General features: G+C 34.6%; 1 protein-coding gene across 1 annotated transcript; it reads left to right on the top strand.

Annotated features, from left to right (window-relative positions):
- Window positions 1–23,068: 23,068 nt before the first annotated feature.
- On the top strand, window positions 23,069–27,330 carry LOC149571640 (cadmium/zinc-transporting ATPase HMA2-like). The gene is made up of 11 exons (XM_089815714.1): window positions 23,069–23,282; window positions 23,352–23,609; window positions 23,975–24,072; window positions 24,164–24,419; window positions 24,721–24,858; window positions 25,101–25,431; window positions 25,532–25,731; window positions 25,815–25,945; window positions 26,286–26,354; window positions 26,440–26,948; window positions 27,069–27,330. Exons 1-11 carry the CDS (start codon window positions 23,069–23,071, stop codon window positions 27,328–27,330), a joined length of 2,466 nt encoding a protein of 821 aa, XP_089671840.1.
- Window positions 27,331–72,089: the final 44,759 nt, after the last annotated feature.

The raw sequence follows: 72,089 nt of genomic DNA, 5'->3' as shown, positions 1-72,089 counted from the left end.
CAAGGTGATAGAGGGAGAAACTATAAATATTTATATCGGCATATGAAGATGACACTTGTTTGGCATTTTTTTCAAAGAGGAAGAAATATTGTTGTCAAGAATAGTATACTGAGTTTAGGAAATCATAGAGGGATAAATGTAGATATAGAAGATACAAAGTGTACAAGTGTACCTACTAATTACATCTACCTAGTAAGAGGGAGATAATTTTTACGGAATCATAAGGATGAGTTGATTGATTATCTATTGAACATAACAAAATTTTGTAACCTATTTAGAAGATGGAAGTTGTTAATAGAGGGAGATATTTCAATACAAGGAATTATTATGTTTTTGGTATTTTATTGGTCATATTGATTAATTCTAGTTAGTTTGGTTTTCTATCAATGCCAAAGAGGGAGATTGTTGAAAATGGATGGATACAAGTATGATAAATGTGTTTCAATCATTGTTTTGTCACTAATGTCAAACCTGCTACTTACTGGTAAGACAATTGCTTATATGATTTAAGTACTATCATTTGTTTGATTGATGAAGAGGATTTGATCAAATGAGATAACAATAGCACCTAGAGGAAAGGTTGAGTTATGGTATGAAAAGGAGTACAAGAATTAGTTAAGATACTGATATTATAGTGTATTGATAATTTACTTAAGGTTACAATGGTTGCTTACGCTAAGTAAGTTTAGAAGAACAAGTTAAATGAAGTTTGTCTCTCAAGCTTGACCAAGTAGACAATAGGTTCCGAGAAAAGTTCATGCAAGCTAAGAAAAAAATCAGTTGGATCCAAGAATAGTGAATTTTAGTGTAAGCCAAGCAAAACAGTATAATCCGAGTAAAGTTTAGTTGATGCTGAGAAAACAATAAACTTTAGTTCATGTCGAGCATTTTGATAGAGGATGCCAAGCAACGTAATATGTGCCGAGCATCATAAACCAATTAATGCTAAGTGTCAGCATTGTGAGAAAGATCAATAATTTGATGAATCTAAGCTAACAAGTTTGATTTCTTGGATTGTGTGATTCGTGTGAAAGATAAAATTGATGAGTTGGTGGCACAGAATTCAAGATGAATAGTTTTGAGGAAAATTCAAAGAGAATTGAAGGAGAAGACTCTGGAAGGGAATGAAATGAAATGAGGGGTAGATTCATTGAATCCTACCTAAGATGACAGATGATGAATGACAAAAGATCTTAATTCTCTATTTATAGAGATGGTCAAAAGCAAAGGTTTTCATGTGCAAGAACCTATGAAAGACAAGGAGTATAGGGTATTGCTTCATTTAGTGACCTAAGAGAAGAGTCTGCATTGGAAAAAAAATCAAGAAGGATTAAGGGTATGGATGCTTGAAGGGTGAACAAGCTATCAGAAATAACATGTATGAAAGTGAAGAAAAATGGATGACTGTAACAAAGATTTGTAATCTACAAGTGTGGTGTAAGTTTTTATCAGATCAAGCCTTACTGTTACTCTCTAATCATTGTATCAGTCTAGGGTAAATCCTTTGGACTAAGGTTGACCTAATAGTCATTTGTAAATCCTTCCACTAAGTGACATTCCAAGTGAATGATCTAAAGTCCTCTAACAAGGCTCACTCCTAATAGGGTGATTGAAATCTTTTAACTAGGTCGCATTTAATAGTGTGCATTGTAACCTTTAATAGGGTTTCCCTTTCACAGGGAATCACTTCAAAAGAGTTAGAATGAGTAGCGTGTTACTAGTAGTTTTTCCCAAATTTGGTTTCCATGTTAAATCATTGTGCCAAATGTGTTATTGAATCTATTATGTTTCTTGTTTACATTTTTACAAATTGATTTGATACTAACCTACAAGTTTAAGTGATTGCATAATCTAATGGATGCATACATGATGAAAATATTTTATGGATATGGGTTCACCAAGCTATAAAAAGTTTTATTTTTACATCGGGACCTTGGATAATTGATTCACCCCCCCTCTAAATTATTCTAAAGAATTCCAACAAACATGTCATAATACAATGAAATTTAGAGAAAAATAAAAATAAGGATAATATCCTTCATTTGATTTTGATTCTCATCCATGAGAACTCCTTCTATTAGTGTGAGCTCCCTCTGATACCAATCTCTCCCTCCAGAATGATTTTTTGATTACTCTTATTGTAGTTTCTCCCTCTGTCAAAAAACTCTTCCTCTTTGACATCTCAATCATTCACAAAATTTCTCTAAATATGACAACATAAACTCTCATCTTTGACATCTCATGCCAAAGAAAAAATTCAATGGACTTCCATGTACCTGATGTATTGATTCATATGCAATCTTCTCGGACAATATTGCATCAATTCTAACTAATCTTTAAATGCTTGGTTGATGCATCACTAAACTCTGTTTAGTGAGCTTCAAATAGGGGAGTAACCCCTAGCTTACCTCTTAGATACAAGAAGGCATCCTTAGGCAATGGCTTGGTGAATATGTCTATAATTTTTTCCTTTGTATTCACATATTCCAATCTCACCTCTTTGTCTTGCACCAATTCTCTCAAAAAGTGATATTTTATTGTAATGTATTTAGTCTTGGTATACGTCACTAGATTCTTGGAAATGTTAGTTGCATTGGTGTTATCACACAAAAAAACTACTGGATCCTTGATTTCTTCCTTCCTACCTGACAATAGTTGTTTGAACCAAACAATGTTAGAATAATTGAGTGCTACTGCAACATATTTTATTTCTATTATAGAATGAGAGATGCATTTTTTCTTCTTTTTTGTCCAAGACCATAGCCTCTTTTCAAGAAAGAATGCTCCACCACTAGTGCTCTTCCTATCATCAATACTTCCTACCCAATCAGCATTAGTGAAGGCTTTCAATTCAATGTAGCCTCCTTTCTTATACCACAAACCATAATCTTCAGTACCTTTTAGATATCTCATGATTCTTTTAACTTCCATCATATAATTTTATTTTGGATTAGTAGAAAATTTTGCCACCATACCAACTGCTAGTGCAATATAAGGTCTTGTATGCACTACATATTAAAGCTTTCTAATCATAGATCTATATGTACTCTAATCTACCTATTTGAGATCATCATTCTTAGGAATCTTATGTCTAGTAGACATAGGTGTTCCAATTGGTCTAGAATCCTCCATTCCAAATTTCTTCAATGTCTCCTTGATGTACTTTAATTGAGTGATGTAGATAATATCCTTCTTCTATTGAATCTATAGGCCAACAAAGAATTTGATCTCTCTGAACATTGACATTTCAAATTCCTTTCTCATTTCTTTAGAAAAGGATTTGGACAAGTTATCATGTCTAGTAAATAATATATCATATACAAAATTTTCTTCCAACAATATCTTCTTTTCTAGTCCTTCCTTGATGTATAGAGTATTGTTGTCATTTTTCTTTTAAAAACTAATCTTTACCAAATAATTATACAATATTTCATACCAAGCTCTAGGGGCTTTTTTGAGACTATAAAGCATTGTGTAATCTGTAAACTATATTCTTTTTGCTAGGATCAATGAAACCTTCTAGCTACTCAATGTAGACTTCTTCTTCTAGGATTCCATTCAAGAAAGTTGACTTTACATCCATCTAATATACTTTGAATCTATTGTGTGTAGCATAGGCAAGTAGTGTTCCATCACTTTCTAGTCTAGCAATAGGAGAAAAAGTTTCTAGATAGTCAATACCTTCCTCTTGAGCATAACCATTGCATACTAGTCTTGTTTTATTCTTTAACACTTCTCCATTTACATTCAACTTATATCTAAATACCCATTTTGTGCCAATTGCATTTTTATCATTGGGTCTAGGAAAAAGAGACAAAGTCTTGTTTCTTTCAATTTGTTCAATCTCTTCATTCATGGTCTCAATCCAACTTTCATTGTCTAATGCATCTTTAATAGTCCTAAGTTCAAATTCTGTAAGCAAACATGTAGCTTTTAGTTTTTTCCTTGTCATTGTACCTTTTGACTAATCTCCAATGATTTCTTAAGTGCATGATGCCTTCTGACATATCTAGAAAGCACATGTATCTTCTCCTTGGATTTTGGACTTGAATGACTCAGTTAACCATGCTCAAAATGATATTCTAAATCATGTTTGGGTCCCACTATCTATGACTCAAGTCCTTTAGACTATGACTTGGTTTCCACTAGCTGATACTTGGGTCCTTTTGACATAGATTCGAGTCCTTCTGATTATAACTCAAGTTACACTGGTTGTAACTTGGGTTGAACTAAGGATTTTGGGGACTCGGGTGGTGAAGACTGTTGATTCCTAATTGCATTTGGTAGAGTATCAAGTTCATAGTAAATAAAGTTTATATAGTTTTTAGGTTCTTTGTTGCTTTGTTCTTCACTCTTTTTTGAAAACTCATCAATCTTGACATGTGCACTTTCTATAACCTTGTAAGATTCAGAAATTTATATTCTTTTCTTTTTTTGGAGTTTTCCAAAAATATGCCTTCATCACTTTTCACATAAAATTTTACTTTCCTTGTCTCTTTTAATATATAAAAATTTACTTCCAAATATTTTTAAATAATAGACATTAGGTTTATAGCCATACCATAATTCATAAGGTCTTTGGTCTAAATCTTTCTTCAGCTAAACTTGGTTCAAGGCTTTTGTGCTGATTTGTTTCCTTCTAGTATTTGGTTGTAATCTTTTTCGCTGTCATCAGTGTCCTTGCACAATCCATAATAGATTTATTTCTTCTTTCTAAGTAGGTTAAGAAAAATAGATAATTTTTAATATTTGATTGTTCAATTGGTACTTATGGACCTTGAGTAACTAATTCACCCCCTTCCCCCCTCCTAGTTATTCTAAACATTCTAACATTATGAAGGAGGTGATGGAGATGAAGTTGCAGAAGCACAATGAGTATTCAAATAGCTATTTCAACTACAATGGAGATTAAGGAGATATTGAATAGTCATGTTGGAAAAAGTACAAGGAACAAAACTTATGAAGAATACCTAGTCAAATGGGAAAGGAGGCCAGTAGAATATTGATAATGGCTTGTAAGGGCGGAGGTTAACCATCTTGGTTTTTCTCTAAATACCTAAGATGTGATGGGGTCACTTCTCAAATTACCTTGGTTGTTTGATGTAGGAGCATCCTAGGTGTAAGAGAAATCTTGCATCACCCAAAAATATTTCCCTTTTGTTTTCTTGAATAAGGGTTGTCTCAATGTAGATTTATTATTTTTTGAGGCTTTCTACTTAGTAAGTTAGTCATACGAGCTTGGAATGTCCTAATTTTAGAGGTGAATGTTCATCTTGAATATATTGGCCTACCAATTGAGGCCCAGTGTCATATCATGCATATTCATGGATTCATTGCAGCTTTTTGGTGTGCAATTTTGGTATTAAAATTTTAGGCTCACAATTGAATGCCTAAATGTGTCTGGATGAGGCCCAAAAACTCAACAGATGGGTGTTTGCATGTATTTAATCATGTAGATCAAAAGCTAAGGATTCTAAAAAGTGATTATAATAGCCAGTTAGAGAAAATGGTTTTAAAGTTATGACCTTCCAAAGTTTTTCTAACCAAAACTTCCATAATAAAAGTCAAAGGTGTATTTGGTCAATTCTATATGTATTGTTAGGGCCTGTCAGCCTTAGGTATTAAGTTTGAGTGTCTAGAACCTTCTCGAGTGGCATAAAATTGCCTATTTAAGAAATGCTCATACATTGTCTGAGACAACTCTGGGTGGTAGTTCAAATTTTTTTTTTCTTGTTGAATACTATAATGAAGGCACCCATGTGATCTAAATATTGCAATCTTGAATTTTTTAATTTTGCATTTACAGTGATAATAAGAAGCCCATATTTTATTCTCACAATTTTTTTGTTATTTCTTTGTTTATATTATGTGTTTAAGGTATTAAGGGAGTACCTTTCGTCATACATTTTTTATTTATGTCAATGTGTGTGTTTCAAAGAGAGAGAGAGAGAGAGAGAGAGAGAGAGAGAGTATCACGTGAAAAACATCAAGAGATTATTCTTCTATTAGAAATAATAGTCCACCAAGAAAACTGAGCAGGGAGGCTAGATGAATCAGTTATCCAACAATTAATACATTTATCTTCCTTAAATAAACTTAGCCATTCAACAAAAGTAAATAACAACCATAATAAGATGCACATAGACAATTACACCAAATATGTTAATTAGGTTGATTAGCAGGAAAACCCTAGTCGGAATGATACCCACAAGACGATGTACTAATATAAATATACCTTGTTAGAGGATGGACCCTATTAGGAGTCTATCAAAACATTTAGTACATATGAGTCCCTATTAGGAGACTTTGAATCCCTATTAAGAGATTGCAACTCTTTTAGAAGTTGTGCCAACCTTGTCAAGAGTTATAGTACAATGTATGCAAGAAGAGCTCACTACCCAAACATGCAATTTCAACTACAAGAAGAGCTAACTGCTCAAACATGTAATTTACTAAATTATATTCCTCTTTTCTTTGTTTTTTCAATCAAACCAATCACTGTCAGACATTGTAGACTAGGTCACAAACCTTGGATCCAAATACCAAACCTTGGGTCACACAATAGAACCTTGGTAATAAAGGTTTCCTTCACTTCCACTCTACTCTACTCAACTTTGCATTACACTCTCTCTACTTCTTACAATCACTTCTAATCGATACAATTCTATATCATACATGATAAACAAAAATGCCCTTCCTTTATACTAAGTCCATAAAATAATTCCCTAAGTTGGTTGTTAGACCTTCTTAATTAATCATTATATGAGCACATTAAGAACATGTTACACTTAGTGATAACATTAATCTTCTGCCTTGCAACTTGAACATCTTTCCATCCATGTAATATTATGACAAGAAAGCTTAACCACATCATCACCAACATGTTTACTAGAACAACTATTTTAAGAGATATAACAAGTTTACTAGAACATGCCTCTATAAACTCTATCTCAGAACATAGATCACCAAAACTCACATAACTTCTTCCAGACTTATCATTTTTTCATCCAATGTCAACTACATATACTAGATACTTAGAAGTATCCCTCATAACCTAGGATAGTGAGAATACCCAACTAGCTGTCTGAACCAACTTGATCTTTTCAATGTTCTTCTATCAGATACCACAGAAGACTACTATGTTGACATCAATGACAAACTGATTCATGAATGTAACATATCATCATAGTAACATATCTATAATACTCCCCCATAGGAATATCATTGGCATTCATGCTCCCAACATCTTTATGGGGAAGAGTAGTGCATTGATTGATATATGGGAGAGACTAACATCTTATATGTGCATATTGGTTACTCTGTATATTTACATTCATGGGCAGCATGAATGGGGGAGTAAGAAGAAGATGAGGATGAAATATATTTGGTATTCATGGAACTTAGATGTTTTCTCATCTATGTTGCCATCAATGCCAAAGGGGGAAATTATTAGCCTAAATGTTAATGGTATTCCTATGGGGAGTATGTTATAATTGTTGAAGACCTAACTTAATGGTTATATGTTTCATTCATAGTAGTTTTTGTCAACATACTTGTTATTTTGTGACAACTAGCAGAGTTACAAAGAAAGAAGTATTTGGCTTGGTCCAAAAATTGAAGATCAAATTATGCTCACTTGAGGATATGTTATACAACATTTCTAGATGCTACAAATAAGAGCACACAGGAAAACATGAAGACTACTTTGAGTTACGAAGGATTTACTAAAGGAAACTTTTAGATAGTGTTTAAGGAAAGTGGTTTTTGTTGTTTTGATTCTATCTCCTCACAAGGATGGAATTAACTTAAGTGGATTGAAATAGTTTATTGTTTGGTCAATTGGCATACCTCCAAATAGGGTTGGAATCTCCTAACAAGGATTTAAATTCTCTTAACAATGACTCATATGTACTAATTTTTTTCATTGACTCTTAGATATGTGCAAGATCATGGTCAACCAAACTATGGCCTTAAGTGGTAGTGAAAAACTGGCAAATAAGAGTTACAGATGATTTTAAAGTGGTTCTAAACTTTATATCAAAAATTTGTAAGAAAATAATCGATAGGAAATTGAATCTAGTTTCTAAACTACTAAGCCTTACATAGAGCAAAATTTATTTGATTGGTCAAAAATTTGGATTTTAATGCAGTACTACAAAAATTTCAAGGTGAAAATAAAAGTAGGTGTATGTCTGACCACCTTAATCAAAATCAAATGATAATTTTTTTTATATAATTATAGATATAAAAAGTAGACTCATGCTCGGAAGTGACACATATTTTTAGGAATTTTTATTCCAAACAAATAATTAGTTATGAATTTTCTATTATACTATTTTTAGAATTAAAAAACTCCAATGTTTGACCACCTTAACTAGTTCAAAAAAATTCAAAATTATTTTTTTCTTTTTTTCTTATACTATTCAAAGCATAGAATGTGACGTATCTTTTGGAATTCACAAATCTTATACGGTTTGAAAGTTATAGCTATTTTACAATCAGTATGTCAATCAACACTTTGTAGCTAATTCCATTAGAAAATAAGTAATAATTACTTACTTAATTCATAATTTGACAGACATTATATTGATGGAAAGCTGAGAACATTCTCAAGAAACCCTTTTTGTTTAATCAAATTTGGATGAAAAAAATGTCATCAGCTATATTGTCGAAGTCAGAAACACACAACACAAACCAAAAACATGTTTTTGGGATTTTTTACCATTGACCATGGAGGGTTACCATCCAAAGAAAAACCAAGCCTAATCGAGTACCTATTCCCAAATCGAGTATCCATTCCCAAATAAGATACCCATTCTCAAATTAGATACCCATTTTTTTTTTCAATTTTTTTTAAATTTTAATTTTTTAAAATCCTTTTATAATAGTATAACCCCTATTTAGGATACTTAATATATTCTTTAAAGGCTTTAGGACCCTTAACCATATATATAATGGTTCCACAGGGTCAAAAGGGGTCATAGGGTACCTTTTGACACTCTTTAACCCTCAATCACAACATGTGTGCTTATGGTTCCTAGGACCCCAAACCACATAAATGATGTGATCTAATAACTCAAAATTTTCTTAGGATATCCTACGACCCTTTTTGATCCATTCGATGACATTAAGTGTGCTTAGGGGTCATAAGATACTCTATTACACCTTTTAACTCATTCATACACATAATATATATTCCTAGGGCCCCTAAGAATGTGTTTTCTTATTTAATGAGTTAGAAGGGGTCATAGGAAACTTTATAATCCCATTCAACCCATTCAAACACATAATGTATGTCCCTAGGGATCCTAGGATCCCTTTTGACCCATATAAATGATTATAATACATCCTTAAGGGTCATAGGTCCCCTAGAGACATATGTTGTCATGAGATGTGTCTAAGGGGGTCATAGGATATCTGATGGCCCCTTTCGACCCATATAAATGATTATAATATGTTCCTAGGGGTCTTCGAACCCCTAGAGACATATGTTGTAATGAAATGTGTCGAAAGAGATCATAGGTTATCCTATGACACCCTTTGACCCATATAAATGATTATAATATGTCCCTAGGGTCATGGGAAACTTATAAACATATGTTGTAATGAAATGTGTTGAAAGGGGTCATAGGTTATCTCATGACCACTTTCAACCCATATAATGATTATAATATGTTCCTAGGAGTTCTAGGACCCCTAGGGACATATGTTGTTATGGAACATGTTGAAAGGGGTCATAAGGTTATCCTCTAACTCCTTTCAACCCATATAAATGATTATAATATGTCCTTAGGGGTCCTAAGACCCCTACAAACATATGTTGTAATGAAATGTGTCGAAAGGGGTCATAGGTTATACCATGACCCCTTTCAAACCATAGAAATGATTATAATATGTCCCTAGGGATCCTATGACCTCTAGAGACATGTTGTAACGAAATATGTCGAAAGGGGTCATAGTTTATCCTATGACCCATTTCAACCCATATAAAAAAATTTAATATGTCCCTAGGGGTCCTAGGACTCCTAGAGACATATGTTGTAATGAAATGTGTCAAAAGGGGTTGTAGATTTTTTGATGAACCTTTTTGACCCATATAAATGATTATAATATGTCCCAAGGGGTCCTGGGATCCATAAAGACATATGTTGTCATGAAATATGTCAAAAGGGGGCATAAGTTATCCTATAATCTATTTTGACCCATATAAATAATTATAATATGTCCCTAGGGGTCTTAGGACCCCTAATGACATATGTTGTAATGAAATGTGTCGAAAGAGGTCATAGGACATCCTTTGGCCAATTTCAAAACATATAAATGATTATAATATGTCCCTAGGGATCCTATGACCCTTGGAGACATATGTTGTAATGAAATGTGTCAAAAGGGGTCATAGCTAATCCTATGACCCCTTTCCATCCATATAAATGATTATAATATGTCCCTAGGGGTCTTGGGACCCCTAGAGACATATGTTGTAATGAAATGTGTTAAAAGGGGTCATAAGTTATTCGATGATCCCTTTCAATCCATATAAATAATTCTAATATGCCCCTAGGGGTCCTAGGAACCCTAGAGACATATTTTGTCATGAAACGTGTTGAAAGGGATCATAGCTTATCCTATGACCCATTTTGATCCATATAAATTATTATAATATGTTCATACGAGTCCTAGGACTACTAGGGACATATGTTGTCATAAAACATGTCAAAAGGTGTTGTAAGTTATCCTATAATCCCTTTCGACCCATATAGATGATTATAATATGTCTGTAGGGGTCTTGGGACCCCTGGAGACATATGTTGTATTGAAATGTGTTGAAAGGGGTTGTATCTTTTCTGATGACCCCTTTGGACCCATATAAATTATTATAATATGTCCTTAGGGGTCCTGGGACCCCTAGAGACATATATTGTAATGAAATGTGTCGAAAGGGGTCATATGATTTTATATCACCCCTTTTGACCCATATAAATGGTTCTAATATGTCCCTAGGGGTCCTAGGACTGTTAGAGACATATGCTATCATCAAATGTGTGGAAAGTGGTCATAGGTTACCTTATGACCCCTTTTGACCTATGATCCCTTTCAACCCATAAAAATGATTATAATATATCTCTATGGGTCCTCAGACCCCTTGAGACATATGTTGTAATGAAATGTGTCAAAAAGGGTCATAGGTTATAGTATGACCCCTTTGAAACCATAGAAATGATTATAATATGTTTGTGAGGGTCTTATGACCCCTAGCAACATGTGTTATAATGAAATATGTTGAAAGGGGTCATAGGTTATGCTATGACACATTTCAACCTATATAAACGATTCTAATATGTCACTAGGGGTCTTGGGACCCCTACAGACATATGTTGTAATGAAATGTGTCGAAAGGGGTCATAGGTTTTTTGATGACCACTTTCGACCTATATAAATAATTATAATATGTCCATAGGGGTCTTGGGACCCCTAGAGATGTATGTTGTCATGAAATGTGTTGAAAGGGGTCATTAGTTATCCTATGACCACTTTTAACCCATATAAACAATTACAATATGTCCTTAAGCATCTTAAGACCCCTAGAGACATATGTTGTAATGAAATGTGTCCAAGGGGTCATAGGACATCCTATGGCCCATTTTGACACAAATAAATGATTATAATATGTCCCTAGGGGTCCTACAACCCTTGGAGACATATGTTGTAATGACGTGTTGAAAGGGGTCATAGGTTTTCCTATGACCCCTTTCCACCCATATAAACGATTATAATATATCCCTAGGGGTCTTGGGAATCCAAAAGATAAATGTTGCAATAACATGTGTCGAAAGGGGTCATAGGTTATCTGATGACCCCTTTCGACCCATATAAATGATTCTAATATGTCCCAAGGGGTCTTAGGACCTCTAGAGACATATGTTGTCATGAAATGTGTCGAAAGGGGCCATAGGTTATTTTATGACCCCTTTTGACCCATAGAAAAGATTATAATATGTCCCTAGGGGTCCGAAGACCCCTAGAGACATATATTGTAATGAAATCTGTCGAAAGGGGTCATAGGTCATCCTATTAGCCCTTTCAACCCATATAAATGATAATATTATGTTCTTAGGGCCCTAAGATCCTTTGTGTCATATGTTATCGTAAAATGTATCAAAAGAAGTCAAACATTATCCTATGACCACTTTTGACCCATATAAATAACTATAATATGTCCCTAGGGGTCTTGGGACCCCTAAAGACATATGTTGTATTGAAATGTGTCAAAAGGGCTCATAGCTTTTCTAATGGCCCCTTTCGAGCCATATAAATGATTATAATATATCCCTAGGGATTGTAGGACCGTTACAGACATATGTTGTCATGAAATATCCTATGACCCCTTTTGACCCATATAAATGATTATAATATGTCCCTAGGTGTCCTAGAACCCCTAGAGACATATGTTGTAATGAAATGCGTTGAAATGGGTCATATGTTATCCTATAACCCCTTTTGACCCATATAAATGATTCTAATATGTCCCTAAGGGTCTTGAGACCCCTAGAGACATATGTTATCATGAGATGTATCGAAAGGGGTCATAGGTTATCCTATGACCCCTTTTGACCCATATAAATTATTCTGATATGTCCCTAAGGGTCCTGGGACCCCTAGAGACATATATTATCATGAAATGTGTCGAAAGGGTTCATAGTTTATCCTATGACCCCTTTCGACTCATATAAATGATTATAATATGTCTCTAGGGGTCCTAGGACCCCTAGAGACATATGTTGTAATCGAATGTGTCAAAAGGGGTCATAGGTCATCCTATGTTTCCTTTCGACCCATATAAATGATTATAATATGTTCTTAGGGGTTATAGGTTATCCTATGACCCTGTTTGACCCATATAAATGATTATAATATGTCCCTAGGGGTCTTGGGACCCTTAGAGATATATATTGTATTGAAATGTGTCGAAAGGGGTCATAGCTTTTCCAATGACCCCTTTCAACCCATATAAATGATTATAATATGTCCCGAGACATATATTGTAATGAAATATGTTGAAAGTGGTCATAAGTTTTCCTATGACTCCTTTCGACCCATATAAATGATTATAATATATTCTTAGGAGTTTGAGGACCCCTAGGGACATATATTGTAATGAAACATGTGAAAAAGGGTCATAAGGTTATCTTATGACCCCTTTCAACTCATATAAATGAATATAATATATTCCTAGGGTTCCTAGGACCCGTAGAGACATATGTTGTAATGAAATGTGTAGGAAGGGGTCATAGGTTATCCTATGACCCCTTTCGACCCATATAAATGATTGTAATATGTCCCTAGGGGTCCTAGGACCCCTAGAGACATATGTTGTTATGTTGATAGGGGTCCTATAACCCCATAGGAAAATATATCATGTGTTCAAATGAATTGAAAGGGGTCATAAAGTACCCCATGACCCCTTTCAACACATTATATGGCAATATATGTTATTAGGGGTCCTAGAACTCCTAGGGACATAAATCATGTGTTTAAATGGGTTGAACCCTATGACCCCTTTCAACCCATGTAAATGATTAAAATATGTCCCTAGGGGTCCTAGGACCCCTAGAGATATGTTGACATTTAATGAGTCAAAATAGGTCATAGGTTACCTTATGACCCCTTTCAACTCATTTAAACACATGATTTATGTCCCTAGGGGTTCCAGGACCCCTAATAACATATATTTCCATATAATGTGTTGAAAGGGGTCATGGGGTACTCTATGACCACTTTCAATTCATTTGAACACATGATATATTTTCATATGGGGTTATAGGACCCCTATCGACATATGTTATCATTTAATAGGTCAAAATGGGTCATGGGGAACCCTATGACCTCTTTCAACCCATTCAAACACATGATGTATTTTTCTAGGGGACCTAGGACCCCTAGGGACATACATGTTATGTTCCAATGGGTTGAGTAGGGTTAAATGATATCCTATGATCCATTTTGAACCTTTACATGACAAAATATGTTCTTGTGTGTCCTAAGACCTCTAGGGACAAGCATGTTGTGTTGAAATGGGTTGAAAGGAGTCATAGGATAACCTATGAGCCATTTCAATCAAATACATGGCAAGTTATGTTTCTAGGGATCTTAGTGCCGCTAGGGACATATATGTTTTGTTCCAATTGATATAACCCCTAGGGACATACCTCTTATATTTCGATGGGTAGAAAGGGGTCATAGGTTATTCTATGACCCCTTTTGACACATTACACGAGAACATATGTTGCTAGGTGTCCTAGGACCCTTATCATCATGTGTGTTGTGCTCCTATGGGTCAAATTTTGATCCATTACATGATAAAATATCTTCCTAAGGCCATACATGTTGTGTTCCAATGGGTCAAATGGGGTCATGAGATACCCTATGACCCTTTTTAGCCCATTACATAACAACATATGTTCCTAGGGGTCAGATGACCCCTAATAACATATGTTATCATGTATTAGGTCAAAAGGGGTCTTAGGATACTCCATAACTCCTTTCTACCCATTAAAATACAAGATATATTTCCCTAGGCATCCTTTGACCCTTAGGAAGATATGTTGTCATATAATGGATCAAAATTGGGTCATAGGGTACCCCATGACCCATTTGGACTCATTGGAACACATGTATGTCTATAGGGGGACCCCTAGGAACATACATCATGATATAGTTTATTAACTTACGTTAGTAACATTTATAATATATAATAATAATATAATATTCAATATAATTAAATATTATATTAAAAAATTATATAATAAATAATATTTTTATATATAATAAGTAATAACTATATATAAAATAATTATATAACAAATAATAATAATAATTTAATACTGTATAATAAATTTTAGTAACTATATATAATAATTGCTCCTCCCCCCCCCCCCCATTCTATAACTATATTATAATAGGACTTGATACAACTTAAAAATTGGTCCCCATTCCATTTACTTTTGAATTTGGTGCCATAATTTGGGAACATAAATTGGATACCCGTTCCCAAATCGGATACTCATTCTCAAAGTGGATATCCATTCTCAAATCGAAAACCTGAATAGGAAAGGTATTACATTTTTGGTTTGGTACCAGGATGGGTGGGAAAAATTTCAAAGCGCATTTTGAAATGCTTTTAGGTGTTTCAAAACTACATGTTTTTCACATTGCCACTTTTTGGCACACCATGATCCTGCACATACCCTCTTAACAATGTCTATCCTTTCATAAGGAACTTTTATATTAGTACATCATTTTGTGGGCATCATTCCCACAAGGGTTTTCCCTCTAATCAAGGGTTTCCATACTTAACATATATGGTGTTATTATGTATGGTTATCTTTCTATGGTTTTAACATCTACTGTTTACATGTTTTGGAATTAATAAAGATATTGAGAGTTGTTTTAAGCATACAACTGATTCAACCTCTCATTTATCTTGGTGGACTTTAATTTTTTACAACAACCCATCAAGCAACAACTGAGCATCGCCAACAACTACCAAGATACTTAGTGAGAGAATACCTAAACAAAGCTCAAACACACCCACCAAATGCAATATCACCCAATCTGAACCTCCACTAAGGTGCATGTTTACTGAACATAAGTTCCACCAACCAAGCCAAACATCAACTGAGCATGATTTCATCAACTGAGCACGTTCACTAAGCATAAACACCAACCATGCTCCACAAAGGTCAATAAGTCCATTCAACCCCTAAGTTCATTGGTGAAGTCACTCATGTTCCAACCGAGAATCACTAAGAGATGATCGAGAAGCATCAACTCTCATCACCAAGAGCCATAAACCAAACTCCACCATGCAATATTGTCAACTTCCCTAGGTTGCTCTTGCATCAATATTGTAAGAAGTTTTAGTGGTCTCTTTTAAAGAAGTTTTAAGGATTTCATCCTCAAGTATTTGGAAATATTTTCATCATATTAAAGTTTTGCCAATCCATGTTTTGTTTTTTTGTCTTTGGTTATGAGCTAGTAAGGGTGGTGGGTCGTTAATCATTTAAATAGAAAAGAGAAAATCAAATGGAGAGGCATGCCTCTATTTTAGCTCTACTAAATGCATAAGATAATATATTATTAGATACATTATTTTAAATTTGTTTTCCATTATTAAATACTATATTTCTCTACATACACAAATATATTTATAAGTTAGAAATGTTTCTTATCTTCAACTTATTTTTCAATGTTAAAATAAGAGGCCTATACATTTTGGGGATTTTTATCCTAGATATTGCGATGTGTACTTATAAAAATGAGTTGTTGCCAATGAGATATTTTAAAATATGCAATCAATTTTGATCTCTATAAATTAACAAATGTCATATTCATAAAGTCTAATGATGATATTTTAAGGTCTTTTCATTTTTATATATTTACATTAACAAATGTCATATTCATGAAGTCTAATGTCCATAGGCTAGTTATAGATGATATTTTAATGTATTTTCTTTTTTATATATTTCTTGCACTATCTAAATGCACTTGAACCTAAATTTGATGATTGATCTCAAACCATTGTATTTATATAAATAATAATGGTTGCTAATGCATTTTAGAAGTTAAAAATGATCTTCAATTTACTTTCCAATTTCATAATGAGAGGCTTAAACATTTGGTTTCTTTCATTACAAGTATTAAAATGTAAATTTAAAAAAAAAAATGTTGTGCATATGCATTTAAAAAAAATAAAAAATTCTTTTGATCTTTATAAAATAATAAATGTCATTTTCACAAAGTCTAATGTTTAGCTCATTTTTATTGATGATATTTTAAGATATTTTTATTTTTATTACTATATTTGCACTTTAACTTGAAACTACAATTGACCTTAGTTATTTCCTAATAGTTTTTTTTTTTCAAATTATTACTTTTATATATCTAATTACACAAATTTGAGCAAGCATACATATAAGCTACAAGCCTCCTTCCACTACTTTTTCATATAGCTAATTAAAAAAAATTGAGTAGGCTTACATCTTGAACTACATGCCTCAAATTTATCTAGGGCCAAAATTTACTCAAATACACCTTTTGGGATTTGAACCTTGGTAGATGACTTCTATAACACATACCATCTTCAAGAAGGGAGTAATAAGTTAGGTATTATTTTTTGGTACTTCAATTATTTTTAAAGTTTTAATTACTTATTTATAAATTTATATAGTATAAAAATTATGTGATTGGCTAATAGGAGCCCTTTTTTAGAGACTCTTATATTCCAATTTGTTTTTTGGTAGATTCACCGAAGAGTTATTTACAAGTTATATTATTATTATTAAAGTTATATTTTCATCATATTAAAGTTTTGCCAATCCATGCTTTGTTTTTTTGTCTTTGGTTATGAGCTAGTAAGGGTGGTGGGTCGTTAATCATTTAAATAGAAAAGAGAAAATCAAATGGAGAGGTGTGCCTCTATTTTAGCTCTACTAAATGCATAAGATAATATATTATTATATACATTTATTTTTAAAAAATTCCATTAGTAAATACTATATTTCTCTACATACACAAATATATTTATAAGTTAGAAATGTTCCTTATCTTCAACTTATTTTTCAATGTTAAAAATAAGAGGCCTATACATTTTGGGGGTTTTTATCCTAGATATTGGGATATATACTTATAAAAATGAGTTGTTGAAAATACAATATTTTAAAATATGCAATCAATTTTGATCTCTATAAATTAACAAATGTCATATTCATAAAGTCTAATGATGATATTTTAAGGTCTTTTCATTTTTATATATTTACATTAACAAATGTCATATTCATGAAGTCTAATGTCCATAGGCTAGTTATAGATGATATTTTAATGTATTTTCTTTTTTATATATTTCTTGCACTATCTAAATGCACTTGAACCTAAATTTGATGATTGATCTCAAACCATTATATTTATATAAATAATAATGATTGCTAATGCATTTTAGAAGTTAAAAATGATCTTCAATTTACTTTCTAATTTCGTAATGAGAGGTTTAAACATTTGGTTTCTTTCATTACAAATATTAAAATGTAAATTTTTAAAAAAAGTGTTGTGCATATGCATTTAAAAAAAATAAAAAATTCTTTTAATCTTTATAAAATAATATATGTCATTTTCACACAGTCTAATGTTTAGCTCATTTTTATTGATGATATTTTAAGATGTTTTTATTTTTATTACTATGTTTGCAATTTAACTTGAAACTACAATTGACCTTAGTTGTTTCCTAATAGATTATTTTTTCAAATTATTACTTTTATATATCTAATTACACAAATTTGAGCAAGCATACATATAAGCTACAAGCCTCCTTCCACTACTTTTTCATATAGCTAATTAAAAAAAATTGAGTAGGCTTACATCTTGAACTACATGCCTCAAATTTATCTAGGGCCAAAATTTACTCAAATACACCTTTTGGGATTTGAACCTTGGTAGATGACTTCTATAACACATACCATCTTCAAGAAGGGAGTAATAAGTTAGGTATTATTTTTTGGTACTTCAATTATTTTTAAAGTTTTAATTACTTATTTATAAATTTATATAGTATAAAAATTATGTGATTGGCTAATAGGAGCCCTTTTTTAGAGACTCTTATATTCCAATTTGTTTTTTGGTAGATTCACCGAAGAGTTATTTACAAGTTATATTATTATTATTAAAGTTATATTTTCATCATATTAAAGTTTTGCCAATCCATGCTTTGTTTTTTTGTCTTTGGTTATGAGCTAGTAAGGGTGGTGGGTCGTTAATCATTTAAATAGAAAAGAGAAAATCAAATGGAGAGGTGTGCCTCTATTTTAGCTCTACTAAATGCATAAGATAATATATTATTATATACATTTATTTTTAAAAAATTCCATTAGTAAATACTATATTTCTCTACATACACAAATATATTTATAAGTTAGAAATGTTCCTTATCTTCAACTTATTTTTCAATGTTAAAAATAAGAGGCCTATACATTTTGGGGGTTTTTATCCTAGATATTGGGATATATACTTATAAAAATGAGTTGTTGAAAATACAATATTTTAAAATATGCAATCAATTTTGATCTCTATAAATTAACAAATGTCATATTCATAAAGTCTAATGATGATATTTTAAGGTCTTTTCATTTTTATATATTTACATTAACAAATGTCATATTCATGAAGTCTAATGTCCATAGGCTAGTTATAGATGATATTTTAATGTATTTTCTTTTTTATATATTTCTTGCACTATCTAAATGCACTTGAACCTAAATTTGATGATTGATCTCAAACCATTATATTTATATAAATAATAATGATTGCTAATGCATTTTAGAAGTTAAAAATGATCTTCAATTTACTTTCTAATTTCGTAATGAGAGGTTTAAACATTTGGTTTCTTTCATTACAAATATTAAAATGTAAATTTTTAAAAAAAGTGTTGTGCATATGCATTTAAAAAAAATAAAAAATTCTTTTAATCTTTATAAAATAATATATGTCATTTTCACACAGTCTAATGTTTAGCTCATTTTTATTGATGATATTTTAAGATGTTTTTATTTTTATTACTATGTTTGCAATTTAACTTGAAACTACAATTGACCTTAGTTGTTTCCTAATAGATTATTTTTTCAAATTATTACTTTTATATATCTAATTACACAAATTTGAGCAAGCATACATATAAGCTACAAGCCTCCTTCCACTACTTTTTCATATAGCTAATTAAAAAAAATTGAGTAGGCTTACATCTTGAACTACATGCCTCAAATTTACTAAGGGCCAAAATTTACTCAAATACACTTTTTGGGATTTGAACCTTGGTAGATGACTTCTATAACACATACCATCTTCAAGAAGGGAGTAATAAGTTAGGTATTATTTTTTGGTACTTCAATTATTTCTAGCATTTTAATTACTTATTTATAAATTTATATAGTATAAAAATTATGTGATTGGCTAATAGGAGCCCTTTTTTAGAGACTTTTATATTCCATTTTTTTTTTTTTTTTGCTAGATTCACCTAAGAGTTATTTACAAGTTATATTATTATTATTAAAGTTATATTTTCATTATATTAAAGTTTTTTCAATCCATGCTTTGTTTTTTTGTCTTTGGTTATGAGCTAGTAAGGGTGGTGGGTCGGTAATCATTTAAATAGAAAAGAGAAAATCAAATGGAGAGGTGTACCTCTATTTTAGCTCTACTAAATGCATAAGATAATATATTATTATATACATTATTTTAAATTTGTTTTCCATTATTAAATACTATATTTCTCTACATACACAAATATATTTATAAGTTAGAAATGTTCCTTATCTTCAACTTATTTTTCAATGTTAAAATAAGAGGCCTATACATTTTGGGGTTTTTATCCTAGATATTGGGATATGTACTTATAAAAATGAGTTGTTGCTAATACAATATTATAAAATATGCAATCAATTTTGATCTCTATAAATTAACAAATGTCATATTCATAAAGTCTAATGATGATATTTTAAGGTCTTTTCATTTTTATATATTTACATTAACAAATGTCATATTCATGAAGTCTAATGTCCATAGGCTAGTTATAGATGATATTTTAATGTATTTTCTTTTTTATATATTTCTTGCACTATCTAAATGCACTTGAACCTAAATTTGACAATTGATCTCAAACCAATATATTTATATAAATAATAATGGTTGCTAATGCATTTTAGAAGTTAAAAATGATCTTCAATTTACTTTCCAAATTCGTAATGTGAGGCTTAAACATTTGGTTTCTTTCATTACAAATATTAAAATGTAAATTTTAAAAAAAATGTTGTGCATATGCATTTAAAAAAAATAAAAATTCTTTTGATCTTTATAAAATAATAAATGTCATTTTCACAAAGTCTAATGTTTAGCTCATTTTTATTGATGATATTTTAAGATGTTTTTATTTTTATTACTATATTTGCACTTTAACTTGAAACTAAAATTGACCTTAGTTGTTTCCTAATAGATTATTTTTTCAAATTATTACTTTTATATATCTAATTACACAAATTTGAGCAAGCATACATATAAGCTACAAGCCTCCTTCCACTACTATTTCATATAGCTAATTAAAAAAAATTGAGTAGGCTTACATCTTGAACTACATGCCTCAAATTTATTAAGGGCCAAAATTTACTCAAATACACCTTTTGAGATTTGAACCTTGGTATGTGATTGGCTAATAGGAGCCCTTTTTTGGAGACTCTTATATTATTATTATTATTATTATTATTATTATTTTAAAGAGGGGTAAATGCTTTGACCTGGAGGTATGAACCAGTGAGACCACAAATAGGGGACCTCATCCCCATGAGATTTGAACCTTGATGGCTACGATAACAAGGCAACAACTTAACCATCACAACATGCTACTATTGACACAAGTTATATTATTTAAACACATTTCATAATGTGATTATTTTAATAGAAATATGCTTTAAATTTATTTTATAATTTTTGTTTTTCACTCTCCACAATAATTTTTCAACTACACATTTAGATTTAGCAAAATAACATAATTATTTATTAAGATAAGATTTGAATCATATTATATTAAATTTATCAAAAATATATACTAATTAATTATTTATATACATAATGTCAATACAATTATGATTGTAACAACAAATATATGTCAGTAAGTGACATTTGTTATACTTGCTGTAAGTAATATAGAATTATTCCATATTTCATGTTTTTGATGAAGTATTTATTAAATGTTATATATAAGCTATTTACAATTGACAAATATATAATTCAATTTAATTAAAAATTTTATCTTCAAAAAAAAATTAGATAGTAATATTTATATTTAAATATTTGTTGTAAAGTCTTTAATTATATATTTTTAAGGAAATAACACTTTGAGAGACAGAATGATGTAATAAGATAACTATTTATCAATAAAAATACTTTTATATTTTTTATTGTGATTTTTCTTATTTTTGTAAAATTAATATTTATTTATTATATATTTAAAAAAATTTAAATTCTAGTTATATATGAGTTAGCTATATATAAAGTTTAAATTATTGATTTTGCCTCTATCAATATGTTCCAAATAGGTTTCAAACATACTCTTTTTATTATTTAAGTTATATCATAAATTTTTTATAGATGTAATAAAAGGGTTTAGATATAAATTTATATAAATATTTATAAATTATTTTGATAACTTTATTCTTATATAATACATTTTTTATTAGATTTAAATATTTATGAAATTAAGACATTTTACTATAATCTACATGCACAATGTACATTTCTGGATTCTTATCCTCAAAAAACATCCAACATCGACACTATTTTAGGTCTTGAAATTACTTGTAACATACAATCCGTAATAACCAATGGATAGTTTCTTTTCAAAGAAGGTAGAATTTGATCTCTCCATTTATTTAAATACACTCATTGCTATCCATCCATATGGATCATTACATAGTTAATTCTCCCTCCTCTCTTCCCCTAAAGTATCTTTCTGTCATATGATAGGTTGCATCTATTATCTATGGGTATGATATTTTGCAACTAGTTTAAGAAGAAAATAATATTTTACATTTTTTTGGATCAACAGAGATTTAAGGTGGTCAACCATAATCCTTACCTATTACATTATAGTCATCCTAACATTTTAATAATATTAAATATTCATCTAGATCACATACATTCTCGTCTATTGTAGTCAACCAATTAAACTATAATATTTATGAAAAAAAATAAAAAATTCTTACATTTAAATTAATTAAAAACATAATTGCAACAATAAGAAACTCACAGCTTAAAAATTTGAACCTTTACAACAAATTAAACTACAAGTTCATATTTGGGAAAAACCATAAAAAACAGAGACTAATACTAACATTTTAAAAAGATACGGTCAAGCGCGCCTGCTCTATGGCGGAAAATAAAAAATAGTATTTTTAAGGCAAGGGGAGAGGTTTATAAATAGCAGTTCATTCTTTCACGGCAGAAAGCATCAGTACACGCAGTTCATTCTTTCATGGCAGAAATCATGGAAGTGTCAGAGGTTCGGGAGAATCGGGATTTGACGAAAACTATGATGGACGTGATGGGCATCTGCTGCCCTTCGGAAGTGGTCGTGATACAGAAACTCCTGGAGCCTCTGCCTGGAGTCCACAAGGTTTCCGTGAATGTGCCTTCCAAATCAGTCGTTGTTCTGCACGATGCGCTTTCAATTCAGCCTTCACAATTAGGTACAACATATTTATATGCAAGTTTTGTAAATGGATGGCCGAATTGATTTTATTTTTTGTGCTGTGCAGTTAATGTTTTGAATGGGGCGAGATTAGATGCGAGTTTAAGGGTTGTTGGGCAAGTAAGAAGTGGGAAGAAATGGCCCAGTCCCTATACTCTGGCCTCCGGATTCTTTCTCGCGATTGCCTTGTTCGGTTATTATTATCGTCCCTTGCGCTTTGTTGCTCTGGCAGCCATAGCTGTAGGTCTTCCCCCAATACTGTTGAGGAGTTTGGCGGCCGTTCGAGGTTTAATTCTGGACATAAATGTTCTCATGCTTATTGCAGGTGATTAGGGGAAAAAATGAAATTATTTTCGTATTACCTAGCTTAAGAACTTTTTGATGGAAAGGGATTTCTTGACATATGCTTTTTTTCAATTGTCAGTATTGATCGTCCGATAATTTATTCAATTTTACCCGATGAATGGGGTTGCGATTACGCAAATTTGTTCCTTAATTTTTTATGTGCTGAAATTATTTTCTCTCTCGAAAAGGTATCTTTAACAAGCAAGAACGAAATATCCTTGATTAATCATTGTTTTGTTTTGGCGATTTTAAAGTAAGCAGCCGTGGGCAGAACTAGGTACAATCGACATGTAGAATGGCTGGTTTTCAGGTACGATTTTAATGAACATCTGTTGTTTCAAACAGTGGGAGGCGCGATTGCCTTGCGGGACTATATAGAAGGAGCTACCATTGTCTTTCTCTTTACATTGGCTGAATGGCTTGAATCTAAATCCGCCGACAGGGTTCAGATTTTTTTTTTTGAATTTCCATTTGTTTTTGGATTTGAGCTTTTTTGAATTTAGAGATTTAGGGTTAAATATCTGGCTGGTTCAGGCTCGAATGGCTATATCGGCTGTGATGAATCTGGTGCCTCAAACAGCCGTGGTCGAGGAAACAGGGGAAAAAATACCTGCCGAGAATGTGGAAATTAACACCGTCTTGGCTGTGAAAGCCGGTGAAAGCATTCCCGTAGATGGCGTTGTGATAGCTGGTACAAGCTCTGTAGATGAGAGTAGCTTGACAGGTGAATCAGTGCCTGTGGAAAAAGAAGTGGGAAAGCCGGTGTGGGGTGGCACCATGAATCTTACAGGTAACCTTAAACTACCTGAATAATTAGCATTAGTTTTAGTTTAGTTTTTTTGAGAACTTACTGATATAAGGTTTTCCTCTAATAGCTACATTAGGAAAATGCTTTTTTAAGAAGATCTGTCACAACCTTAAACAATCTGAAGGAACGAACTTTAGTTTTAGTTTAGTTCTTTGAATACCTGGATAATGAGCATTAGTTTTAGTTTAGTTCTGAATGTTCAGAGTTACAAGGTTGTCCACTATTAGATACAATGAAAAAAAGCTTCTTGAAAAGATCTGTCATTATTATTTTTGAACTGTAGGGTATTTAAGTGTAAAGGCTGTAGCCAAGGCAGAGGACTCTAGAGTGGCCAAGATGGTAAAGCTTGTGGAGGAAGCTCAAAACCAACAGTCCCGCACAGAGGAGTTTGTACAGCGATTTGCCAAGTACTATACCCCAGGTATGCTGTTGAAACAAAACCCGGATAAATTTTTGTTGAGTTTTAATTATATCCTTATCTGAAGAAACCAAGCCCTAACCCAAAGCTTGATATGGCATTAGATCACCCTAGTATACTGAGCATAGTCATATGAAGAACGTCTGAAGAGTTAGCTGGTCTGTTGAAATAACAACCTTTATTTGGTTGTGCCTTAGTTTTTACATTGAAAATAAGTTATAACCATCTTCATCCTATATATTCAGTGGTTGTATTAGCCGCAATAGCAGTAGCAATAGTGCCATTTATCAAGCGGTCGTTGGGTACTCATGAATACATATACAAAGCGCTTGTTATTCTTGTATCTGCTTGTCCTTGTGCTCTTGTCATCTCTACCCCAGTTGCTACTGCTTGTGGGTTGGCTACTGCTGCAAGGCTTGGACTTCTCATTGAAGGTGGAGGGATTCTAGAAGCCCTGGGAAAGCTCAAAGCGGTAGCCTTTGACAAGACAGGGACTCTCACAGAAGGGCAATTTAGAATGGTGGACATCAAGTTTTTGGATTCGGAGGCTACAAATAGAGAAAATTTGCTGCTTTGGTATGTAGAAATTTCCTGTAGTAGGTCTTGCAGAAACATATTGTTTTCATCGTATATGTGTAAAGTAATAAGGGATCAACAATCAAAAGCATATATACAGGATGTCAAGCCTGGAGAGTAAATCGGCACATCCTATGGCCATGGCAGTGGTAGCATACTGTAGGCAAGAGAGCATTGAGCCTTCTGCCGAGGTGAAAGATTTCAGTATATTGCAAGGAGAGGGCATCTGTGGGGTAATTGATGGCCAGAATATTTCCATTGGCAACAGCCGTTTGAAAACTCGGCTTTCCTGGGGCCAAGGTACAATTTGCCCCCGCAACATTAATCAGTTTTTCTTGTTACATTTTTTAGGTTGCTAATAGTTTGCCAGTCGTTGATTATAGATGTACCAGACACATGGAATATGGAAGGTTCCACAGTAGCATATGTTGGAATAGTTACAAAATTTGTAAGGGCATTTACTGTCGCAGACTGCATCCGGCCACAAGCACCAAAAGCAGTTAACAAAATAAAGGTTGGCAGTTAATGCTTTTATTCTCACAATGGATTCAGTTTTTCCAATTTTGGGATCTAGGTCATAATTTTTTTTTTTTTCCTTTTTTCTGGGTTTGATTGTGTAAAGTTCTTTTTAGCATTTACGTTTCGGATCACACTATATGATCCATCACTAGGATGCAATAAAAGAGAAGATGATGGATCATGTAGCGTGATCCGAACCAATGATGCTAAAAAAAACTTACACAATCGAACCAAGGAAAAAAACGCATTTACATAGATTGTGGAAATCTGATATATTTCATTATATTTTATTTTATGTTTTCATAGATTACTTTTTCCTTCCTCGTGAATTTCAGAAATTAGGAATCAAAGTGGTCATGCTCACAGGTGATACTATTGCTTCAGCTACAGAAGTTGAAAAAGAGGTACGTACCTTGATTGGCTAATTTGAGTAGGCAATGCTATTATTGCTTTTCTAATTGATGGAGCCACCCTGGTGATGGTATGTAGGTAGGAGAAATTGAAGGTCATGCCCAATTACTCCCAGAGGATAAGTTGAGATTTATTGGAGAGCTAAAGCAGGAGGGCATGACTGCCATGGTTGGTGATGGAATTAATGATGCTCCAGCTTTAGCAGCAGCAGATGTGGGGATAGCTATGGGCGTGGAAGGCTCTGCGGTTGCCATGGAATCTGCAGACATAGCTCTCATGTCTAATGACATAAGGAAGATTGCTGGTGCAGTGAAAATAGGACGAAGATCACTGAGGACAATATACATAAATATCATATTCTCCCTATTGACTAAGGTTGCCTTAGTGGTACTTACTTTCATGGGTTATATCCACCTGTGGATGGCTATGCTAGCAGACACAGGCACTTGCCTGATCGTAACATTCCATAGCATGCTTCTCTTGAGAGGAGAGAAAACTCGCCACGCTAATCGTATTTGTGATGATGATGGATGCTGCAAAGCTTCAGATGTGAATGGCCATGCAGATCATCTCCACAATAAAAGTCAGTGTTGCAACACTTCAGATGTGAATCACAATGCATGTCATCTTGAAGATCATGATAATCATGATGGTATTTGCAAAAAGAGCCATGATCATGATAATCATGACGGTATATGCAAAAAGAGCCATGATCATGATAATCATGATGGTATTTGCAAAGAGAGCCATGATCATGAGCATAGTTACAATCATGAGCATAACCCTCACCATGTTTGTGATCATGAAAATCGTCATGACCATAACCACAATCATAGTACTAGCCATGAGCATGAGCATTTCAATGTAGTGAAATGTAGTGCATGCATCCATCATGCAAAGATTTACAAGGGGTGTGGTTGCCTCAAGCCTAGGAATCGACCATGTTGCACTGATATAGAAGCACCATAAGGTTCACAATCAATCAGCATTTTAAAAAAAATTCGTCTTACAAGCACCGTAAGGTTCACAATCAATCAACATTCAAAAAATGTTTTGTTTTTAGATTTTTAAATTGTCTCTAGGAGGTTTGTTTTAGATTTTTTATTTTGTTTGTAGGAGGTTGTTGTGGTTACAAGAAGGCCTATTTTTGATGGAAATAAGAATCATCAATTGTTTTGCATTGTTTTATTTCGAATGTATAGTAAAAGTTCTTCCAAGTGGTTGAGTTGGTGTCATCGGACTTACTTAAAGATGATCTTACAAGTATTTGAGGACATCTATTGATGTTAAAAGGGCGGTTTCCAAGAACAAGATGTTTTTTTGGTTGTATATTGGCACATTAATCATTTTATCATCAAATAAGGTTGCCCCTTGCCTTTTGTGTCTAGGCTGAATCTCATTTGCCTTCTAGTTGAAATATAAATATGTACATGAACTCTTTGTTACCTTCTCTTGTGTATTTTCTTTTAAAAGTTGTATTGGATTTGTCTAACCTGCTCCAATGCTTACACCATGCACCAGTGAAGTCTTGATATTGCAATGAAGACTAATTGCCCTTCAAATCAAGCCCTCAACTAAAAGAAAGTTCCCAATAAGGTTACTTCTTAAATTGATAAAGATTGATTTAACTAGTAAGTATTAAATATGTCTACTTATTCTACCATTTATTTAAGAATAATACACACTTGAAAATTGATGTTAAATATTGTAAAGCCTTTAAAAGCTCTAAATGAAAAAGCGGATAAGCAAGCATTAATCTGAAAATCTGATATATATATATATATATATATATAAACTAACTCAATCCAATGCAATAAGTTATGTTTACAAGTTATTTATAGATGATATTTTAAGATGTTTTTATTTTTGAATGCAAAACTAATATCTATGATCATAAGATGAATAAAATGATTGCATGAATTAGTAATAAGAAATAAATCAACAAGCCATTTAAATGTGATTTTTTTGGAAATGGAACACTTTAGAAAAAGTTCTATATGAAAAAGACAACAAACACACATTATTACAAAACTATGAAATGTATCTATAAATTAACACTTTCCAATGTAAGAACTTATGTTGAGAAGTTACTTATAGATGATATTTTAAGATGTTTTTATTTTTGTATTTTTCTAGTATATTCTTTGCACTTCAATCTAAATTCAATTTAACCTCAAAATTGACTTCTATATAACTATTGTAGCATAAATGTTAAGATAAATATAATTGTAAATTTAGATTCTAAAGACTACAAATCTTTTTACTTGTGTTAGTAAACAGATTTGTCCTTCCAAAATTAAATAAAAAGAATCACTCAAAATGCCTGAATAGAAGAACAATTGCCACTAACAATTGAAAATACTATCATGAGATTGATCGCTTTCATCTGAATTGAGAGGTACAACTCCCTCTTAGAAAGATATACAAAGAATTTAAATAGTTGGTTATGTCTTTTACCAGAAGGCAAAGGCTTTTTAGCATTTATCCATCACTATGGGAGAAATACAATTATAAGATTTATATACTGGACAATGAGGAAAGAAAAATGAACAAACAGTCATATGACCATCTATCCAGTCTTTCATATCACAGGGGAATTGCAAAGAAACATTATTTTATTCTGCTAACTATGAATGGCAATGCAGAACTGCACCTAAAACATGAAAGAAATGATTATATAACCATTTTCAATCCAAGAAAATCGTATTCAGACTTTAAAATCTGATATATGAAACTTTTTTTTATTTCAGATGCATAACAAAATAATAATACTATAATTTTATCTCTGTCATTACAGTCAAGTTGCAGAAAAATATAAATAAAACTTCTATGTCTCCTCCCTGTTACAATCACTACACATAAAAATGTATTCTCACACTCCCTGTAGCTGCAAAACTTCTGGTGAAGAGAAGAACCCCCATTACATAGAAATCTTCACAATAAATAACAGTTTTCACTTGCACTTCAATTCTAGTAACCGTTTTTTGAAATTATTTTAATCATTCTCATGAATAATCTTCTTCTTATCACTTTAGAATATTTAATAGTTGAGCCATTTTAAAGTTTCATAAAACATTAAAAATCTATTTACCAAATTTAAAATGAATCCCATGTGCATTTTTGGATAGGTGGCATATGCTAGTAACAAATTACTGTCATGATCCTGTGACTGTCATTGGTAGTTTATACATTGCTGCACTTAGATAGTCATAAATTTTGATCCATAATGAATTTTACAAAATGACTTTGAGAGAATTTAGATAAATAGGTTTCCTCAAACATATCCAAAATTTAGCTCAATCCAACGATCAGATTGAAACCTATGACCCCCGCAACATGATTGCTTTTCTGATTGCAGCACATTTGTATTTGTTGGTATGTTGATAGACCCACATACAGTCCATTAGAACTTTTGACCTTGGCTAAATTTGAAGATCATTCCAGTGAAGATTTTAAAAACATGATTTTGGACAACATATCCAAAATTCAATAAGATCCAATTGTGGAGTTGAGAGTTATGCCCTCTACATTGTGACTATTTTTTTTATGCTAATAGAAATTTGTGCTTACAGGTTGTATTAAAACTATAACAACATATAAAAAAATACCTACACATGAATCACATGTTGGAGTTTTCCTAATGTACATCTCATTATCTACCATCACCTTCTAACCTTAGATCTTGGAGTTTTGAGCAACTTATAACTTTGAATTGAACTGTGCACTTTGCATTGACGATCTTTGGGATTTTGAACTTGAACTGACCCAAAGGTTCAACTTCAACTTCAACTTTCCCATATGCAAATAAGAACGCTGACGATTAGGAGAATGACTGGCCTACTTTTAACATTCTATGCTAGTGACAAAACTTGAACTAACCCAAAGGTTCAACTTCAACTTCAACTTAGGCACTCCCAAGACTTAAACAATTGACTTTAAGGATGAAGAAAAATAAAAGAGTAACAACTTGAAATCAAAATGATTTCTAATATAAAATAAGTATAATTAAGATTTTTTGGATCTACTAACATTTGCACCATGATTCCAATAAAATGACTAAAAATTCATTTAAATCTAAATCACTAAAATATATCAACAAACTAGAATGTCTATTAGGGATATAATTGTAATGTCCCATGTGAGGGCCTTAATTTATAGAATATTTATTTATTAAATTTTGGATTGTAATGCCATTATAGGTTTAGTCATGCATCTCATTAGTTTAAATTTGTCTTTAACACTCACATCCAACCTTATTCAAAGATGAAATCAGTTGATGTTTCCAAGTTGCCTAGACATCACTATCAATGGATTCTCTCACTTATGTCTTCCCTTCTTAGCCAACTAGTAATAGGATTGAATATATTTTTAGTATATCATTATAAATATTTATTTGCATGTTTAAGTATATTCATCAATTATTTAACAATGGTCACCCCGCACCCCCCCCCACCGCCCCTCTATAATGGTACCTATAATAAAGCTCTATCTCTAATGTTGCTCAATTACTATATTCCTTAATATTAATTTAGGTGTACATATTCACTACCCCTGTCACTTATGGTTTTTTTATTTGGAGATGATTCCCAAAAAAAACCCGTTTTCATGCATTGAAGCAAATATCATGTGAATTGTCAATCATGATGCAGAAAGCAACATGTTACATGCGAAAAAAGACAAAATGACATTCCTTCACATGTATGAACATTCAATGTGCATCCATTAGGTTTGGAGTCCAACAATGATTCGGTCAAACACGTTTTAACAAACACAAACTACATTCGTTAATGGAGATGGGAGGGGCCCTCGGAAAAAAGAATAGTTAACTACCAAAAAAGAAAAGGTTACACTTTGTAGTTTAGAAGAAAAGGTGGGAATAGTCTAATTTTTACCATTTTGTCTGTGTTAGAACCTTAATCTCATGTTTAGTGTATCTATTAATTAACTCTTTCCAATGTAAGAACTTATGTTCAGAAATTATTTATAGATGATACTTTAAGATGTTTTTTATTTTTGTATTTTTCTAGCATATTCTTTGCACTTCAAACTCAATTTGAGTTAACGTCCAATTGACTTTTGTATAACCATCATAGCATAAAATTTAAGATAAATATAATTGTAAATTTAGATATTAAAGAATACAATCTTTAGTGAAATTTTTTTAGTTGAAATTATAATTTTTTTTAATATAGAATGTGTATCCTTAATTTTGTAAGAGTTGTGGATCTACCAACATTTGCACCATGATCACAATAAAACAAATAAAAATTCATTTCAATCCAAATCACTCAAATATATTAGCAAACTAGATTGTCTACTTGCGATATAACTATAATATAGTATATTTATTGATTAGGGCTTGGATTGTAATATCATGATAGGTTTAGTCACGCATCTCAGTAGTTTTAAGTCTTCTTTAACCCTCACATCGAATTGTATCCAAGGATGGAACCAGTCAATGCTTCCAAGTTTCCTAGACACCACTATCAATGGATTCCCTCAAAGTTTCCAAGCCCAAATTTGTATCATGAAGGCTTACAAAACACTAATCCCTACCCTATTGTGGTACAAAAATCCATTTCTTTGATTTATACAAGCCCCTCTTTGGTAACACTTCAATCTTACCTTCTTAGCCAAATAGTAATAAGATTGAATATATTTTCAATATATAAATATAAATATTTATTTGTATATCATCAATTATTTAACAATGGTTTCCTCTCTCTCTCTCTCTCTCTCTCTCTCTCTCTTGCTCGCTATATATATATATATATATATATATATATATATATATATATATATATATATATATATATATATATATATATATATATATATATATATATATATCCTATAATAAAGATCCATCTCTAATGTTGCTCAAAGACTATAATCCTTGATATTAATTTAGATGTATATATCTGCTACCCCTTTCACTCATGGTGCATTTTGACGTGGTTTTTGTATTTGGAGATGATTCCTAAACAAACCCATTTTCATGCCTTGATGCAAATATCATGTGAGCCATCTATTCTGATGCATAAAGCAACATGTTACATGGGGAAAAAGAAAAAGTAGCATGCCTTGACAGGTATGACCATGCAATGTGCCACCGTTGGGTGTGGGGTCCAACAACGATGACCTCTACTTTTGGTCAAACATAGTTTAACAAACATAAATAACATTTGTTAATGCAGGTGGGAGGGGTCGCCGAAACAAAGAATAGTTAACTACCAAAAAAGAAAAGGTTACACCATGTAGTTTGGAAGAAAGGGAAGGAATGGTTTAATTTTAATTGTGTTGTCTGCTTAGAACTCTAATCGTGTGTTTAGTGTATATATAAATTAACTCTTTCCAATATAAGAACTTATGTTGAGAAGTTCTTTATATATGATATTTTAAGATGTTTTTATTTTGTATTTTTTCTACCATATTCTTTGAGCTTCAATCTAAATTCGAGTTAACCTTGGATTGACTTCTATATAACCATCATAGCATAAAAATTTAAATAAACATAATTGTAAATTTAGATATTAATTACTACAAATATTTAGTGAAAGTATTTTACTTGAAGTCAGAATGATTTCTAATATAGAATGTGTATCCTTAATTTTGTAAGAGTTTGTGGATCTACCATCATTTACACCATAATTCGGATAAATGACCAAAAATTCATTTCAATCAAAATCACTTCAATATAATAGCAAACTAGAATGTCTAGTATGGATATACCTGTAGTGTCCCATGTGGGGGCTTTCATTTATAGTATATTTATTGATTACAATTTGGATTATAATGTCATGATAGGTTTAGTAATACATCTCATTAGTTTTAAGTTGTCTTTAACCCTCACATCCAACCTTATTCAAAAATAGAATCTGTCAATATTTCCAAGTTGCCTAGACACTACTATCAATGGATTCCCTCAAAGTTTCAAGCCCAAGATTTGTATCATGAAGGCGTATGAAACACTAACCCCTACCCTATTGTGGGACAAAGATCCATTGCTTGGATTTGTACAAGCCCCTCTTTGGTAACACTTCAGCCCGCCCTTCTTAGCAAAATAGTAATAAAATTAAATATATTTTCAATATATAATTATAAATATCTATTAGTATGTTTAAGTATATTCATCAGTTATTTAACAAGCTCTCTCTCTCTCTCTCTCTCTCTCTCTCTCTCTCTCTCTCTCTCTCTCTCTATATATATATATATATATATATATATATATATATATATAAGCCCGCCCTTCTTAGCAAAATAGTAATAAAATTAAATATATTTTCAATATATAATTATAAATATCTATTAGTATGTTTAAGTATATTCATCAGTTATTTAACAAGCTCTCTCTCTCTCTCTCTCTCTCTCTCTCTCTCTCTCTCTCTCTCTCTATATATATATATATATATATATATATATATATATATATATATATATATATATATATATATATATATATATATATATATATATATATATATATATATATATATATATATATAATGGTATCTACTATAAAGCTCCATCTCTAATGTTGCTCAAAGACTATATTCCTTAATATTAATTTAGATGTATACATTTGCTACCCCTATCACTTATGCTACATTTTGATGTGGTTTTTGTATTTGGAGATGATTCTCAAACAAAAATATTTTTCATGCCTTGAAGAAAATATCATGGAAGCCATCTATCTTGATGTAGAAAGAAACATGTTACATGGGGAAAAATAAAAAATGACATGCATTGACATGTATGGCCATAAAACATGCATCCATTGGTGTGGGGTCCAATAATGACGGCCTCTCATTTCTGTCAAACACAATTTAATGGATACAAATGACATTTGTTAATGGAGGCAGGAGGGGTCACCATAAAGAAAAATAGTTAACTCCCATAAAAGAAGAGGTTACACCATGTAGCTTGGATGAAAGAGCGGAAATGGTTGAATTTTAATCTTGTTGTCTACATTAGAACCCTAATGCCCCGCTTGGGAAACCAAGAGAAATAAACCTAACATGTTACAATGTTTACCGAACTTTTTTCTACAGTTTAAACAATATCAAAGTAATAATAATGTAGAAGCAATATATACATACACATTAAGAACATGTAATCAATTACAAATGTAGTTTCAATTCCTCAAGGGTTCCTTCACATTGAGTCACATTTTTAAAAAAATTATTTATAAGTTTGAGTCTCAATTACATTGTCCATAATCATAAAATGAATAAGCAATACCTAGTCATATAAGAAAATACATAAGTACAACTAATTATATGAAAGCACATCTAATGAATAACATCTGCTGCACATGTCATAGTGTATATGAAAATAGATATAAGTACATCAATATACAATACAATATCCCATAGAATCTCAAAATGTATGATACATAGATACATGAAATGAATAGATGTCTTCAAGATAAAAGAAAGAATGAAAATGGTACGATTGTATCAAGGATCATCTAACATCTATCAATCTGAGGGGGACCTAAATGGTAAGAATACACTACCTCCTGACCGCATGGTCACCTAATTAGGCTCTCACTCCTACCGTGTAGGAAAGATAATGTATGATCCACACACATATAATCAAATCATAAAATAATCTTAGGAAATGAATCCTGATAGCAAAAACTACCTCAAAGGTAACACTCACTAATCAAGAAGATAAGATACTCCAAAAGGAAGAACACTGAATCTAATACCAACATCACACATATACCAAGAATAGATCAAATCACCAAAATCATAAGATAAAGTCAATGAAAGATATCCACCTTAAGACAAAAGCCACATGCCAAAAGTACATCAACCATAAATCACCAATCACCATCAATGAAAGTAAATAACCATATTAAATACATCCAAAAACAAGTACACCACCAATAACAACACCACTAGAGGCAAATACAAAAAAGAACTACAGAGGAGACTCAGGCTACATTCTAGGGAGTGTCATCACATGGTCAAACTACTTGAGTTACCCTTGACTGATCTCTCAATAGATCCAAGACCCTCAAGTGTTGAGTTACCCTAGACTCATTACTCTGAACCCTAGACCCTCAACGTGACACATGCAAAACCAAAAACCCTCTCAAGAAAATGAGGCAAACCAGTCATACTATTATCCCATTCCCATCCTTAGTCTATTCAAGAAATCGAGGCATGGGCCTTGGAAAACTATCTCTAACTTATCTTTTTAGTGTGTTTCCCCAAAATATTAATTACTAGATTATCACTTATTACATAACTTACAATAGGTCACCCTGGCACTGACCACTTTGGGTTCTAGACCCCTACTGTAAGCCACTCCCAAAGGTATATACCTAGACAAACTCCTCAAAATCACAAACCACAATAGTATCCCATACCACAAGAGTAATATTGATCAAATTTAGTTTCTTAATGGGCAACCCAAAAATAACATTTGTTATCAAAACCCAAGTTCTCATAAATGCTCAATAGCATAAAGCTCATAAAACATAAATCTCAATTCAAATCATAAAGTTCATCATTACATCTCGTCAAATAATCATAAAATAAATCTCAAAAATGCCTTTAGTTCACATCCTTACTTGGCCAACTAAACAACTCACAAAGAAAAACTATCATGAAAAAAACAATCAGAAGACTATAAATAGAATATAAGGAAACACATACTTTTTAGACAAATGATTTAATTCCATCAATTTCTCTTGTTTAATTTGGGTCATATGGATGTGTTTAGAAATAAGGTAATAATATACATGTTAATACAAATTATTGTGCTAACATACTTATTTAAATTAATAAATATTTAAATATCCAATCTCTTTGCATATAAAATATCATGCAATATTAATTTAAATAGTCTTAATCATAAATGATTGAATTAATAACATAAATGTGTATTATTAGATTTAAATATAGATATTAATTTCAATTTCTAAAATATTAATATGACTTCTATTTAAGGGTATGTTTAGGATCATGGTCAACCAAACTATGGTCTTAAGTGGCAGTGAAAAATCAGCAAATTAGGATTATGTCAACTTGACACATAATTTTAAAGTGGTTATGGAATTTATATCAAAAAGTTGTAAGAAAATAATTTGTAGGAAATTGCATGTAGATTCTAAAATACTAGGCCTTATTTGGAGAAAAAAATAATTGTTTGGTCAAAAGTTTGGATTTTAATACAGTACTACAAAAATTTCACGGCAAAAATAAAAAGTAGGTGTATGTCTAACCACCTTAATCAAAATCAAATGATAATATTTTTTTAATATAATTATAGATATAAAAAGTAGACTCATGCCTGGATGCGATGCATATTTTTGGATATTTTTATTCCAAATAAATAATTAAATATAAATTTTCTACTAAAACAATTTTAGAAAAAAAAACTCACATGTCTAACCATCTTAATTAATAGAAAACTTTACCAAAGTTAATTTTTATTTTGTGATGCATAGAATGTGATGCATATTTTGGATTTAAAAAATGTTATACCATTTGAAAGTTATAGCTATTTTTCAATTAGTACGTCAATTAGCACTTTACAATCATCTTCATTGAAAATTAACTAATAAATACTTATCGAACTCAAAATTTGACAACAATTATATCGATGGAATCTTGAGAGTGTTATAAAAGAACCCTTTTCATTTCATTCAATTTCGATGAAAATAACATTGTCAGATGGCTACCCGAAGTTTGAGTGTCAGTGAAACCTTTCTCAAACACATTTTTTGGGTTGACCAAATAGGCTTGGTAAATACTGAGCCTAATTAGATACCTGAAATCAAATTGGGTATCCGATTTCAACTCAGATACTCGATTTGAAATTGGGTATCCCATCAGGTGTGTGATTTTACAATTGAAATTTTGGAGGGGAATTTGAGAGGAAAGATATTCCAATTGCAATTTTGAATGGAGGAAAATTTGAGAGGAAATAAATTTGAGAGGGAAACTTTAGAGTGTTTTATAGGAAAATTTATTTTGGGGCAGTGTGAACATTGATATTATTATTATTATGTATGATTATAATTATTATTATATTATAGTAATATGTATGATTATTATTATTATTAAATATAATATAGTTATAAATATAATTATTATTATAAATAAATATAATATAGTAATATATGATAAATAATAAAATTATTAAATATATAGTAATATTATATGACTATAATTATATATAATAATACATATAGATATTATTATTATTAAATCTATAATCTAGTAACATATATGATTATTATTGTTATATAATCTAACAATATATTATTATTATATTAAAATATACAATATTATATTATTATTAAATATAATATTATCATAAAATGCATCAAAAGGGGTCATAGGTTAACCTATGACCCCTTTCTACGTATTTCATGACAACATATGTCCCTAGGGCACCTAGTGACCCGTTTTGATGCATTCCCAATGGGTCCCTAGGGGTCATAGGGGTCCTAGGGACATACATTATCATGAAATGCATCGAGAGGGGTCAAAGATTAACCTATAATCCCTCTCGACGCATTGGAACCAACCAAATGCGTCGCTAGGGGTCCTAGGACCCTTAGGGATATAGGTTGTGATGAAATGCATGGAGATGACTCATAGGTCATCCTATGGTGCCTTTGGACCCATATAACTAATTATAATATGTCCATAGGGTTCCTAGGACCCCTAGAGACATATGTCATCATGGAATGTGTCGAATCGACCCGTATAAACAATTATAATATGTCCCTAGGGGTCCTAGAACCCCTAAAGATGTATGTTGTAATAAAATGTGTTGAAAATTTTGACCCATATAAATGATTCTAATATATCCCTAGGGGTCATAGGACCCCTAGCGACATATGTCATCATGGAATATGTCAAAAGGGATTATAGGTCATCCTATGGCCCCCTTCGATCCATATAAACAATTATAATATGTCCCTAGGGGTCCTAAGACCCCTAGCAACATATGTCGTCATGGAATGTGTTGAAAGGAGACATAGGTCATCCTATGGCGCCATTTGACCCATATAAATGATTCTAATATGTCCTTAGGGGTCTTAGGACCCCTAGAGACATATGCCATCATTGAATGTGTTGAAAGGGATCATAGGTCATCCTATGGCCCCTTTCAACCCATATAAATGATTATAATATATCACTAGGGGTCCTAGGGCCCCTAGCAACATATGTTGTAATAAAATGTGTCGAAAGGGGTCATAGGATGACCTATGACCCCTTTCGACTCATATAAATGTTATAATATGTCCCTAGGGGTCCTAGCACCCCTAGCGACATATGTTGTAATAAAATATGTCGAAATGGGTCATAAATCACCCTATGGCTCTTTTTGGCCAATATAAACGATTCTAATATGTCCCTAGAGGTCCTAGGGCCCCTAGAGACATATGTTGTAATAAAATGTGTTGAAAGGGCCTATGACCCCTTTTGACCCATATAAACAATTATAATATGTCCCTAGGGGTCCTAGGACCCCTAGCAACATATGTTGTAATCAAATATGTTGAAAGGGATCATAGGTCATCCTATGGCCCCTTTTGACCCACATAAATGATTATAATATGTCCCTAGGGGTTCTAGAAACTTTAGAGACATATGTCATCATGGAATGTGTTGAAAGGGATCATAGGTCATCCTATGGCCCCTTTCAACCCGTATAAACCATTATAATATGTCTTAGGACCCCTAGAGACATATGTCATTATGGAATGTGTTGAAAGGGGTCATAGGTCATCCTATGACCCCTTTCGACCCATATAAACAATTATAATATGCCCCTAGGGATCCTAGGACCCCTAGAGACATATGCTGTAATAAAATGTGTCGAAAGGGGTCATAGGTCATCCTATGGCCCCTTTTGACCTATATAAATGATTATAATATGTCCTTAGGAGTCTTAAGACTCTGAGATATATATGTTGTAATAAAATGTGTTCAAAGGAGTCATTAGTCATCCTATGGTCCCTTTCGACCCATATAAACGATTATAATATGTCCTTAAGGGTCCTAGAGCCCTTAGCGACATATGTTGTAATAAAATGTGTCGAATGACCTATGAACCCTTTCGACCCATATAAATAATTATAATATGTCCCTAAAGGTCCTATGATCCCTAGAGACATGTTGTGATAAAATGTGTCAAAATGGGTCATAGGTGATCCTATGGCCTCTTCCAACCCATATAAATGATCTATAATATGTCCTTAAGGCTCCTAAGACTCCTAGAGACATATGTTGTCATGGAATGTGTCGAAAGGGGTCATAGGTTATCCTATGGTTCCTTTCAACCCATATAAATGATTCTAATATGTCCTTAGGGGTCCTAGGGTCCCTAGAGACATATGTTGTAATAAAATGTGTCGAAAGGGGTCATAGGTCATCCTATGACACCTTTCGACACATATAAACAATTATAATATGTCCCTAGGACCTCTGGATACATAAGTTGTAACAAAATGTGTCAAAAGGGGTTAGAGGTCATCCTGTGGCCCCTTTCGACCCATATAAAATATTTTGATATGTCTCTAGGCATTGTAGGACCCCTAGAGATATATGTCATCATTGAATGTGTCAAAAGTAGTCATAGGTCATCCTATAGCCCATTTTGATCCATATAAATAGTTATAATATGTCCCTAGGACTCCTAAAGATAGATGTTCTAATAAAATGTGTTAAAAGGTCTCATAGGTCATCCTATGGCCCTTTTCGACCAATATAAATGATTCTAATATGTCCCTATGGGTCCTAGGGCCCCTAGAGACATATGTTGTAATAAAATGTGTCGAAAGAGGTCATAACGTCATAGGTCATCCTATGACCCCTTTTGATCCATAGAAAAAATTATAATGTCTCTAGGGGTCCTAAGACCCCTAGAGACATGTAATAAAATGTGTCGAAAGGCCCTTTCTACCTATATAAATAATTATAATATGTCTCCAAGGGTCTGAGGACCCCTACAAACATATGTCATCATGGAATGTGTCGAAAGGAGTCATAGGTCATCCTATGGCCCCTTTCCACCCATATAAAAGATTCTAATATGTCCCTACAAGTCCTAGGCCTCGTAGAGATATATGTTGTAATAAAATGTGTCAAAAAGGGTCATAGGTCATCCTATGACCCTTTTCGACCTATATAAAAAATTACAATATGTTCCTAGTAGTCCTAGGACCCCTAGAGACATATGTTGTAATTAAATGTGTCGAAAGGGGTCATAGGTCAGCCTATGGTCTCTTTTGACTCATATAAACAATTCTAATATGTCTTTAGGGGTCCTAGACAGATGTTATCATGGAATGTGTCGAAAGGGGCCATAGGTCATCCTATGGGCCCTTTTAACACACATAAACAATTATAATATGTCCCTTGGGGTCTTAGGAGCCCTAAAGACATATGTTGTAATAAAATGTGAAAGGGGTCATAGGTCATCCTATAGCCCCTTTTGACCCATATAAACTATTATAAAATGTCCCTACAAGTCGTACAGCCCCTAAGGACATATGTTATAATAAAATCTGTCAAAAGGGGTCATAGGACCTATGACTCCTTTTGACCTATATAAACAATTATAATATGTCCCTAGGGGTCGTAGGACCCTTAGAGACATGTTGTAATACAATGTGTCTAAAGGGATCATAGGTCATCCTATGACCCTTATCAACCCATATAAACGATTCTAATATGTTCCTATGGGTCTTAGGGCCCTTAGAGTCATGTTGTAATAAAATGTGTCCAAAAGGGTCATAGGTCATCCTATGACACCTTTCTACACTTATAAACAATTATAATATGTCCCTAAGGGTCTTAGGACCACTAAAGACATATGTTTGAATAAAAAGTGTCGAAAGGGGTCATAGGTCATCTTATGATCCCTTTTGACCCATATAAACGATTATAATATGTTCCTATGGGTCTTAGGACCCCTAGAGACATATATCATCATGGAATGTGTCGAAAGGGGTTATATGTCATCCTATAGCCACTTTCAACCTATATAAATGATTTTATTATTTCTCTAAGGGTCCTAAGGCCCCTAGAGACATATGTTTTATGTAATATCCTCCCCTGATTTGAACTTTGACTTGTAGAAATTTAACTTAAGGAATATTGTCAAATACTTTGTATGCAAACTCATAAAGCTGATTTCCTCAATAAATTGCTTTCCAATGAGTAGATTTACGAACAACTATGAAGTGACATTAAAATGCATAATACACATCATAACATTTTCACAAACACTTGGCACACATTCAACAGTATATGAAAAATCTAGAAACTCTTTCAATCTGCTGATAAAGGGTGATTTTTAAATGTAGATGTGCACTTACAGCTACCTTAAAGGCTGCAACAACTATTCAGACTTGTATTCAACAATTATTATGCAAAGTATCAAAATTTGATAGAAGAAACCTGGAATTAGTTGTCGTAGTATTTTGCAGATGTAGTCGGTAGCCCTCCAAACTTCTAATCAGCTGAAAAGACAAGTAAACTTGATACCAACACTGTTCATGCCGTACTGTAGCAAAATACTGTTCATGCTGACTGTAGCAAAATACTGTTCATGCGGCACTATAGCAATAACTAACTTCAGATCTGCATCTCAAACCCTTGTAAATTTCTTTATGCGAATGCCCCAAATGAAACCCAGCATGTTTCCTGAAGTGAAAACACCCTTGATCCTCCTGACTATGTCTTCCAACAGTGAAGAGAATGCTAGCAAAGAGGGATTCCGTCCTCCAAGCCTGATAATCAGATATCCAACAACATAACATTAATCTTCATCCAAGCATACAAAAAAAAAGCTCTTCCATTTCTTTTATAGTGTTCTCACAAGAGCTCAATCCTTCGTTTTCTCAATGTGGGATAAAACATAACTCCCTTTATGTACCTTATGTCTCCAATGTGTTATAAAAATAAAGGGAACTCTTTTAATTTAAATATTTCCCACAAACTATAGTCTATGCATTAATAAAGTTAAATATTTAAATTTAACTTTATAAAATGGCTTTATCAATGCATAACAAATCTTATCAATGATAAATAAGTTTTTTTGTCAATTTTAAACAATTACCATCGACATACCACTATGACTGAATGTTCGGCCATGTCCAAGATGACTTACTATAAATAGTAAGTATGCCCAAAGTTGCCCCAGAACCCCTCAGAAAGACCTGCAACTGAAACTATCTAGGCAAAATGGCCTCTAAGCCCCTTTAATGTCCTAGTTAGCCTACGAGACTGTGGGGAAATAGGCTAATGACAACATCATGCTATGAATGCTAGAAAGGGGACATTACAGTCCGCCCTTCCCAAAATTGCTTGTCCTCAAGCAATTTCAACTCTAGATGCTGCAATATCTACTCATTTTCCCAAGTAGCATCCTCGACAGGTAGGTTTCTCCACTTCACTAGATACTCCCTGATAGTCCTCTTGCGAAGCACCCTCTCCCTGGAGTCAAGTATGGCCTCGGGAACCAAGATAAGCTTTCCCTCATCATCAAGAGGTGGCAATACTAATGAAGGCACCACATTGTGACCCAATTCCTTCTTAAGGCATGACACATGGAACACATTATGCACTTTACTGTCTGCAGGCAACTCCAACTCATAAGCTACTTCGCCAACTCTCCTGATTACTTTGAACGGTCCATAGTAGCGTGGTTTCAATTTCTCTGCTCCACTCTTCTTGAGAGAGGACTGTCTATACGGCTGTAACATGAGGTACACCATATCTCCCACCTCAAAAGACCTCTCAACCCTATGCTGATCAACATATTGCTTCTGCTGATTTTGTGCTTTTTGCAAATTTTCCTTCAAGGATCGCATAATATCCTAGCACTGCTACAAAGTATCCTTGGCCTTAGGCACCCTGCTGTCCCCAAATAACAAATCCAAAAAATTAGGAGCATCATACTCGTACAGTGCCATAAAAGGGGACATTTGAATAGACATATGAAAAGAGGTATTAGAGCAGTACTCCCCTAGATGTAGCCACTTCACCCAAGCCTTCTGCTCTCCTGCAATGTAGTTTCGAAGGTACCCCTCAACCTATTTGTTCACTATCTCTGCCTGCCCATCAGTTTGGGGGTGGTAGCTGGTACTCGAAGTGAGCTCTATTCCACATAACCTGAACAACTCCTGCCAAAAGTGGCTCATAAATCTGTTGTCTCTGTCACTGACTATGCTCCATGGTATCCCATGTATTCTGAATACCTCTCGAAAAAATAGTTCTATTTTTTGTGCTACTGACTATGTAGACGAAATTGCAAAGAAATGTGCAAATTTCGTCAATCTGTCTACCACAACAAAGATACAATCCCGACCCTGTGCCTTGGGGAGACCTATGATAAAATCCATGGAAATGCTATCCCACTTCTTCTCTAGTATGGGTAGAGGCTGTAGTAAACCACCCAGAAAAGAATGTTCCTGTTTGTTCTGCTGACACATAGGGCATTCCCTCACAAACTGAAGCACCTCTGATTTGAGTCCTTTCCAAGTGAAGTGCTCTCTCACCTGTCGATATGTCTTAAAGAATCCGGGATGTCCTGCCATTGGTGAATCATGAAATGCCCTCAAAATCTTCTGCTTCATAGTGACCCGGGTACTAAATAAATCCTTTCCTTGTAGATGATCAGATCATTTACGACAGTGTATTGACTATCTTGAATAGCTCCCTCAATAATGCTAGATGCCCAACTATCCTTAGCATATTCTGCCAAGATCATCTCTCTCCAATCATCCATGACTATCCCAATAGCAAGAAAATGAGGCCTTCTACATAAAGCATCTGCAACAATATTTTTCTTCCCTTTGACATAGGCTATGTCGAAATCATAGGCCTATAATTTACTCACCCATTTCTGTTGTCTATCATTAAGGTCCTTCTGTCCAAGGAAATGTTTCAAGCTATTATGATCTATTTTTACTGTGAACCAGCTTCCCACTAAGTACTGCATGAACTTAGCTAGCGCATGCATGATTGCTAGCATCTCTTTGTCATAGATGTTGTAGGTTCTCTCCATACCTCATAATTTTCTACTCTCATATGCGATGGGATGTTTGTCTTGCATGAGAACAACTCCTATGCCCTCTCCCGAGGCATCACACTACAGCTCAAAGGGCCTGGTGAAATCTGGAATGGCTAAAACAGGACATGTACTCATCAGCTCCTTAAACCTATCATAACAATCCTGAGCCCTCTTTGACCACTTGAAACTATCTTTCCATGTCAAATCAGTAAGTGGTGCTACTATCTATGAAAATCCCTTCACAAATCTGCGGTAGAACCCACAAAGGCCGAGAAATCCCTTGAGTTGTGAAGTGTTCCTCGGTGTTGGCCAATCCAGAATGGCCCTGATCTTGTCTGGGTCAACCCGAACACTTCTTGCACTAATAATATGCCCTAGATAGAGCAACTCTATCATCCCAAACTCACATTTACTCATCTTGGCATATAATGACTCCCTCTCTAGAATACTGAGCACTGTATCAATATGCTTCAAATGTTCCTCCCAAGTATGGTTGTATATCAGTATATCATCAAAAAATATCAACACAAACTTCCTCAACTGATCTCTGAACACTCTATTCATACAAGACTGGAAAGTGGCAGGGGCATTTGTCAACCCAAAGGGCATGACTAAGAACTCAAAATGTCCATAGTGGCATCTAAAAGCTGTCTTCTCCACATCCACCTCTCTAACCCGTATCTGATGGTAGCTAGATCTCAAATCAATCTTGGAGAAGTAGCATGCACCATGCAATTCATCAATAAGCTCATTGATGCGCGGGATAGGGTATCGGTTCTTGATTGTCTTCTTGTTTAGCTCCCTATAATCAATGCACATCCTCATTGTACCATCCTTCTTCTTCACCAATACTACTGAAGAAGCGAAAGGAATTTTGCTTGGCCGTATGTGCCCCATGTCAATCAACTCCTTAATTGCCTTTTCTATTTCATCCTTACATCTCTTCGAATGGTGGTAAGGTGTGATGATAACTGGCTTAGCCCCTTCCTCTAATTCAATAACATGCTCGATTCCCCTATCCAGGGGTCTCCATGGAGGTATCTCACCAAACACCTTAGTATGTTTGGTTATTATTTTTTGTACATCAGGTGGATACTCTTGTTTATGCTGCTCTATCATCTCAGGCATTACTCTAAACTCTGCTGCCCACTACACCTGATCATGTCTAAAGAAACTTTGCATCCGCTTGAGTGACACCACTCAAAGTCTCCCATCTAACAAACCTCTTAGCACTATCTTCTTACCATTTTCCTCAAACTTCATTTCCATTTTCTCAAGGTTAAATGTAAACTCTACCAGAGACTTCATCCAGTTCATCCTAAGCACCATATCCTGATCACCAATGTTGACCACAAAGAAATCTCCTGTCATGTCATAATCTCCCAAACGAAGCTGCAAGTTGGAGATTTTCTTGGTACATTCAATTTTGAAGCCATCGGCAACCATCACCTTAAATCCCCTATGCTCCTCTATATGTAGCCCTCTGCGTGTCACAAACTTCTCATCAATGAATTTATTTGTCGCCCCTGTATCAATGAGTGCCACAACTCTCTGTCCATCCAAGGTTCCCCTAACTCTGAAAGTGACGGCCTCTTGTATACTTGACAACTGAGCTATCATGCTATCACCGCGTGCTTCCTCCTATGAAGAACTATCATCATCTCCATCTGATTCAGATGACTGCTCTGAATCTCCATCTACTGACTCTTCAGCTAAAAAGTACTCCATCTGCTTAGCTTTTTCTTTCAATGGACACTTATGTGACAAATCCCAAGGCTCCCTGCAATGAAAACAAAGCTTCTTCTTCCTGAGATCATTAAGTGTCTCATTGTCCAACCTCTTACTTTCCTCCTTAGCTGGCTGAACCTCTTTATGAAAAGGTTTCTTGTCCTTATCTTTCCTTGAAGGGAAACTCTTTGCCTAGAATTTATTTTTTGAAGATAAAGAGGAATCCATGTCACGATCTTTCTTAATGGCTTCCTGCAAAGTGGGAGGGTTGAGAGCTTTAATCCACCCTCTCAACGGATCAGCTAACCCATCCATAAATAGAACTAGTATCCTCTGTTCAGATACATTTGTTACTAACACTGCAAGTTTCTGAAACTCTGAAATGTATGTTTCCAATGATCCCCACTGTTTAAGCTAAGCTAACTCCTTGAAATAGAGTTTTGGATCCTTCCTATCAAAATGTTCAATCAGCCTCTCTGTAAACTCCACATATGAGGTAATGTGTGCATGTCCCATAGTGACCATACCATGATGCCACCACTCGTGTGCTAACCCATCAAGATAAATTGTTGCATACTTAATAGCTTCTTCCTCAGGCATAGGGTTCAATTGAAAGTATGTGTCAAGCTTTTGAACCCAAGCTCTTGCTGTAGACTTTCCTGAGCCATCATAATATGGTAACTCAAGTCTCCCTACTTTCTTCCGTAGCTCATAGCTCTAGTTCCTGTCATGTCCATGTGGCATATGTTTCATCCGCACATCCATATACTCCCTAAAGGTAATTGCAGCAGTAAAATCTAGCCCTCTAGCTTCTTAATCTCTCCTCAACTGGTCTTTTATATCAGTAATCTGGGGCTCTGGTACGAGCTGCTCTGGAGCACTAGGAGGAAATGTAGGAATCATGGGCCTTGAACTCACTGTCCTAGCTCACTGGGGTGCATGACCAAAATTGTTCCCAACTTGTTCATCTCCATTATGTGTCCCATCTTGATCATTTCCATTCTGATTGTTACCATTCTAATTATTTCCTCCACCCATGTTAGCATTCAACCCCATTTGATGAGCCATCATCTGCATCATAAGATCCAATCTCTGATTCTGTTCCTGTGCCCTTTGTTCTGCTACTCGTTGACCCTCTACCAAGGTCTCTAATAACTGTAAGAATCTTTCCTCTCCAGGCTCTGGACTGGCATTCTCGCCTCCACCTAATCTTGTATTCCAGTCATCTCGATAACCCATATTGTTGTCTTGATCAAAGAATACCTCGGCTATGTCTGTATGACTGGATTCTATACCCCCCTGTACAGATGAACTAGACTGTTTGCTTTGCAGGTCTGAACTCCTACTTTGTCTTGCTTTGGTATTGCGGAAATTATAAGGCCCCTATCGCATGCTCAAACATAAATGCTCTGATTTTAGTGTTTTGACATTTCATCAAACACTTTTCCCTCTATCCGCCAGTTCCAAATTTCCTATGAGACCTCCACAGGATGGCAGGACTTATAGCTCTGATACCACTATAATATCCTCCCCTGATTTGAACTTTGACTTGTAAAAATTGAACTTAAGGAATATTGTCAAACACTTTGTATGCCAACTCATAAAGCTGAATTCCTCAATAAATTTCTTTCCAATGAGTAGATTTACGAACAACTATGAAGTGACATTAAAATGCATAATACACATCATAACATTTTCACAAACACTTGGCACACATTAAACAGTATATGAAAAATCTGGAAACTCTTTCAATCTGCTGATAAAGGGTGATTTTTAAATGTAGATGTGCACTTACAGTTGCCTTAAAGGCTGCAAAAACTATTCAGACTTGTATTCAACAATTATTATGCAAAGTATCAAAATTTGACAGAAGAAACCTAGAATTAGTTGCCGTAGTATTTTCCAGATGTAGTCGGCAGCCCTCCAAACTTCTAATCAGCCGGAAAGACAAGTAAACTTGATACCAACACTGTTCACACCGTACTGTAGAAAAATACTGTTTATGCCGACTGTATCAAAATATTGTTCATGCGACACTTTAGCAATAACTAACTTCAGATCTCCATCTCAAACCCTTGTAAATTTCTTTATGCAAATGCCCCAAATGAAACCCAGCGTATTTCCTGAAGTGAAAACACCCTTGATCCTCTTGACTATGTCTTCCAACATCGAAGAGAATGCTAGCAAAGAGGGATTCCATCCTCCAAGCCCAATAATCAGATATCCAGCAACATAACATTAATCTTCATCCAAGCATACAAAAAAAAAAGCTCTTCCATTTCTTTTATAGTGTTCTCACAAGAGCTCAATCCTTCGTTTTCTCAATGTGGGATAAAACATAACTCCCTTTATGTACCTTATGTCTCCAATGTGTTATAAAAATAAAGGGAACTCTTTTAATTTAAATATTTCCCACAAACTATAGTCTATGCATTAATAAAGTTAAATATTTAAATTTAACTTTATAAAATGGCTTTATCAATGCATAACAAATCTTATCAATGATAAATAAGTTTTCCTGTCAATTTTAAACAATTACCATCGACATACCACTGTGACTGAATGTCCGGCCATGTCCAAGATGACTTACTATAAATACTAAGTATGCCCAAAGTTGGCCCAGAACCCCTCAGAAAGACCTGCAACTAAAACTGTCTAGGCCAAATGGCGTCTAAGCCCCTTTAATGTCCTAGTTAGCCTATGGGACTGTGGGTAAATAGGCTAACGACAACATCATGCTATGAATGCTAGAAAGGGGACATTACATTTTAATAAAATGTGAGAAAAGTGGTCTCTAGCGGTCCTAAGACCCCTTTTGACCCATATAAACAATTACAATATGTCTCTAGTGTTCCTAGAACCCCTAGTGACATATGTTATAATAAAAATTATTGAAAGGGGTCATAGGTCATTTTATGGCCTCTTTCGACCCATATAAATGACAATAATATGTCCCTAGTGGTCCTAGGACCCTTAGAAACATATGTTCTAATAAAATATGTTGAAAGGGGTCATAGATCATCCTATAGCCCTTTTTGACCTATATAATATATTTTAATTATATCCCTAAGGGTCCTAGGGCCACTAGAGACATATGTTGTAATAAAATGTGTCGAAAGGGGTCATGGGTCATTCTATGACCCCTTTCAACCCATATAAACAAATATAATATGTTCCTAGTTGTCCTAGGACCCCCACTGACACATGTAATAAAATGTGTCGAAAGGGGTCATAGGTCATCCTATGGCCCATTTGAACCCATATAAACAATTATAATATGTCCCTAAGGGTCCTAGGACCCCTATAGACATATGTCATCATGGAATGTGTCTAAAGGGGTCATAGGTCATCCTATGGCTCTTTTCAACCCATATGAACAATTATAATATGTCCCTAGGAGTACTAGGTGTAGAACAAGATTTAGTATGCAAAGAACATTAACAATAATGTAAACATTCACAAACTAAAACTAAATTCACATATATGCTTAGACAAAGAAAGCAAACAAGAAATGCAAACTTCAAAAGAGAAAACACTCCATGCTTTCTTGATATTGTAGATGTGTCCTTTGATGTGGATGTATGCTCAATTGCTTGCCCAATTGCTTCAATGGTGGAGATGGGTAATGGCAAATTTCTAGCCTTGTGAGCTCTCAATTTGGCATTATAAGGGTATGGATATAGATTTTGGCTCTCAAAAGGGCATGATAACTTTACTCAAATGGTTGTGATTGTTAATGGCTTGGGAGGGGATTCAATTTATAGGCGAGGGGGTAGAGGGATGAAGGGCTTAGATGCAAGAATGGGGAGATGGTTAAGGAGGGCTAAGATGCACTCAAAGGGGAGCACATGGAGTGTGCTTGTTTAGCACCAATGGGAAGGTGACACTTGTCACAAGAAGGATGAGTGTGAGAGGGTAGGGTAAAGGGTTGGTTAAAGGCATGATGAGTGAGGTTGAGTATGTAAGAGAGATGTAAGAGGAATGAGTGTGGAAGAGGGAAGAGTGTGGAAGATGGATGTAAGAGTCATGAGTGGGCTTGTAAGAGTCTTTTATGGTTTGTAAGAGCACTCATGACTTGGTGGTTGGGATTTTTGAGGGGAGACTTTGGTTTGGTTTAGGAAAGTCTTAAACTTGCTTAGGGAATGTGAAAACATTAGGGGGTGGATTAGGCTTGGGTTTAGGATTAGATTAGGGATGTTAGAGATGTGCAAGTGGATGGCATTAATGAGGGTGGGTGAGTTAGTGGCTAAGCTAGGTTAGTATGGGTGGATGGGGTGGATTAGGCTAAATGGAGAATTAGAGATAGGTTAGGGGTTTTTAGATTTGAGGATTTTATTTATCAAATAGATTTATTTGATAAATGGGGATTTTGGACTTAGATAGGAGAAAAAGATTTAATTGATAAATGATAGGTTATTTGATTTATCAATTTAGGACTATAGATGATTAATTAAATTAATCAGCTAGGGGATGGCAAAGGATAGGAATTTAATTAATGATGCCTTTAGAGATAGCTAAATAGGATTACTGAAGCAGCGTAATCAAATTTAGGTGTCTACATTTTGCCCCTCTTTGACATAGTGTTGAGACAACATTATTTCAAAAAAGTTCGAATGAAGATGACATGAGGAAGATGTTTTAGCAACAAGGTTGCCCCAGGCTCGAACTAGAAGAGGAGAGACTAGACTTAGATGATGCCCCCTCAAGAAGGCGGCAGGGAGAGAAATGAGGCTCAACGAATTCTTGAAAAGTACAAGAATTTGAGATGAGCCAAGACACAGGTTGGCAAAAGGGAAGGGGTTGAATTAGCTCAAACTCTCACTATGGGAGAATGATAAAGGAGAATCAGATGCACAAGCTTAAGACTTTCCAGGATTTGGGGGGGATGAAGGAGCAGAGCACTATAAAAAGAATCCATGATAGGGAGATGGATGATGGAATGATAAAGCTGATGCAAAAGGATTTCAAAGAGTCAGATTAGCGGAAGATGGGTTTCAGAGATCCCTAAGACTAGGATTGTGGATCTCGAAAGATGAGGCTTGGTGGATTGATTGGATTGGTGGATCCCTAAGACTAGGATTGTGGATCCCTAAAGCTAAAATTGATGATTGATTCAAAGAGATACTGATGCATAAGCTGGGGTAGGAGAGATGGATGCTAGATAAGGATAGGGGAATGGAGATGAAGGGAGTCCATTGAAGCTTTTTGAGCAGGGGGATACTTCAAAGAGAAGTACCACCATGTAGTTGAGCACTAGATTTGCTATAGGAATGTTGGTTAATTGCCAAGGTTACCAAGAACATCAAGGCCTTTTCACCAACCATCTAGAGGGCTGACAAACTAACTCAAAACAAACACGCAAGGGTTGCCCCAGCATCACACATGAATCCCAGAGGAAGCAGTGTGGAAACGACACTGGGTAACCCACAGGCAGAAAAGAAAACAAACAAAAGACCTGATTAAGACCTTACGCTATGATTGCCCCATTTGCAGCATACCATGATATGGAAGATCCTGGCAACCTTGAGGAGGGAACAAGGAGATTGCTTAGAAAAGATATTTTCAAGACCCAAAAGGGAAGATCCCAAATCAAAAGAAAGCGAAAATCCAAAAGAGAACCATTTGCCAACAAGATGGGTAGGATGAGGTACTAACAAACCAAGATCAAACATGAGGAAAGCTATATCCTGCAAGGATCTATCGGAGAGCACCTAAGCTAGTTGATTTGGATGAGTGATGCGTCTGGCAAGCTGAACTAAGAAGGATAACACTTTGGTGATAGGAAATCTAGCTAAAAGATGCATTGGAATAGCTAACCAAGATGTGCGATGTGTGCAAGATGTTGATCAAGGATGAACCGACACGAATGCTGGATAGATACAATGGTACTAAGCTAAAGAGGATGTACAAGCTAACGGACCAAGATAGTTACAAGCAGGCAAAAGCTCAGGATGATAGGATAGCGGGATGGTTTGATGTTGTGCAAGATGCGAAAGCTAAGGATGGGGTGATAGCAGAAGATATGGATTTGGGGAGGATGCATCCCAATGATGATGAAAGATTTTGTGACCAAGGATAGCTAGAGGAGCAGGATGAGATAGCTGGATAGGATGGTAGATAGCTAGGATTATGATAGATATAAAGAGATGACATTGGGTTTGCATGAGGATAGCCTAGAGCTAGATACCAATGACAAGGAAGGATGGACAAGACAAGATCTCCAAGGAATACAATGCCCCTAGTTAGAAGATGACATGTGGAAGGAGGTCTTACAATGGATTTGATAGGATTGAAGCTAGGATGGAAAAGCTGAAGGTGCAGATGGATGATAGTTGTGATGGTTGGCTAAAGCTGCAGGAGATATGTGGATGGTGTGAGATGGAAGCTGGAGGGTGGAGGATAGGTGGATAGATTGGAAGATGGAGTTGGATGTCAAGAGATGACCAAAAGCATGAGGTTGATAAGCTAAGCTGGGGATGGCGGGATTACGCATAACGCTTGTTTGCCAAGTTTTCATCATGGTACTTGTCCAAGGCGCTTGAATTGCCAAGTTTTTGCCAGTGGACGCTTTATTTTTCTTTTCTTTTTTGACTTTTTGACTTTGGACTTAGCTGGAATGATTTTGGCTTTCTTCAACTATTTTTGGCTTTTTTGATATTTTTCACTGGCTGTTGGAATGTTCAATTTTGTTGCTATTTGTTGGTACACCGGATGTGTGATTTATGCAATAAATTGGATTAGATGGGATTGATGGTAGGAGATGGAGGGATGAAAAGGCTCGAAAGGAGCATGAGATGGGGATGCTTGCAGGATCAACATTGGCACATGTTGGGACGGGTGTGAAAAGAGCATATGGGGGATAGATGGTAGATGCTAGGTTGATGGAGGATTTTTGGAAGCACGCTTGGGGATATAGGCACCCAAGATGGAGTTAGGAGACGGGGGACACGAGTCACTGGATGGGGGATTAGCAATGGTGGATGTTATTATGCATTGGGTTTCAACTTTTTTGTTTGGGATCGACATGGTTTTGGATTTTCTTTTCATAGGCTTTTGCATTATTTTGCATTCTTTGATTGGATTTTTCCTTTTTGGAGTATGTCTTTTAGAATAGACATATGATTGCCTAGGATGTGGATTTTTAGCTTTATGCATTTTGAAGTTAGCATTCACATTGCTATGGTAAGCTTTGGGAAGATGGTTAGGAGAAGCTTTGTGAGATGGAGAGGATATGGAAGAGCGTGTAGGGGGATGATGATGGATGATGTGCCCTGATAAGTGCCTTTGTTGATCTTGCATAGGAATGGAGGGAATAGGATTTTTATGATGGCTGATAGGAGGATGGAGGATGGTAGATTTTGGGACATAGGGACCCAAAATGGATTTATTGGATAAAGGGGGGATATGGTAGCTTGTTTTGGTTTGCAAAGGTGGTGGAGGAGGGATGACATAAGATTTCTTGAAGGAGTGATGGGAAGCTGGCATGGTGGGCCTGGAGATAGGCTTGGTTTAGGGATGGTGTATACCAACACTTTTAGATGGTGAGCTTTTGGATACATATCCAAGACCATAAAATCTTGGATTCTTTTGTGCAATAATAGGCGTTCTGATTCCTTGCTCTTGTGGTCCTAAACCTTGACCTTAATAATGCCATTGATTGAGCATGTGAACTAGCTGAGGATACTTTTTTCTTACGAAAAATGGTGGAAGTGCTTTATCGGATGTACTGCAACGGGGAGATATTGTTCTTAATTCTTCTACTGAGAGGAGGCCACCATGGATGAATGTAAGTGAACCACGAGGGTAGATTATAGATGGTGGAATAGTTGGGATAGGTGGTAAGATGGAATCATGGAGCAGGGGAGATGGTAGGATAGGATCTTGATTTAGCTAATGGGATGAAAAGATATCCTATAGTAGAGGAGGTATGGCTTGAGGTTTTGGTGATGGAGGGGATAGTGACTACACTATGGATGGAAGACATGGTACAATGATATCTTCGTTTATGCTTTGGGGGATGTCAACATGCTTTTGGGCAGGATCTTGATAGGATTGGATTGGAGTGGATGGTGTGATAGGAGGTGAAGGGATGGATTATTCAAAGGCAACAAATGGATAGAGGGGAGATTCGGTAGTGGAGATGGGTGAGTAGAAGATGGATGCATAAGGGTCATTACGAGAGATTTGGGAAATGCTTGGAGGTGATGTGGATAGGATTTGGAGGGATTTGACAGGTGTTGGGATTTTGATGCTTGTGGGAAGTAGAAGGATTTTAAGCAATTCGATGGATGGTATGGGGATGATAGAAATGGGAGATGGAGGTGATATTATAGATGGGGAAGCTTCATCACTAACTACTTCACATTGTTGGATTAGATGACATGGCTTATTGACTGTTGGAGGTGGCTTTTCTTATATTTCCTCTAGGAGATTCCTTGGAGACTTGTGTGTCAGAGGTGGAGGTGGATTGACAGGAATAAGTAGTGTGATGGGGGTGGAAGATTGGAAGCTTGGTTGATTGGGTGACGGAGGAGAAGTTGGGATATCAAATGGCATGACTAGATAGTTTGGAAGAATACGTGGATTTTGGGGGATGCTCGGGGGAATGTTTCTAAGGCTTTCAATATACCCATCATATTCAACAAGATTTTCATCATCATTGGAATAGAAGGTGGCAGGGGCAAGGACAATACGATCGAACACATCATGATAGGTTTGGGATTTCATGTTTTGATGATGAGTCAAATGGGGATGGGGTCTTGCATATGGATGAACATGGAAGCTCATGGTTGGATTTGGATTAAGCACAGATTTTGGATTGGCTAATGAAGGATTTTCTAAGGAGATTCAAAGCTGTATGACAGACCTAAGGAGGATTGGCTAGAGATTTTTGGCTTTCCTGTGGATGGAAGACTTCAAGGGCATCCTGTCAAAAAGTGAGAGTTTTGCTTTCCTATGCGCTGGATTGGTGGAGATTGTTTCAACTTAAGGATAAGCTAATGATCCTATGGGCATGACATGAGATTGACCACTTTTGGATCCCAACCTTTAGCTCAAGGTGATGAGGGATACAAGTGACAAAGTTGGATTACCCTAGACAATGCTCTGTTAGAGGGATAACCTTGGTGAGATTGCTTGATTGGTAGGATTGATTGGATAGCAAATTCTGGCAGAATGAGAACAACTCTTTAAAGGCTTGGGTGTGATTTTGGATTGGGTTGCTAGCTAGCTGCGGGGGATGACTTGGATGGACTTTGGATTTGGGATTGTTCTAAGGCAGAGAACTAGATAGATTCAATTGCGGCAGGGGAGCTTGGATGATTTCTTGATGAGGCAGTGACTACGCTAAGTATGCCTTGAGCTGGGATGATTTTTGGTTTTTTGGGATTTTGACCAAAGTTGGCAAACATTCTTTCAAAAGCTATGAACAAACAAGCAGACAAAATTTTGGAGCAAGCACGTCAAATACACCAACATCCTAGGAAGCTTTCTACAAGGAAGAAATTTGGTTTAGCTAGGGTCCTCGATATATGCAAGGTACGTGAGGCCCAAATCCGTAGATGAAACCAAAAAGATATCACATAGCCGAGAGGAGCGGTAACCGACTTCTCCTCTTTCACATCTCAAGGGTATAAAGTTCCTTGAGGCTTAGCCTGAGTGACAAAATCTTGATCCCAAGAGAGGTGTCTTTCAATTCACCTCTCGATTCTTATACTCTGTCGGAACGCTAGAGTTGAGGTCGTCCAAGGGGTGATGAAATCCCCAAGCAGGCCTCCTAAAAATTTAAACAAGATTTTGGATCCTAATCTTATGCACCCAAAATGGCTTCGAAAGATGACAAGGGGAGAGAAGACTTGGATGATCTTGGGCTAAAAAAAACACTTGTTCTTTTACCAACTGACTCTTATGTGTGATAATTTAGACTTTGCAAGCACCCATGTTTAAGAGACAATGTTCAATTCCAACTTTGAAATGCGCCAACAAAAGGTAAATCAATCAAAGAATGCAAACAAGAAGAAGAGCTAGGGTCAACAAAAGAAAACTCGCGTGCCCGGAGGCCCTCCATGTCAAGTATCGATTAATTTCCTTTAAGGCATTCAAGAGTTGGTGTGATTTTTTTTTTAAGCCCAAAACAAAGATGTGTGAGATTTGATTTCAAGCGTGTGCCCGGAGGCCCTCCACGTCAATAGTTATTCAATTTTAGTGCCCAAACTTGAAGTGTGTATCGATTTAATCTAAATTTTTAGACATTTACAAATTTTGATAAAGTTAAATCAAACATTCAAAGACCAAGTGAGTGAGTTAGATTATGAAAAATTTAACACCTTTTTCAAGTAGACCCATCCCCATAAATGGTGCTGAGATTGCAACCAATGGTTGAATTGATGGGTGATTAGAAAAGAGGTGAGTCTAAGGAACTACTCAAATTGATTTTTGCAAATTTGTGTTTAACTTAACAAAGCTTCTTAATTGTCCAAAAATCAAACTTTGCCTAAATTGCATGTGGAAAAGAGATTTGTTTTGTTCCATTTTAAAAACTCCAAATGAAGTGTTTGATTGTTTTTTTTTGTTTTTTGTTTTTTAAACATACAAGTTCATTTGTTAGAGTTTTAAAAATATGCAAAGACAATGACTTGGACAAGACAGCCAAAAAGTAGGCAACAAAACTGAGAAAATGATACAACAGGCAGAGACACCAATCTGTGAAAATGTCGAAACTCGTAGACGTTGAAACTCACAAATGACAGTCTGATAAAGAAGGCAGCTGGCGGCGTTGGAGATGACAGTTGATGGATTGTGGCAACAGAGATGATCGTTCGACTGTTGGCGGCAGCGAAGATGACAGTTTGACTGTTGGTAGTAGTAGAGATGATAGTTTGAGCTTTTGAGGTGGTGCAGATGATAAAAGCCAGGCGAAGATGCTAAAACTCATAGACGCTGATCTGTGTAGACGCTAAAATTTGCAGACGACAGTTCAAGTTCCAGAGCAGACTAACAGAAAATAGGCGAAGATGTTGAAACTCGCAAACGACATTTTGAGTTGGTGGAGACGACGGCTGAGCTTTCGCAGACGATGTTCTAGAGAGACGACAGGTAGAGATGCCAGTCTGCGAAGACGACAGGCGAAGACACCAATCCATGGAGACGACACTGCACAAAGTGAACCGACGGGTGTGAGTTTTTCCTAAATTTTTTTATTTTCTTGGTTATTTTTTGATTTTAAAGGGTAATGTCTTTCTCTCTAGTGCATCCTTCAACCTGCAAAAACAAGCAAAAACACCTTGTACCCACTCAAACAACAACAAACCATTAGATTGTTAGTTTGTAAAAGCAAAATGTAGATTGAAATGGATGAAAAAAATGACCCATAGCAGGGTCCCACAGGGCGTACCAAAATGTAGAACAAAATTTACTATGCAAAGAACATTAACAATAAAGTAAACATTCACAAACTAAAACTAAATTCACATATATGCTTAGATAAAGAAAGCAAACAAGAAATGCAAACCTCAAAAGAGAAAAAACTCTATGCTTTCTTGATTTTGTAGATGTTTCCTTTGATGTGGATGTATGCTCAATTGCTTGCCCAATTACTTTAATGGTGGAGATGGGTAATGGCAAATTGGTAGCCTTCTGAGCTCTCAATTTGGCATTATAAGGGTATGGATATGAATTTTGGCTCTCAAAAGGGCATGATAACTTTACTCAAATTGTTGTGATTGTTAATGGCTTGGGAGGGGATTCAATTTATAGGCCAAAGGGTAGAGGGATGAAGGGCTTAGATGCAAGGACGAGGAGATGGTTAAGGAGGGCTAAGATGCACTCAAAGGGGAGCACATGGATTGTGCTTGTTTAGCACCAATGGTAAGGTGACACTTGTCACAAGGAGATGAGTGTGAGAGGGTAGGGTGAAGGGTTGGTTAAAGGCATGATGAGTGAGGTTGAGTATGTAAGAGAGATGTAAGAGGAATGAGTGTGGAAGAGGGAAGAGTGTGGAAGATGGATGTAAGAGTCATGAGTGGGCTTGTAAGAATCTTTTATGGTTTGTAAGAGCACTCATGACTTGGTGGTTGAGATTTTTGAGGGGAGACTTTGGTTTGGTTTAGGAAAGTCTTAAACTTGCTTAGGGAATGTGACAACATTAGGGGGTGGATTAGGCTTGGGTTTAGGATTAGATTAGGGATGTTAGAGATGTGCAAGTGGATGGAATTAATGAGGGTGGGTGAGTTAGTGGCTAAGCTAGGTTAGTATGGGTGGATGGGGTGGATTAGGCTAAATGGAGGATTAGAGATAGGTTAGGGGCTTTTAGATTTGAGGATTTTATTTATCAAATAGATTTATTTAATAAATGAGGATTTTGGACTTAGATAGGAGAAAAGGATTTAATTGATAAATGATAGGTTATTTGATTTATCAATTTAGGACTATAGATGATTAATTAAATTAATCAGCTAGGGGATGGCAAAGGATAGCAATTTAATTAATGATGCTTGTAGAGATAGCTAAATAGGATTACTGAAGCAGTGTAATCAAATGTAGGTGTCTACACTAGGAACATTAGAGACATATGTTGTAATAAAATGTTTAAAAGTGGTCATAGGTCATCGTATGGTCTCTTTCGACCCATATAAACCATTCTAATATGTCTCTAGGTGTCCTAAGACACCTAGAGACATGTCGTAATGAAATGTGTCGAAAGGAGTCATATATCATCGTATAGCCCCTTTTGCCCCATATAAATGATTATAATATGTCTTAGGACCCCTAACAAGCTATGTTGTAATAAAATGTGTCAAATGGGGTCATAGGTCATCCTATGGCCCCTTTTGACCCATGTAAACGATTCTAATATGTCCCTAGGGGTCCTAGGGCCCCTAGCGACATATGTTGTAATAAGATGTGTCGAAAGGGGTCATAGGTCATTATATGACACCTTTCGACCCATACAAACAATTCTAATATTTCTCTAGGGGTCCGATGAACTCTTGAGACATATGTTGTAATAAAATGTGGCAAAAAGGGTCATAAGTCATCCTATGACACCTTTCGACCCATATAAAAGATTATTATATGTCGTTAGGGGTCCTAGGACCCCTAGAGAGATATGTCTCTATGTAATGTGTCAAAAAGGATAATAAGTCATCTTATGGCCCTTTTTGACCCATATAAATGATTCTAATATGTCCCTAGGGGTCCTAGGGACCCTAGTGACATGTAATAAAATGTGTCAAAAGGGGTCATAAATCATCTTATGGCCTCTTTCAACCCATATAAATAATTATAATATGTCCCTAGGGGTCCTAGGACCCATAGAGACATATGTTGTAATAAAATGTGTCGAAAGGAGTCATAGGTCATCTTATGACACCTTTCGATCAATATAAACAATTATAATATGTCCTTAGGAGCCCTAAGAGCCCTAGCAATATATGTTGTAATAAAATGTGTCGAAAGGTCTCATAGGTCATTCTATCACCCCTTTCAACCCATATAAATGATTCTAATATGTTCTTAGGATTCTTAAGGCCCCTAGTGACATATATTGTAATAAAATGTGTTAAAAGGTGTCATAGGTCATCTTATGACCCCTTTCGACCAATATAAATAATTATAATATGTCCCAAGGGTTCCTAGTACCCCTGAAGACATATGTTTTAATAAAATGTGTTGAAAGGGGTCATAAGTCATCCTATGGCCCCTTTCAACCCATATAAATGATTCTAATATGTCCTTAGGAGTTATAGGGCCGCTAGAGACATATGTAGTGATAAAATGTGTCAAAAGGGATTATAGGTCATCCTATGACCCTTTTCGACCTGTATAAACACTTATAATATTTCTCTAGGGGTCTTAGGATCCTTAGAGACATATGTTGTAAAAAAATATGTCGAAAGTGGCCATAGGTCATCCTATGGCCCCTTTTAACTCATATAAACAATTATAATATTTTTCTAAGGGTCATACGATCACTAGGGACATATGTCATCATGAAATGTGTCGAAAGGGATCATAGCTCATCCTATGGCCTCTTTAGATTCATATAAATGATTCTAATATATCCCTATGGGTCCTAGGGCCCCTAGAGACATATGTTGTAAAAAATGTGTCGAAAAGGGTGGTAGGTAATTCTATGACCCCTTTCGACCCATATAAACAATTATAATGTGTCTAAGGGGTGTAATAAAATGTGTCGAAGAGATCTATTACCCCTTTCAACCCATATAAACAATTATGATGTCCCCAGGGGTCCTAGGACCCCTAAAGACATATGTTATCATGGAATGTGTCAAAAGAGGTCATTGGTCATCCTATGGCCACTTTTAACCCATATAAAAAATTATAATATGTCCTTTGAGGTCCTTTGACCCCTAGAGACACATTTTATAATAAAATGTGTTGAAAGGGGCCATAGGTCATCCTATGAAAACTTTTGACCCATATAAATGATTCTAATGTCCCTACGGTGCTAGGGCCCCTAAATACATATTGTAGTAAAACGTGTCAAAAGGGGTCATAGGTCATCATATGATCACTTTTGACCCATATAAAAAAATATAATATGTCCCTAGAAGTTATAGGACCTCTAAAGACATATGTTGAAAAGAATTTTTTCAAAAGGGGTCATAGGTCATTCTATGGCCCCTTCTAACCCATATAAATGATTATAATATGTCCCTAGGGGTCTTAGGACCCATAGAAATGTATGTTGTTGTGGAATGTGTCGAAAGGGGTCATAGGTCATCCTATGGACCCTTCCAACCCATATAAATAATTCTAATATGTCCCTAGAGGTTTTACGGCCCTTGGAGATATATGTTGTAATAAAATATGTTGAAAGGGGTCATAGGTCTTATAGGACCTCTAAAGACATATGTTGAAAAGAATTTTTTCAAAAGGGGTCATAGGTCATTCTATGGCCCCTTCTAACCCATATAAATGATTATAATATGTCCCTAGGGGTCTTAGGACCCATAGAAATGTATGTTGTTGTGGAATGTGTCGAAAGGGGTCATAGGTCATCCTATGGACCCTTCCAACCCATATAAATAATTCTAATATGTCCCTAGAGGTTTTACGGCCCTTGGAGATATATGTTGTAATAAAATATGTTGAAAGGGGTCATAGGATGACCTATGACCCCTTTCGAGCCATATAAACAATTATAATATGTCCTTGGGGGTCTTAGGACCCCTAGAGACATATGTTGTAAAAAAATGTGTTGAAAGGGGTCATAGGTCATCTTATGGCCCCTTTTGACCTATATAAATGAGTCCAATATGCCTGTAAGGGTCGTAGAACCTCTAGCAACATATTTCACCATGGAATGTGTCGAAAGGTGTCATAGATGATACTATGGCCCCTTTTGAGCCATATAAATGATTGTAATATGTCCCTAAGGGTCCTAGGACCCCTAAAAACATACGTTGTAATAAAATGTGTCGAAAGGGGTCATAGGTCATCCTATGACCCCTTTTGACTGATATAAACATTTTCTAAAATGTCCCTAAGGGTCCTATGGCCCCTAGAGACATATGTTGTAATAAAATGTGTCGAAAGGGGTCATTGGTCATCTTATGACCCCTTTTGACCCATATAAAAAATTATAATATGTCGCTAGGGGTCTAGGACCCCTAGTGACAAATATTGTAACAAAATATGTTGAAAGGGGTCATAGGTTATCTTATGGCCCCTTTCATCCCATATAAATGATTCTAATATGTTCTTAGGGGTCCTAGGGCCCCTAGAGACAATGTGTCAAAAGGGGTCATAGGTCATTGAATGACCCCTTTTGACCCATATAAACAATTATAATACGTCCCTAAGGGTCTTGGGGCTCCTAGAGACATCTATTGTAATAAAATGTGTCAAGCTAGGGCCCCTTTCGATCAATATAAACAATTATAATGACCCTAGGGGTCCTAAGACCCTTAGAGACATATATCATCATGGAATGTATCTAAAGAGATCACATGTCTTCCTATGGCCCCTTTCGACCTAAAAAAATGATTCTAATATATCCTTAGGGGTTGTAGGGCCCCTTGGGAGATATGTTGTAATAAAATGTATCAAAAGTGGTCATAGGTCATCCTATGACCCCCTTCGACCCATATAAACAATTAGAATATGTCTCTAGTGATCCTAGGAGCCTTAGAGACATATGTTGTAATAAAATGTATTGAGAGGGGTCATAGGTCATCATATGGCCCCTTTTGACCCACATAAATGATTATAATATGTCCCTAGAGGTCCTAGGACCCTTAGAGACATATGTTGTGATAAAATGTGTCGAAAGGGGTCATAGGTGATCCTATGGCCCCTTTCAACCCATATAAATAATTTTACTATGTCCCTAGGGGTCTTATGGCCCCTAGAGACATATGTTGTAATAAAATGTGTCAAAAGGGGTCATAGGCCATCTTATGACCGCATTTGACCTATATAAACAATTATAATATGTCTATAGGAGTCTTATGACCCCTAGAGACATATGATGTAATAAAAGGTGTCAAAAGGGGTTATAGGTCATCCTATGGCCCCTTTTCAACCCATATGAATGATTATAATATGTCTCTAGGGGTCCTAGGGACATGTGTCATTATGGTATGTGTCGAAAGCAGTCATAGGTCATCTTATGCCCTCTTTCAACCCATATAAATGATTGTAATATGTCCCTATGGCTCCTAGGGCCCTTAGAGACATATGTTGTAATAAAATGTGTCAAAAGGGGTCATAGGTCATCCTATGACCCCTTTCAACACATATAAACAATTATAATATGTTCGTAGGGGTCCTAGTATCCCTAGAGACATATATTGTAATAAAATGTGTCGAAAGGGGTCATAGGTCATCCTATGGCCCCTTTCAACCCATATGAACTATTCTAATATGTTCCTAGGTTCCCTAAGACCCATAGAGGCATATGTCATCATGGAATGTGTTGAAAGGGGTCATAGGTCATCCTATGGCCTCTTTCAACTCATATAAATAATTATATTATGTTCTTAGGGGTTTTAGGACCCCTAAAGACACATGTTGCAATAATATGTGTCAAAAGGGGTCTTAGGTCATCCTTTAGCGTCTTTTGACCCATATAAATGATTTTAATATGTCCCTCAGAGTCTTAGGGTCCCTAGAGACATGTTGTAATAAAATGTGTTGAAAGAGGTCATGGGTCATTCTATGGCCCCTTTCGACCCATCTAAATAATTATAATTTGTCCCTAGGGGTCCTAGGACCCCTAGAGACATATGTTGTAATAAAATGTGTCAAAAGGAGTCATAACTCATCCTATGGCCCCTTTCGAGCCATATAAATGATTATAATATGTCCGTAAGGGTCCTAGGATCCCTAGAGACATATGTCCTCATGGATTGTGTCAAAAGGGGTCATAAGTCATCTGATGCCTCCTTTTGACTCATATAAATGATTCTAATATGTCCTTAGGATCCTAGGGCCCGTAGAGACATATGTTGTAATAAAATGTGTCAAAAGGGGTCATGGGTCATCTTATCACTGCTTTCAACCTATATAAACAATTATAATGTCCCTAGGGGTCCTACATCCCCAAAGAGATATGTTGTAATAAAATGTGTCGAAAGAGGTCATATGTCATCTTATGGCCTCTTTTGACCTATATAAACGATTATAATATGTTCCTAGGGGTCCTAAGACCCCTAGCGAGATATGTTGTAATAAAATGTGTTGAAAGGGACCTATGGCCCCTTTTGACCCATATAAATTATTCTAATATGTCCATAGGGTTGCTAGGGCCTCTAGGGACATATGTTGTAAAAAATTATTTTGAAAGGGTCATAGGTCATCCTATGACCCTTTTCGACCCATATAAATAATTATAATATATACCTAGTTTTAGTAGTACCCCTTGAGACATGTTTTAATAAAATGTGTTGAAGGGGGTCATAGGTCATCCTATGGCCCTTCTTAATCCATGCAAACAATTATAGTATGCCCCTAGGGATCCTAGGACCCTTAGAGACATGTGTCATCATGAAATGTGTCAAAAGGGGTCATAGGTCATCCTATGGCCCCTTTTGACCCATATAAATAATTCAAAACTGTCTCTAAGGGTCATAGGGCTCCTGGAGACATATTTTGTAATAAAATGTATCGAAAGGACCTATGACCCCTTTCGACTCATATAAATAATTATAATATTTTTCTAGGAGTCCTAGGACCCCTAGACATATGTTGTAATAAAATGTGTCGAAAGAGGTCATAGGTCATTCTATGGCCCCTTTCGACCCATATAAAAAATTATAATATTTTCCTAAGGGTCCTAGGACCCCTAGGGACATATGTCATAATGGAATGTATCAAAATAGGTCATAGGTCATCCTATATAAACAATTATAATATGTCCTTAGGGATCTAATGACCCTTAGAGACATATTTCATCATGGAATATGTCGAAAGGGGTCATAGGTCATACTATTGCCCCTTTTGACTCATATAAATGATTCTATTATGTCCCTAGGGGTCCTAGGGCCTCTAGAGACATATGTTATAATAAAATGTGTCAAAAGGGGTTATAGGTCATCCTATGGTACCTTTCAAACCATATAAATAATTATAATTTTTTTTAGGGGTCTTAGGATACCTAGAAGCTTATGTCATCATAGAATGTGTTGAAAGGGGTCATAAGTCATCTTATGGCCCCTTTTGACCCATATAAATGATTATAATATGTCCATAAGGGTCCTAGAACCCCTAGCAACATATGTCATCATGGAATGTGACCTATGACCCCTTTTGACCCATATAAATGATTATAATATGTCCCTAGGGGTCCTAGGACCTTTAGAGACATATGTTGTAATAAAATATGTCAAAAGGGGCCCTAGGTCATCCTATGGCCCATTTCAACCCATATAATCGATTATAACATGTTTTAGTGGTCCTAGGACCTCTAGAGACATATGTCATCATTGAATGTGTCGAAAGGGGTCTTAGGTCATCCTATGAGCCATTCCAACCCATATAAATGATTATAATATGTCCCTATGGGTGCTAGGACCCCTAGATAAATATGTCGTAATAAAATGTGTTGAAAGGGGTCTTCGGTCATTCTATGGCCCCTTTCGATCCATATAAATAATTCTAATATGTCCCAAGGGGTCCTAGGGCCCCTAGAGACATATGTCGCCACAAAATGTGTCGAAGGAGGTTATAGATCACCCTATGGCTCTTTTCGATGCATATAAATGATTATAATATGTCTCTAGGGGTCCTAGGACCCTTAGAGATAGATGTCATCACAAAATGTGTCAAAAGTGGTCATAGGTCATCCTATGACCCATTTCGACCTATATAAACTATTCTAATATGTCCATAGGGGTCCTAGGACCTTTAGAGATACATGCTTTCATGGAATGTGTCAGAAGGGATCATAGGTCATCCTATTGCCCCTTTCAACCCATACAAACAATTCTAATATGTCCCTAGGTCATAGGTCATAATAATAATAATAATAAAAACAATATTATATGTTGTTATAATAACAAATAAAAAGAATATAGTAAAACTAATATAATAAAAATATAATAATATAGTAAAAATAATTATAATATAATATAATAATATCATATATATATATAGATAATAATAATAATAACATAATATATATTGTATATTAATAACATAGGTCATAATAATAATATATATTATAGATTATATTTTATAGATAATAATAATAAAAATATATATGAATAACATATATAATATATTACATTATTATATTTAATAATAATATAGTAAAAATAATATATTATTATATATTAATAGTTAGCATAGGTCATAATAATAAGAATAACATATATTACATTATTATATTTAATAATAATAATATAATATAATAATTTCATATATATATATATTAATATATATTATATATTTATAGATTATAATAATAATAAAATATATTATTATATTTAATAATATAATATAATAATACATTTTAAGCTAGTACATAACTCATAACTCATATAATAATATTATAAGCTAATACATTATAGTAATTCATTTTTCCCTTCAATATTTTTGTGCAATATTGGATATCCGATTTCATATTAGATATCTGATTTAAAATCGAGTATTTGATCTGAAATTGGATACTCGATTTTATTGGCATTATTTTCTCAAAATATTTTCTTAGACTACAGACCCGACAACATTGCTTTTTGTGGGCCTTTTTCACATGTTTTAAGAAAAGTCACATTTTGGGGCCTAAACAATCAAATTTTTTTTTATAATATATTTCTAAGTGTCTGATATTGTCATCTAAATGGGGAGCAATAGTCATCAAAAGGCTAAAACGCAAAAGGAAGGTATCCAATGAAGACATTGCAAAATATAGGAAAAGGGACAAAGTAGAACATCAAAGAAAAAGACAAGGTATGTTAAATGTAAGTGAAGTTGATGACAAATTAGTCGAAGGTGAAATCATAGAGTTAGATAATGAATATGTGTAGTTGGAGAATAAAAATGTACCAATTGAAAATGATAATGCCGGGACTAAAAATTTAGAGAATGAAAATTTGGAGGATGATATGCTACCAGGTCATAATGTAAATTGCATGATTGACCATGCCGAACATGACAATGCATAGGAACCTAATGCACATGAACCTTACATATCTCCTAATTATAATTGACATGAAGGTTCTAGAATACCAAAATAGATAATTGAAATTGATGAAACAATTATTTCCAATTTGGAAGGGAAAAGATTAGAAAGAACCATTCAGTTATGGGCTTCAAGACTATATAAGATGTTTTTCAGCAAAAAGATAGTGGTGGAGCAATGTCAGCTTTTTATGCACTTATTAAATATGCAAAAGATGAGACCTATGCTTTCCAAATCGAAGATTCATGTCAATCAAAAAGTGGAAAGAAATGTCATTATTGTGAAGAATTTTTTTAGGGCTCTCAATAGCATTGGGAAAAATAGTAGGGAGAAGGATAAAAGAGTTGCTTGAAGGGTTATTACAACCTCCTTGGTAAGTTATCATTTGAGAAAGGGTAGATATATGAGACAAACTTTTATCGACTTGAACCTAAATCGTACTACTTTGAGAAGAGCACTTAGTATACAATAGAGAATTGATGATCCTCTTCGAAATGAAACATGGGCTTTTGGTAGGAGACTTACACATTTTGATAAGAAGCTATCTGATGATGTGAAGGAAGAAATTACATAATTTTGGTACTCTGGCTCATGAGTATCATCTAATGCTAAAGACATGCTAAAGTTGAGAATTGGCATCAGAGATCACATGCCACATCCTAAACACTATTTGGAGGTAAGTCAAACTATGTTATTCAAACAATTTAGAGAGAGTCATCCAAGTCTTTGTATATCACAAAGGGCTTTTGAATCTCTAAAGCCATTTTATTGTGTGGCACTTAAAATTTGAAATACATGTTGCAAATATCATATCAATTTTTCTATGCACCATGAACTATTACGCTCCATCCATTCTACTTTGTATAGTAAAGAAATGTTGTAGAATTGTGGTGCTAGTGGGCTTCCAAAATCATCAAGAGACTTGCTAGATCAATTTTTATGTCATAGACTTGATGGTTATTTCTTTTATAGAAATGTTTGCTTTAATGAGAAGTGTTCAGAATGTGGTGGCTTATCCAAATTTGACACATGTTTCCATGAGGGGTGTGAACAAGATCTTGGAAAGACAAATAGTAAGAAAAAAAGGTATATGAAATGGTGAAATACACATTGAAGAGTGGAGGTGAGGGCTCTAGATGTGAATTAGTTGAAAAAGAAATAAGTGTGGCTAGGTTTTTTTTTTCAGATTTTAAGGAAAATCTTTTCTACAAGTATGCAAGGCATAGTCACAGGCCTCAGTGGTTGGATCAAAAATTTAGAATGTGTTAGGAGACTTTTCCCATTGGCACTATTATATCAGTTGTTGACTTTGCTAAGAACTACACATTGTAACCCCAAAATGAGACACAATCTCATTATTACAACTCTATTCAGATTGTTATTTTCATCCACATAACATATAGACATGCCCCTGATAGTGTGGAAGATAATTGAAAGATTATTAGAGAGTATCATTTTTATATGAGTGATGATAGATCTCACTCTCACGAGTTTGTGCAACATTGTTTTGAGAATTATTTTGATTTCTTATAGGAGCATGCAATTGCTATGGATAGACATATCATTTGGTCAAATAACTGTATAGGTCAATTCAATAATTCTCACATGTTTTATTGGTTGTGTAGGATGCATGTAGAGAGGGGGGTGCCTCATATTTGGAGTTTTTTTGAGTTCAGCCATGGGAAAGGAGAACATGATGGAGCAAGGGTACGTGTGAAGAGAGCTCTAGTTAAGGAGAAATTGAAGATTTTAGCAGCAATGCTTCTTGATGCTCAGAGCATTATTGATTGGTGTAGTTTAGCATTATCACAGGGGGGGACTCTTGATTCAGTGGTACATAGGTTCTTTTGGTTGGTTCATAGGTGATAGATTAGACTGTGCTATAGTGAAAAAATCATCTAAAATGCATTCATTCTAGAGCTCTAATTCTAGTACATAGACCATTTGGACACAACAGCTAGCTTGCTTTTGTCCTAGTTATTTTTAGTTTGATTGGTATCACTGTGAGTCGAGTAAGTGGGTGGACACATGGGCTCAATATTATCTTACTCCATTGTCTATCATTACTTTTATTAGAAATGATGACATGGAAAGTTCACTTGAGCATAACCATCTATTAGATCTTCTTTAGCCAGGACATGTCTTTGCATTAGTTGCACCATAGGGGAATGATGAGAAATCCAATTATTGGTTAGCATATTGTGTAAGAGGTAAACAAAAGCTTGCACAACCAATCAAAAATGATGATGGATTCACATATCCTACTGGTTCAGTGGTTTTCACTGGAACATGGCTACAGACATACATGCTTAGAAGGAATCAAATTCTTGCATTTGAAGACTATCAGAAGTACAAAATAATTTTCATATATTCGCATCTTATTACTACAACAAATGTAAAGTTGTTGAAGCATCAAGGAAGACCAAAAGTAAAAGAACTTTTTACTATTAGTAATGGTGATCTTGAAGCCCTATTGGAGACCCTAAAATAGAGAGAGGACCCTATTGGAACACTCGACTAGGTATATTTACTTCTTATGTTATTTTCTTCATAATGATTTAATGAACTGATGATTATCTTGTGGATATCTTATTACAAGTTTGGCTTTTTTCTTATTTGACATAGAGTTGACATTATGATTATTAAAACCATTTTTATCAAACTAATCAAATAAGACAAATCTCTAAAATAAAGATGAACAATTAGAATACTTGATTCCTTAAAAAACAATTTGGGGAAGGTTTCAATAAGTTTGAATACTCATTTGCAATGAGGCATTGAAACGAGAAGTGATTTTATGATGCTAATATTGTGTAAGCCTTTTACTACAAGTCTTATCAATGCATTTCATTTCTTTTTATGGTGTGAGGTTTCCATTGTATATTTTACTCATTATTTTATTCTAATAATGTGATCTTGTATATTGTCACAGTTAAACCCTTGTCTTTATTTCTCTTTACCTATATGTGACAAGTTCTTGCATACATGTGTTCTTCAGGGTTTCATGAATTTATATTGCTCAAATTCTATAATGGAAAAAAACAAAGAAAGCCTACAAGTCACCCAAATTCCAAATTTACAACTCTAAGAAAAAAATTGCACTGGGACCCAAAGTCCCTAGGGAATAGGTCAACCCGAGTCATACTATTTAGGAATAGTTGGACCTAGGTTAACATATCCCAAAAAGAGAAGACAATGAATTATGATAATAACATTGAAAAATTAATCCTTATTGGTTATTATGACTCTAGTAAGGCCTATTGGTTGTATGATCCTAAGGGGGGTGAATTAACATCTCTAAAGATATGTCAAATTAAAATAATTGTTTCACCTTTTAACCTTTTTCCATGTTGGTTTATTAGAAGAGAAAGATGGTAGTGACACATCATCATACTTACCCAAAAATTTTGAGCTAGAATTCAAAATTCCTATTCAATCTATGTACAAGAAAGGAAAGATATTAATGAGCCAAATTTAGGCTTAATGTACACTCCACAATTGACAAGTATTATCCAAAGGTAACACTTGTAGCAACCTGGAAAACTAACATACTCTAGCCTAACCAGTAACAAGACAAATGCTAAATAAATTCATTCACTAGTTCACTAAAATAGTTGACTTTACTCTTAAAAGTGCCATAATTAACATGCTTAAAGGAAAATACCAAAATATGGATAAATGAACAACATTGAATCATTTGATGAAACATCTATTGAGGAATGAAAATGGTGTGACTTAATTCACATTGTTGATTGAAAGTATCAACATTTGGGACTGAATCAACATGTTGCATTTGATCCTCTCCATAATCATCTTCATGTTCAAGTGCTAGTTTGAATGGTGACTCCTCCCTTGACTTAAGCTGGGAAAAATACCTAATTGCATAGCCTCTTGAAAGCCCAAACTTTAAGCTTGATTTTCTGGTTTCTATAGTGTTTCTCCTTTTTGTTGGTTCATCATGGTTGCCATGCATTATTAAAACCATGCCAACTCTTCCTCCATTGGCAAAAAGTGTGGCAACAATGCTTACCAAATTGATTTTCCCCCTGATATTGACTTGTCTCTTATATCTCATGTTTCTAACTTGTATGCTTTCAAAGGTACTTTTTCAACTGATGTGGATGCAGGTACACTTGAAGAACCCAAGGAGGAGTTAAAGAAAGCCATACCACCTATGCCTAAACTAGTGGTGGAAACTATTTTGGACAAGAAGATCAGTAAGAAAACAAGGAGGAAAACATATTATGAGTATCTAGTATAGTGGAAGGGGCAAACAACAGCAGATGGCACTTGGTTGACTGAGAAGGCTCTTAAGGCCTATGGCATTGAAGCTTCACTTCTCAACACTATAGATACTAGAGTTTCTTTTATGCAGGGGAGAATGGTACAGAGCACCTAATTTTTTGTTTTCTTTTCTTGATGTAATAAGGTCTAGGGATATATCTAATGATCTCCCTATGAGCATCCATTTTTGTAATGGACACAAGACCCCATGGTGCAACTATAAGCCTTGGGCATCAATTGGTCCAATAAAGTGGATTTTTGGTTATTTCTATGTTTTCTAGGAAATATGGGTTTTTAGAACACTAGTAGGGTCCCTAGGAGTTTGTGGAATCCATTTACAAGAAAATTTTCAATAAAAGTTGTCTTAGCGCAAAAATTGCAAAAAGTTGCTTAACAACTTTTGCAATTTTCTTGACAACTTTTCAAAATGTAACTCCTAATGGCTACAACTATCCATAGGTTGGTTTAATCAGTTGTAGATAGCCTATAAAGGCTCTAAACATTCAAAGAAGGAGATATATTGAAAAAACACATTGTACTTGCTCTCAAATCAATAAAAACTTGCTATTTCCAATGCATTTTTTCTGATTTCTCACATGTAGTATGAAACCAAATGGTTGAAGGGTGAACTTTTTGCATTGATAAGTTGGAATTATTCATTTAGAAGATCTTGGTTTTGGTTTGAAGTCCCTATCAATCATTTTGCAAAAGATATCCTATTTTCTTGGTTGTTGGTTTGAGAAACCCTTAAAATCAGGGTTTGGGCACAAAAATGACCCTAACTTGATTCTCCACAAGTGGATTTCTTTCTATTCTAGCATGGAGAAATTTAGGGATGTAATTTATCATATTTTGGAATTTTTGGAGTAGGATGTTGCATTGGTGAATTTTGAGAGTGAGCCCTAGGTCAAATATCTTTATGTATTTGACCCTATTTTGGAGGAATTTGAGTGGATAGGATGGTGGAAAGAATTTGAGGACTTGGTGTAAAAATAAACTACCCTTATCTGAATTTGAAGAA

The sequence above is a fragment of the Cupressus sempervirens genome, chromosome 2 (assembly GCF_028749045.1).
Source record: "Cupressus sempervirens isolate cs-2001-9-10 chromosome 2, ASM2874904v1, whole genome shotgun sequence".
NCBI classification, from domain to species: domain Eukaryota; kingdom Viridiplantae; phylum Streptophyta; class Pinopsida; order Cupressales; family Cupressaceae; genus Cupressus; species Cupressus sempervirens.
The sequence above is the reverse complement of the archived record's forward strand: the minus strand, read 5'-3'. Positions and strand labels throughout refer to the sequence as shown.

Coding starts and splice junctions, on each gene's coding strand:
- LOC149571640 (XM_089815714.1), top strand. CDS start 23,069: ATGGCAGAAATCATGGAAGTGTCAGAGGTTCGGGAGAATCGGGATTTG. Junction 23,283..23,351: donor AATTCAGCCTTCACAATTAG/GTACAACATATT, acceptor TGTGCTGTGCAG/TTAATGTTTTGAATGGGGCG. Junction 25,946..26,285: donor AAGCAGTTAACAAAATAAAG/GTTGGCAGTTAA, acceptor CGTGAATTTCAG/AAATTAGGAATCAAAGTGGT.